Genomic DNA, 72,089 nt, shown 5'->3' with positions numbered 1-72,089 from the left:
TTCTATCAGGTTTAGTGTGTTCAGACTGATATTGAGGTCTTTAATCCATTTGGACTTGAGTTTTGTGCATGGTGATAGATATGGATCTATTTTCATTCTTCTACAGGTTGACATCCAGTTTTGCCAGCACAATTTGTTGAAGATGCTCTCTTTTTTCCATTGTATACTTTTAGCTCCTTTATCAAAAATCAGGTGTTCATAGGTTTGTGGGTTAATGTCAGGGTCTTCTATTCGATTCCATTGGTCGACTTCTCTGTTTTTATGCCAATACCAAGCTGTTTTCAATACTGTAGCTCTGTAGTAGAGTTTGAAGTCAGGGATGGTAATGCCTCCAGATGCTCCTTTGTTGTATAAGATTGTTTTGGCTATCCTGGGTTTTTTGTTTTTCCATATAAAGTTGATTATTGTCTTCTCCAGATCTGTGAAGAATTTTGATGGGATTTTGATGGGGATTGCATTGAATCTATAGATTGCTTTTGGTAGAATTGCCATTTTTACTATGTTGATCCTCCCAATCCAGGAGCAAGGAAGATCTTTCCATTTTCTGGTGTCCTCTTCAATTTCTTTCTTCAAAGACTTAAAGTTCTTGTCAAATAGATCTTTCACATCCTTGGTCAGAGTTACCCCAAGATATTTTATGCTATTTGTGGCTATCGTGAAAGGTGATGCTTCTCTAATTTCCCTCTCTGTTTCCTTATCCTTAGTGTATAGGAAGGCCACTGATTTTTTGGAGTTGATCTTGTATCCTGCCACATTACTAAAGGTGTTTATCAGCTGTAGGAGTTCTTTGGAAGAGTTTTTGGGGTCGCTTATGTATACTATCATATCATCTGCAAATAACGAGAGCTTAACTTCTTCTTTTCCGATACGAATCCCCTTGATCCCTTTATGTTGTCTTATTGCTATTGCTAGAACTTCAAGCACTATATTGAAGAGGTATGGAGAGAGTGGACATCCTGTCGTGTTCCTGATTTTAGTGGGATGGCTTTGAGTTTTTTTCCATTTAATTTAATGTTAGCTGACGGCTTGCTGTAAATAGCTTTTATTATATTTAGGTATGACCCTTGTATCCCTAATCTCTCCAAGACTTTTATCATAAAGGGGTGTTGAATTTTGTCAAATGCTTTTTCAGCATCTAATGAAATGATCATATGGTTTTTTTCTTTCAGTTGATTTATATGGTGGATTACATTGATAGATTTGCGTATGTTGAACCAGCCCTGCATCTCTGGGATGAAGCCTACTTGATCATAATGGATAATTTTTCTAATGTGTTCTTGGATTCGGTTTGCCAGTATTTTATTGAGAATTTTTGCGTCGATATTCATGAGTGAGATAGGCCTGTAATTTTCTTTCTTGGTTGGGTCTTTGTGTGGTTTTGGTATCAGGGTAACTGTAGCTTCATAAAAGGAATTTGGCAATGACTCTTCTGTTTCTATATTGTGAAATACATTAAGGAGTATAGGTATTAGCTCTTCTTGGAAGTTCTGGTAGAATTCTGCATTGAAACCATCTGGTCCTGGGCTTTTTTTGGAAGGTAGATTTTTGATAACGGTTTCTAGTTCTTCGCGAATAACAGGTCTATTTAGATCGTTCACCTGGTTTTGGTTTAGCTTTGGTATGTGGCACTTATCTAAAAACATGTCCATTTCTTTTGCATTTTCTAGTTTTGTGGCATACAGGCTTTTGTAGTAAGATCTAATGAGTCTCTGAATTTCCTCTGTGTCTGTGGTTATGTCCCCCTTTTCATTTCTGATCTTATTTATTTGCGTGTTCTCTCTCTGTCGTTTAATTAGTTTGGATAGGGGTTTGTCGATCTTGTTGATTTTCTCCAAGAACCAACTTTTTGTTTCATTGATTCTTTGGACTGTTTTCTGCATTTCTATTTTGTTGATTTCCGCCCTCAGTTTGATTATTTCCAGTCTTCTGCTCCTCCTGGGCGTGTCTGCTTCTTTTTTTTCTAAAGCTTTTAGGTGTGCTGTTAAGTCTCCGATGTATGCTTTCTCTGTTTTCTTTAAGTGGGCACTTAGTGCTATGAACTTTCCTCTTAGCACTGCTTTCATTGTGTCCCATAGGTTTGAGTATGTTGTTTCTCTATTTTCATTGAATTCCAGGAAGACTTTAATTTCCTTCTTGATTTCTTCCTTAACCCAGGTGTGGTTCAGTAGTTGACTGTTCAGTTTCCATGATTTTGTCGGCTTTCTGGGGTTAGGATTGTTGTTGAATTCTAACTTTAATCCGTGGTGATCTGATAAGACGCAGGTGGACACTGATATTTTTTTGTATCTGTGGAGGTTTCCTTTGTTTCTGAGTATGTGGTCAATTTTCGAGAAGGTTCCATGAGCTGCAGAGAAGAAGGTATATTCTTTCCTATTTGGGTGGAATGTTCTATAGATGTCTGTTAAGTCCATTTGCTTCATTACCTCCAGTAGTTCTCTTACTTCTCGATTAGGTTTCTGTCTGATTGACCTGTCCATTGCTGAGAGAGGTGTATTGAAGTCTCCTACTACTAGTGTGTGTGGTTTGATATCTGCCTTGAGTTTTAGTAATATTTCTTTTACATACATGGGTGCTTTTATATTAGGGGCATAAATATTCAGGATTGAGACATCATCCTGACAAATTGTTCCTGTTATGAGTATAAAGTGTCCATCTCGATCTCTTCTGATTGATTTTAGTTTGAAGTCAGTTTTGTTAGAAATTAATATGGCCACACCTGCTTTTTTCTTAGGACCATTTGCTTGAAAGACCTTTTCCCAACCCTTTACTCTGAGTAGATGCCTGTCTTTGTGGTTGAGATGTGTTTCTTGCAAACAGCAGGATGTTGGATCCTGTTTTCGTATCCAATCTCTTAGCCTGTGCCTTTTTATAGGTGAGTTGAGACCATTAATATTAAGTGATATTAATGACCAGTGGTTGTTCATGCCGGATATTCTTGTTGTTTTTGGAAGTAGAATTTGTGTGTCTCCCTTCTTTGAGTTGTGCTAGTGAAGGGTCGCTAGATGCCTGAGTTATTGTAGGCAGTGTTGGCAATGTTGGATTCCTTGGGTTGCGGTTTTCCTTCTATTACTTTCTGTAGGGCTGGATTCGTGGCTACGTATTGCTTAAATTTGTTCTTATCCTGGAATGTCTTGGTTTCTCCATTTATAGTGAACGATAGCTTGGCTGGGTATAGTAGTCTGGGCTTGCATCCATGGTCTCTTAGCTTCTGCAGTACTTCTATCCAGGACCTTCTGGCTTTCATTGTTTCCATAGAGAAATCAGGTGTAAGTCTGATCGGTTTACCTTTATAAGTTACTTGGCCTTTTTCCTTTGCAGCTCTTAGTATTCTTTCTTTAACCTGTATATTTTGTGTTTTGATTATTATATGGCGAGGGGATGTTTTCCTTTGATCCAGTCTGTTTGGTGTTCTGTATGCTTCTTGAATATTCAAAGAAATATATTTCTTTAAGTTGGGAAAGTTTACTTCCATAATTTTGTTCAAAATATTTTCTGGGCCTTTGAGCTGTGACTCTTCTCCTTCTTCTATTCCTATTATTCTTATATTTGGTCTTTTTATTGTGTCCCATAATTCCTGAATGTTTTGTGATGAGAATTTGTTGGCTTGGCAGTTTTCTTTGATCAGAGCGTTTATTTTCTCTATGGTGTCCTCAGAATCTGAGATTCTTTCTTCTATTTCTTGTATTCTATTGATTATGCTTGTTTCTGTAGGCTGTGCTCATTGACCTAGATTTTCCATATCCAGCTGGTCCTCAGTTTGTGTTTTCTTCCTTGCTTCCATTTCAGTTCTCAATTCTTGAACTGTTTCCATTACCTGTTTGATCGTTCTTTCTTGGTTTCCCAGGGTATTATGTACGTATTTACTCATTTCTTCAAATTTTTGGTTATACTTCTCATCCATTTCTATAAGGGCATTTTTCACATGTTGTTTAAGGGACTCTACTGCTTTCAAAAAGTCAATTTTTTCCACTTCTTCTGTGTTAGGGTGTTGGAGACCTTCTGTTGTAAGATCATTGGGTTCTGGTGTTTTCATGCTCTTTGGTTTAATTGTAGTGGGGCTATCTGTTCTCGGTGTTTCGTGTGGTCCCTGCAGCCTGCTTCTGCTGCTGGGATGGTTCCCGCCACCAGCAGCCTGTGTCCTCTGCTGCCGCTCCGGTCCCTGCCGGTTCCAGCCTGTCCCAGTTGTTCCCCACCGGCTGCGCTGGGCGTCCTCCGGCCGCCTTCCGCCGTCCGGTGTTCCGGCCGCCTTCCACCGCCGGGCCTGGTGTTCCGGCCTGGTATTCTTTTTTGTTTATTTTACTGAGCTATACATTTTTCTCTGCTCCCCTCCCTTCCTCTTCCCTCCCCTCACTTTCAATCCTTTCCCATGGCCCCATGTTCCCAGTTTACTCATGAGATCTTGTCTTTTTCTACTTCCCATGTAGATTAGATCTATGTATGTCTCTCTTAGGATCCTCATTGTTGTCTAGGTTCTGGGATTGTGAATTAAAGGCTTCTTTGCTTTGCTTTATGTCTAAAAACCACTTATGAGTGAGTACATATGATAATTGTCTTTCTGGGTCTGGGTTACCTCACTCAATATGATGTTTTTTAGATCCATCCATTTGTGGGCAAATTTCTTTTCTGCTGTATAGGACTCCATTGTGTAAATGTGCCACATTTTTATAACCCATTCTTCAGTCAAGGGACATTTAGGTTGTTTCCAGGTTCCAGATATAACAAACAATGCTGCTATGAACATAGTTGGGCATATATCCTTGTAGTACAATTGAACATGCATTGGGTATATACCCAAAAGTAGTATTGCTGGGTCTTGAGGAAGGTTGTTTCCTAATTTTCTGAGAAATCTTCACACTGATATCTAAAGGGACTGTACCAGCTTGCATTCCCACTAGCAATGCAAGAGTGTTCCCTTTACTCCACAACCTCTCCAGCATAAGTTGTCATCAGTGTTTTTGATCTTGGCCATACTTACAGGTGTAAGATGGAATCTCAGAGTTGTTTTGATTTGCATTTCTCTGATGACTAAGGATCTTGAACATTTCTTTAAGTGTCTTTTAGCCATTTTAGATTCCTTTGTCTCTTTTGATTGATTTTAGTTTGAAGTCTATTTTGTTAGATGGTAAAATAGTTATACCACCTTGTTTCTTAGGTTCATTTATTGGAAAATTTTTCCAAACCCTTTACTCTGAGGTAATACCTGTCTTTGAGGTTGAGGTGTGTTTCTTGTATGCAGCTGAAGGATGGATTCTGTTTTTGTATCCATCTGTTAGCCTGTTTCTTTTTATAGGTGAGTTGAGTCCATTTATATTAAAAGATAGTAATGACTAGTGATTGCTATCTCCTGTTAATTTAGTTTCCATTGTTGGTGATGTTTTTTGTGTGTTTTTCCCATCTTTGGGATTTGCTGCTATGAGATCATCAATTGTCTGTGTTTTTGTTGGTGTAGCCAACTTCCTTGGGTAGGAGTTTTCCTTCTAGTATTTATGTAGAACTGGGTTTGTGGCTAGGTATTGGTTAAATCTGGTTTTGTAGTGGAATATCTTGTTTTGTCTTTCAATGGTGATTGAAAGTTTTGCTGGGTATAGTAGTCTGGGTTGGCATCCGTGGTCTCTTAAGGTGTGTATAACGCTTGATCTTCTGCTTTCATTGTTTCCATTGAGAACTCAGGAGTAATTCTGATAGGTCTACCTTTATATGTTACTTGGCCTTTTTTCTTTGCAGCTCTTAATATTCTATTTTTATTCTGTATGTTTAGTGTTTTTATTATTGTAATGAAAATGTTTGTTTCCCAGCTGCCTGGCAGCTTAGACTCAAAATATTCACATAGAAAGTATATTATTTAAATCACTGCTTGGCCCATTAGTCCTATCTTCTTATTGGCTAACTCTTACGTCTTAATCTTAACCCATCTCCATTAATTTGTGCATCACCATGAGGCCGTGGCCTATCAGCAAAATTTTTGCATGTCTGTCTCTGGCAGCAGCTCTATGGCTTCTCACTAACTCCTCTTTCTTTCTCCCACCATTCAGTTTAGTTTTCCCTGCCTATCTCTATTCCCTGCACAGGCCTAAGACAGTTTCTTCATTAACCAGTTCCTTAGTAAAATGCTAACAGCTGGTACATTAGCAAGCACATAATGCATTTTAGGAGTGGAGGTAATATCCAAAGGTTGATGACCTGGGTTTGAGTCCTGCATCTGCACTTCCCTAACTGGGCAATCCCCAAATAAGCACTGAAAAGGTATTCTGTGGCTCCTAAGAAAATTAAGACTCAAAAACTGTAATGACGTTCAAAAGTTTGATTATCCACTGTGTAGGTAAGGCATTGAGTGTATGATCTGAAATTCAGGCATACTGTTTCTGATCCCAAATTCACACCATAAGCACTCCCCTACCTAAAACCGGAAGGAAAAGCTGTTGGCTAAGTGGCAATGATATTGTCATTGCCAACAATGTCCTTCATCCTTTACAGATTAGCAAAGATGTTTTTCTGAAGACATTTCTAAACTCTAGAGAAACCATTAGAAATTTGCATCACTGATATTTTCTTTCGTATCAAGATACTTTAGCTACAGTACTAGGAAAATAAGCCTCATACTTGAATATGATGTTGGGGGAAAATGCTTTGGCTCTTGAAGCTCCCATTTTGTAGAGACAAAGAGAGCTATTCAACTCAAAACACATTGTCAAGATGCTCCATGAAATGAGAATTTCCTGTGTCAAATGATAATGGGAACATCCTGTCGTGTCATGCTTACACGGGTCTGTCTGACTCCAGTCTCTGATCGTGTCTGCCACATGATTGCTGCCCCTCAGGATCATTTCAATGCGATTCTCAGAATTTCTCCAAGAGGTCAAGATAGGACTGGTGAGGGACACTAAAATGTGCATGGCTTTTAGGACAGCTGTAGCTTTTCAGAATTGGAGAAAATTACTCAGTAAAGCCAAGCAAACTCTTACTATTCAGTCTTAGCACTGTTCCCTTTTGGCTTGGTTGCCATGACAACATGTATTTATTGCTTGATTCCTGGTGTATTTGCTAGGGCAAGCTTCAGCAAGCGGTTACTTTCCCTCAGCCTTGGGTGGGGATGAGAAAGAAGCTACTCAGAAAGCAACAAGTATACAAGGAACCTTGTTTATTGTTTTTGTGACTATTCTCTTAAAATGTCTGCCTTCATGATAATCATAATCAAAAAGTAAAATTAATGTCAATAATACGATTAGGATGAGGAAGAATGAGGCAGAGGGGAATATACACAATTAACCACCAGCTAAGTAAGCCATTTGTACTACTTGTCTTGATGCTTGAGGCATTTCTTCGTGCCCTCCCCTCTCTGCATCCTCCCATGACCACCACTGTAGCATGATTAATAAAGACCCAGAGACAGATATTGTGGTTCAACCTAGCAGCCAGCCACTGACTCTTACCTCAACTTCAGTCTGAAAATGGCGATCCTGCCTCCAGGAATCTCAGAATGAGACTGAGACCAGGAGCTGTCTCCTCCCATTGTATAACCCTCTGTAGTTCTGGGATTAAGGGTGTGCACCATTGGGCTTTAAGGCATGCACCACTGGGGTTAAGGACATGCACCACTACCACTTGGTTTCTATGGCAAGCTAGTGTGGCTACTGGGATTAAAGGTGTGTGGCATTGCTACCTGGTCTGTAAGGATAGGCAGTGTGGCTGCTTTACTTTTCTGATCTTCAGGCAAGCTTTATTTATTAAAATACAAATGTAATTCTATTACACACCCCTCTCTGCATCTTCCCCCTGCCACCCCTCTCTGTATCTTCCCCATGCCCAGCCCTCTCTGCATCTTCTCCATGCCCAGCCCTCTCTGCATCTTCTCCATGCCCATTCCTCTCTGCATCTTCCCCATGCCACCCCTCTCTCCATCTTCTCCATGCCCAGCCCTCTCTGCATCTTCTCCATGCCCAGCCCTCTCTGCATCTTCCCCATACCCACTCCTGCCTGCATCTTCTCCATGCCCAGCCCTCTCTGCATCTTCCCCATACCCACTCCTGCCTGCATCTTCTCCATGCCCAGCCCTCTCTGCATCTTCCCCATACCCACTCCTGCCTGCATCTTCTCCATGCCCAGCCCTCTCTGCATCTTCCCCATACCCACTCCTGCCTGCATCTTCTCCATGCCCAGCCCTCTCTGCATCTTCCCCATGCCCAGCCCTCTCTGCATCTTCTCCATACCCACCCCTGCCTGCATCTTCCCCATACCCACTCCTGCCTGCATCTTCCCCATACCCACCCATGCCTGCATCTTCCCCATATCCACTCCTGTCTGAATCTTCTCCATACCCACCCCTGCCTGCATCTTCCCCATACCCACCCCTACCTGCATCTTCCCCATACCCACCCCTGCCTGCATCTTCTCCATGCCCACCCCTGCCTGCATCTTCTCCATACCCAACCCTGTCTGCATCTTCTCCATACCCACACCTCTCTGCATCTTCCCCATGCCTACTCTTCCCTGAGATACCTCTCATCTTTCTGCATCCAGGCAGTGATGTCTGCTCCTGCGACTGAACAGAAGATAAGCACAGGCTGACCTACAGGGATATTGTATGCCAGAGGTACCATCATTACCTGCTGTCAGTACCACAATGTCAGAACCTCTCTTGTCTCTGATTCTCTGACTCTTTACCGGAGAGTTCACTGCAACATCAAAGGAATCAGCTGTTAGCAGCACAGTACACAGGTAGGCGATTATACTGCTGTTAGTGATAACCCCCAAACAGTAAGGAATGGGCATCCATGAATTAATACTCGATCTTCGCACAGCTTTGGTGGGATACTTCTGTGGGTATTGACCAGTTCTTCTGAGAGACCTGCACTAAATTGTTCACAGCAGCAATCCATTCACTAATACACCTGAGAGCTGCTCAGCTTCTCAACATTCCAAGCTCCCACATACATTCAGAAATTAATTTCTGGAAAAACAATCATTCTCAAATTCTCATCTCAAAGCCTGCTTTAAAATGAATGCAAATGAAAATACTAAGGTACTCCTTTATTGACACCACTGTTTCTAATGAATAATATAATATTAATAATTATTAATATTGCTAATTAAAGCAAAAGTAAGTTGGCATTTTGAGGGTCGCCACTAACCAATGTCTGCTTCACCGTGGGTTTTGTTCCCTTAGTAAAACAGAATCTCCATGTACCCACATCAGAGGGCTAACTGCAGAGCATTTGAGGCTCAACAACCATCTAAGACTAAGGCATGGAAGGTTAAGACAGAAGCAAGTGACTTGGTTACACACTGGAAAGCACTGCTCAAGTTAGGGCCGCTTTCTGTTCACTGATTTCCAACTGGAGGACCGGATCTCTGTCCTCTCCTACCTCCCACACGGTGTGAATTAAAGTTCTAGCCTGGAATCGCGAGAGGAAACGTGAAAACCTGCAGCTCTGGGTATGATTTCCTCCTTAAGATTCAGAGTGGACTGCGAGAAGGGGATGCTCACAGAACAGGAAGTGTGCAGCACACGCAGTAGAACCCACCAAAGAAGCCAAAACTCAGCGTTAGACCGTGCTGGACAGACAAGGAAAACACTTACCACCCAATATCTAGACAGCACAAACATCATCATGTGTCATCCTTTTGTTTTATTCACCAAAATTAGGCAGAAATTCTAGTCCAGGTAGAATCAGACCATGGTAATTGGGACCTAAACATACATGTCCATTCATCTTAATTAGTCAGACGTCCCTAGTTACCCTGTTCAGCCCTGCATTGAGGAAACATCTTAATGAATCCAAGTCGTAAATCATTCTCCCTACTGCAATCCAACATGCCAAGACCCTCTCCTCCTGCCGGGTTCCATATGTAAGCTATAGCTATGCATGGAGGAACATTTACTTATGAATTTACTTTGTGAGATAAGTGCTGACTCAGGTTTTACTCTAGGCAGGACCGTGTGCTGATGAACAGATACCTGCAGCTTTCTGCATTTCAAATTAACTGTAATTTCAACTCAGTCCACCCTCCCTGTGCCTGATGCCCCCATCCCTTGCTTGCTGGCTTCCGCCCACTTTGGCTTTGGTTTTCTTCACACCGAGTCTGTTTCTCCTGCCATCTCTAGTCTTTCTTTCTGTTCTATGGTTGGGCCTACCTTTTTCAGTTGGGTATCTCCTCCAAATCATCATTGAAATTCTTCCAGCTTTCTCTCTGGAGATTATTAACACTCGAAGGTCTAATAGTCATATTGAGATTCTAATAATCCTTCAAGCCAGAAGAAATTGGCATGAGGATAAATGATCAATTCGTGTGAAATTTCACCCCCCACCCTTGAATTCTCTGGTCAGAACACCCAGTTACCTCAAATAAGAAAACCGAGTTTCTAGGCATGCTTTAGTTTCTATGTGGTTTGAATACTGAGCTAAGAATTAGACAGGCCCCCTGAGGCTTGCAGTGGCAGTGCAGAGACAGCCTGAAGGTGTGAGGGACAACTGGACTGAAGGCAGATGGAGAATGAGAGAGAAGTCAGCAAGACAGCAGAAAGAAGTCAAGTCATAGGGAAAGGATGAGTCCTTGGTTCATGCTTGCACCCAGGAAATAGGAACCTAAGTTCCTTTGCCACAAGAGCCAGCATTCACGACAAAAGAAGCAAACAACAGCCAGGTGATCCAGGGTCATGTTCTCAAGGCAAGACCTCCACCCTTGGCTCAGACATAAAACCATAGAAAAATAAACAGAAGGTTGGAGACATTCTGAGAATTGGAGATTTTTTTCTTAATTCCAAACAAGCCAAGAAATGTCTAGAAAAGCCCCTTTAAATTACTCTAGTGAATTTAAACCAGATGGGACATTTCATTACTTTAGTTTTACCCTTTTTTTAATAGGAAATGAACATGGCATATGAAAAGTGATTAATATATAATTTACTATATGTATTTCATGTGCAACCAATTTGGAGAGTGAATCCCCCCCCCCTCTCTCTCTGTCAAAGCTCACAAAATTGCAAGCCTCTCCAAGGCATTCACGGTGCTTCTGAGGGTTAAGATTTAAATTTTATATTCGTATCCTCAGGATCGCTATCAACTTGTCATGACGATTTTTCTCCTTTGCAAACTCTGTGGTTTGGGCTGTGATGTATAATTGACGCTAGCAAGATACCTTCATTCGCAGCTGCATAAACAAGCTGATGCCCAGTGAATGCACAACAGAGCCACCGTCCCTCCTCACACTCAGCACCAGTTCACCTCGGTCTCACTGTCGTGAGCATGCCCAGTTTCCTTGTCCGTACTAGCATCAATGTCTCTAGGCCTCATCTCTGTCTCCTACATCCCCACTGCCGCCCAGATCTGCTGATCTTTCTTCTTCCTGTATGTCTAGTGTTTGTTTCTTATCTCTGTTCCTATTGTCATTAGTGCACATCAAGATGCGGGTCCCCTCAGGGTCCCTCCCTCTGCCCCGTGGCCTCATTATCTGGACGCATTAGTCCATTTTTAATTCAGCAGTATCAATCCCTAAACATACTGATTTTCCTATCCCTGTGTGCATAAATTGAATGCCTTCGCCATTGTGATGAAGCGCATAAGCTGTGGCAGTAAGTGGTGCACTTTGAGGCTTGCCTTCGCTGCTAACCTGAATTTCTCTCCTGTCTTTCTGCGCTGCATAGCTAGGTTTCCTTTTGACGTCAGCACAGGACTCTTTGCTCTTCATCATTTCAATAACTTACCTTTTAGCCAAAGGAAACAGTCGGTGGCTCTTTTAGAACATACCTGAATTCCCATTTCACTGTTTTCGTAATTGTAATTTTTAATTTGCAATTTTATCATCCATTATTAAGTAAAATAAGGGTTACGTGAACATAGCACTGTGAAGCTGGGACCTCCAGTCTGGTATCTCCGGTGACCCTTAGGAGACGAAGGGGTGGGTAATGCACACAGTGTAGGGGTGATTGACAGACAAAAGCATCTTTCACGTTCCAGCTGATGGAGAGCAAGACAAGATCCCCTCCCACGACTTCGAATGGTGTACAATGATTAGTTCTAATGATTCTCATATAATGTCTTGGTACTGAGGTTGATGGGGGTAACTAAAGCCACGAGAAACAAAATGGGGAAGCTGCTGTTACCTGGGGCATTCCTCTTGGAGCTTTGCTATCTCAGTCCCCTGCTTAAACAGTCTTTGTCTTCGCCGAGACTATAATAACTTGTGGATTCCAGGTGATCACTCTAATATATTCAGACTCCTCAAAACTACATTATTGTTCTGAAACCAAAGTCATTCTCACCCAGGCCTCCAGCTCCAGTGCTCCTTGTTCCCCGATCCACATCATAGTTAATCATAGGAAAATGTCATAGACGGGGGCTCAGAGGACAAAGGTGCTCACTGTCCTTACAGAGGCCCTGAGTTCGATCCTCGGCACCCATTTTGGGTGGTGTGCAACAGCTTGTAAACACAGCTCCTGGGGTTCTTATGGGCTCTTCTGGCCTCCACGGTACCCACACATCCAGTAACTCACACAGGCACATAATTAAAAACAATAAAAACAGTTCTTATTTTCGCTATTTCATTTTTTTTAAAAAAAGAAAACAAAATATCTTTTTTTCATTATACATACCAATCCAAGTTCCCACTCACTCCTCTCCTCCCATTCCCTCTACACACCTTCCCACCCCACCCATCCAGTCCTCAGAGAAGGTAAGGCATGTTGCTTTGAGGAAGGTCCAAGGCCCCCTCTACTATATCTAGGCTGAGTAAGGTATCATCCAAAGAAGATAGGTTCCCAAAAAGCCAGCACATGCAGTAGGAATAAATCCTGGTCCCTCTGCCAGTGGCCCCTCAGTCTGCCCCAGCCATGCAACTGTTCTTAAAACAGAAAAAAGAACTCCCTGATTGAAGCTGAGGTGGTAGTAATGTACAGATAAAAGCCTGGCATTGGGCACACTTTTAGAATCCCAGCACTGAGAAGGTGAAGACAGATTACTTAGGACTTCCTGGCCAGCTAGCCTAGCCTACTTGGTGAGTTCTAGGTTAAGGAAAGACTCTGTCTCAAAGGAAAATACAAATAGCTGCTGAACCATGATGACATGGGAGGTTGCTTTCTGTCCACGCCACACACACAGACACACACACACGTGAATACACATGTTCGTCCACACAAGAACTCTGTTTACCAGTATGGTAGTACTCCTATTTTCCTGTAACTCTAACCTGTCCCCAGCCATTTGCGAGATCATGTTAACTTTCCATAATGGCTTGCTTAGGTCACAGTCTTCATGTTTCTCCCTCCCCAGCCCAGCACCTTCAGCTCTCTTGCCTTCTACCCTCAGCTTCTAGTTTACCCTTCACAGTTCCTGTGGATCTGTCTTCCTCAGTTAGAGATCCCATGGTATCTGTCACCTGCTTGCCCCAAACCTTTCATTCTCTCCATCCAGGGAAGCGCAGGGCCCTAGCATGGCATATCAGATGCACTATCATGGCAGGCACTACCATCTCACTCTGACCACTCGGGCAGCCTCTCTTGAGGTGCCTTTGTACCCCATTTCCATTATTCCGCATAAGGGCTGTCAGATTGAGCAACTATACAGATTGCACAACTGAATGTCAGTATTTGACACATACTTAGATACACATTACTTGTTATTTTCTACAAATGCAATTCCAACAAGTCTCTGACCTCTAGCTGGCAGCGTAGACCAATGCAGGAGTCACCAGATGTACCCTCACTCACTAGCCCATGAGAACTCATCTCTGGCTGTTTTCTCTTCAAATGCAAACCTTCACGACACCTCCCCATCATTCCATCAATCTCTTAGCAGTAGATGCGGTCCAGCCTCTATTCCCCACTAGGGCAGGCATTATCTACTTCCCTGTATTAAGATGAACTTAAAGCTGCACCTTCCTCTTCTTATTACTGCAAGAGATGAAGTAAGGCATAATTTTTTTGCCTTACATAGTAAAGCCAAAATATTTATTTTCAAGAAGCAGTGTTTCAGTTAGGGTTCTAGTGCTGTGATAAAACACTGTGACCAAAAAGAAAGTTGGGGAGGAAAGGGTTTGTTTGGCTTACACATCAGCGTTGCTGTTCATCACTGAAGGAAGTCAGGACAGGAACTCAAACAGGGCAGGGTCCTGGAGGCAGAATCTGACACAGAGACCATGGAAGAGTGCTGTTTACTGGTTTGCTTCTCATGACTTGTTCCATCTGCTTTCTACAGAACCCAGGATGGTTGATCACTAGTTGAGTGATCAATTAACCTTCCCCATTGATCACTAATTGAGAAAATGCCTTCAAGCTGGATCTTATGGAGGCATTTCCTCAACTGAGGTTCCTTCCTCTCTACTGACTCTAGTTCATGTCAAGTTGACACACAAAACCAGCCAATACAAGCAAATTTAAAATTTCACTAATAAATAGCACGAAGAGTTCTCTCTGGGGCGTGATGGGAGGTGAACTCTCTTAGGGGAAAATTTACTTGGCTAGGTGGGTGAGGGTGAAACTGGTAGACTTCGAAACAGAACCTCACTGTGAAAAGACACCACCATCCCTAAATTTGTAAGAGGACCTAGGAACAAAGCAAAGGGGCCCTGGAACAAGGAAGGAGTCGGGTAATGAAGGCAATACTTGTTAGATAGAAAACATCTGGGAAGTTGGAGCTGTAGGGAGGAAAGATACAGGCCTGGGCTTGAATCCCATTGAAGAGCAGGGATGCCTGAGTTTGGTTCAGTCTTCTTCCTCCCTATTATGAATTGGAAAGTTTTGTGGAGTCACCAAACTATTTTAAAAGATAGAACAGGTCCACTCCCCAAATATGTAGTGTGCACTTGTATGAGGAAGAGTGGATGGAGCAGCATCTGGAACAGAGACAGCATCTCCTCCGTTCTGGGCACAAGCTGACCAGACACCTCCTCAAAGGAGTTGTGGGTTCCTCCAGGCCTTTCCACACAGATGAGATCCTAGCCAAAAAGAGGTGTGTGTGTGTGGGGGGGATCGATTTAATTACAGCTTGGCCCTCCCTAGAAGTTAAGGACTTACAAGACTGAAGTATCAAAAAGATGAAAGCAGCCATGTAGGCAGCTCTGTGTAAGCATTTATCAGCCCTGCCCTCTTTGACAGCAGTGATTTGTTGAGCATGTCAATATGCTGAGCTAAATAAAATTGCGTCGTCTGACTCAGATGGAGCAGGCTTGTTACTAGAGAGTGCGTGAATGCTTTTCTCTTCCCTCCCAGAGGCAAGCAGGCTTTTGCTGCCAATTCTTAGCCCTTTCTGGCAGGAAGAAGTATATAAGATTTTGTTTGACCACTGAGGATGGAGAGCTGCCAGAGGAATCAGAGGGAAAAAACTAATAAAATCATAAGCAATTGAATTCCAGTCATTTCATTGCCTAATAAAACAACGACATATTTTTTTATTTTTATTTTTTTTTTTTGTGGTTAGGTATTGAGACAACGAAAGCAATGCTGCTAACTGGACCTGAGGAACACCCAAGTTTCAGGCTGTTGCCAGCTGACAATTGCCCAGAGGGACAGGGCTGACTGGAAGCCAGAACCCAAGGAGGCTGTGAATGTCTGAGCACTGCTTTGGGGACTAAGTAGATGGGTGGACCACTTGAGGCCACCACTTGAGGTCAGGGCATGTCGATGGTGAACCAGTTCTGCGGCTGAGGTCCTCCTTTCGGGACTGGATGTTTAACCCAATGCCGCGTGCAGCTCAAGGGGGGTGAAGACTTGCTTGTCTGGATGACAGCGTCTGTCACCACTAATTATTTTGTCCCTATATGCTCTCTGCTGTCTTGCCCCGTTCCACTCTGGCATCCCTTTTCAGAAGGCAAAGACTATAACTAATGAGACTTTGTTTAAACCTTCACATCTCCACAGGCTGAAAACAGGGCCAGCATTTCAAACCACAGCCACAAACCAACCCCAGTGTAACTGGTAATGCTTGTGTTTTCCTGAACACCCACTGTGAAGCAGGCACCTGCCACAGGCCGGCTTCAAAATTTCCATGCTCCAGGGCTAAGGGAAATGCTGAGCACCCCACGCAAAGATTAAGAATTTGAAGCCTAAGTCCACCCTAAGTACTAGTCCTGTCTACTCAGCAGTCACAGATCCAAAAGCCAGATCTGAGCAGGGACTTCATGAGCTCAACACTAACACATGGGGAGGGGGACCATTCTATCAAGTTTATTAAGAAACTGAAGCTGGATAAATTGATCCAGCCACAGTGGCATTCACACTAAACTCAGTCAAAAAGTTTTTAGGTTAATATCTAGAATATTGATAGGTATGACAAAAAGAAAAATTATTTTTAACTTCTAGTAGAGACATTTGTGTATTTAGAGAAAAGTGTGTGATCTCATAAAGTTCACTAATTTTTTTATGTTTTGTTTGGTTCTGTTTTGACACAGGATCTCACTAAGTAGCCATGACTGAATCTCACAATGTAAGCCAGACTGCTTGTCAATTTACAGATCTGCCTGTCTCTGCCTCCAGAATACTAGGATTAAAGGCTTATGCCAATATGCTCACCTAAAGCCTGACTCAAAGGAACCTTCTGACTTGCATCTTTTTCAGTCTGGATTGGGATCAAAATAAGACACTCAACTGCTCTTGTTCCATATTTAAAGAAAAGCCAAACACCGTGAGTCTAAACAAATAACTAAAGTTCACATAAAATCCCCGTGAAACAAAATATTAGAATTATAAATAAAGACAGGCTGTGGTAGCTTATTTTATAGCCTTGCATAGCTGTACAGCAGGAACGGTCTGTTTCCAATTAGCCTGCTGTTCTCTGGAATGTGACGATGGGGTCCCAGAGGTGCATGTTTATGAGGGCTGATGATGTTCTGTGAGGGGAGCGGACACCTCCAGTCTTCTGTGCAGTGGGGCTCTGATGCTAAAACTTGCTTTGTATTTTTCCTACTGGGTTAAAACATCAGGATAGTTCTATAAGTATCTATAGAAGCAATCATTCTTTCTTTTGCCTCAGAATCCAAAACGGAAGGACACTATTGATAACTAATCGTGTTTTCTATAACCCCCATGGTTATGTGTTTGGCTCCTGCTTACAGCTGTGCAGTGCACAGGTCCAGGGCAATTGGAGACACCTGTGCCTTTCGGGTACTTGGATTGTTCTCATTTGTGCTTGCGCGTTACAAGGGTCCATTCCATCCACGCACCATTTCTTCCTTTTCCTGTAACCTCCCTGCATGCAGACATTTTAGCGCATGCGTCTGGTCGGCTTTCAGCATCACCTATTCAGAGCTGGACTTGAAGGAAGATTATACAATGATGTGTTTGCGACTTGTGTCTGTTATGCTGCCACTGAAGTCTTAGAATGTTTTATAAGACAGCACTGATATCTCACTCACACACTCATGCTAGGTTTTTTTTTTTTACAGTATTGCACGTACTAGTAGTACAAGCCTAAATAAATAAATAAAACAAAATATCAATAAAAGTCCAGGTTTATGAAGAAGACTAAGTATTAACTATTTAATGCTATTTAAATTCAATATATTTTAGCTGTATCCAGTTAATTCTGGCTATCAGTAAAGGTGTTTTCATCCTAATTACAACAATTTGCATAAAACTTTTCTGATTATAAAAGCACCAGGAATGGCCCCTAAAGTTTTCCAATCTTTTACTTTTTCATACCCCATGTTGTTTGGTTGGGATGTTTGTTTTCATTGGTCTACCAAGATGCTCTGCTCTCCCGGTAGAGAATCCTTTGGGTATGAGTCTCACTGCCCTTCCCTGTCCATGTGTGTCATACCCGATGTCCTTTCTCTCCATTTTGGTGTGCTAAGCAGGCTACTTACATCTACATCTGGGTGAAAGGTTGCTGTGGAGCTCTCAGATTTGTACCCCTGCCTAGGTTTTCACTTTTTAAACTGTTCAACCATACAATCTTATTAGTTTATTTATTTAGCAGATCCAGAGCTCAGAACAACATATTCGTTATTTTAGCTAGATTGGAGAGGTAGACATTTTAAATGCACTTTCATTTCAGAATTGAAGATGCTATAAGTTAAGATGCAGTGGCAATGGTGGACGAGCAGTGCGGTCTTTGGCTCTGTCCCTAAGCTCACAAGCTTCGGTTTTGCCTTCTAGGAAGTGTGCAGCGATTCTGTGAAGTCCCACTGTGGATAACAGTGAGAGGTTTGTCTAGTCCCTGGACCAAATTATTTTTAAGCCCATCTTTGGTGTTCACCAAAAGTATCTAACTTACAAATATCCCAGTATTAGCTTAAACATCACTAGTCCTTGTGTTTATTTTTATTGGTGTTAGAGCTGTTTCTTAATATTTTCCCCATGCTCAAAAGAAAGAAGTAGAGAAAGACAGAATGGCAAGCAAGCAGCTAAAAGAACCATCCTAGGACAGCTCCCTGTGGTGGAATGTCTCACCTAAGCACAGGTCCTCCCCACAGGAATAGAAAGACACTCTTTTCCAGAGGACTCAGAAACCTCCAAAGACTTAGTGAGCTTGCCACTTGATCTGTGTGGTCACTCAACTTGAGAGGACAGACCCTGGCTTTCCATCACTAACACCATCACTCCGACTATTGATCTCAGTAATGATAACCGCACTTCTTCCTGGAATCCAGGAATATTCTTGGTGTCACAATAAGTATTTAACTGCTGTAATCTCACTGAATCCTCTTAGCTCACCCTATTCACTATCTGTTTCAACTTTGTAAGGAAAACCTTAGCTTAGTAAAACAGTCAGCCCAGGGCCTTGTGGGTAGGTAGCAAATTGAAGCCCTAACATCCAAACAAAGAATATGCTCCCCACCTTCACATTGCAATAGTTCAGAGGTGAGCTTTCCCTTCCCACGGCATCTGTGCAGTGATCAGGAGCGTTGGTTTGGTCAGGAGCTCCAATATTTCAAAGTCTAGTTAGAGTTAGGAGGCAGAGAAATGTTCCCACAATAATTCAAGTATAAATTCCCCTTGTTTCAAGAGTGAAACGACTAAAAGCCAACCAAGCAGATAAAAATTCTCTGAAAGTGACATTTTAGAAATTTTTCTTCCAGTCCATTGAGTAGACAAAATGTTCCTTAGGATGTTAAAAATATAGAGTATAAATAAGTTTATTTTAATCAGTTTGTACACTGCAATATTTCAAAAGTGAATCTAGAGATCAAGTTTAAGATTTGCCCTTACCTTTTGCTAAAACCCAGAACAAGGCGCTTTACTTTCTAGCTTGGGCCACACAATTTCAAGATATTTTATTATTTTTCATCCATTTAATATAAAATAATAGTACTTGTCATGACGAGCAATGTTAAGGAGTTCTGTGCTTGTGGGGCACCTTGCCTCATCAAAGAAACTGGGAACGAAAGACGCAGGGAAGCAGCCTTTTGGCAGACTTCTGTATTCACACATGTATTTATTTTGCAATTTAAGTTTCAGTGAAGATAACATAGCATGGAGGGCCAAACCTTTTGAAAACACAGTTGGTCAACTTTGCTTTCAGAAGATAAATACTGACTATAACCGTTGGCCGACTGTACCTCAAGACTCACATTTTGAAACATCCAGCAACAATCTTATCACTTGACATAATTAATGATACAGTTTTCAGAGTTATATAACTTTATAGTTTCCTAATAAAGAATTCCAGACTCCATAAATGTCAGTAGCTGATGGGGGCTTGGGAAAAATGACCTGCTTGCAGATGTGCCAACTTGATGTTATGATAAGACACACATTCCCGGGTCCAGTAACATTAGCAAAGAGGTAAGAGGGGACTAATTGCCCCTTATGCTCTGGCGGTAATGCTTGGCTGCCAAAGAGGATCACGTGGGAACTGCTACCTAGGAGGGAAAAGGAATTGCATTGACGCATAAAGGACTCAGCAGAACAGCCGGTACCCAAGTGGGGCACCAGTGCTCCTCGGGCATAACAAACAGAAGTATTAAGAGCTAGTCTTAGACCAAGGAACTATAGCTATGCATGGGTACTCTTAGCAGCCATTATAAAATATGTTAGTTATTGAGAGTCTGAGAACTCCCCCAATCCATCTATATGGGGTTCTTCTGTGAATATTTGCCTTGCCTTTAAGACGGTCCTGCACTTCCTTCTTTCCTTCCTTCCTTCCTTCCTTCCTTTCTTATTAAAACACCTGGAAATAACTGAAAACATCAGGCTTGAAGTCTGATAAGTTCCTGGTAACACAGTGTTTTGGATAAGTCTCACTTAAGTTCTACAGTGTGAAAGACCAGAATCACTAGAAAAGGGTCACGAGGTCAAAGGTTTGTTTCTTTGTTTTGGGGATTTTTGTTATTTTTTAATATTTTAATTGTTTTATGTAATTAATATAAATATAGCAGTGGCAATACTTGGCACCTTGAAAATACAGATGGATGAAGAAAGGATCAAGCCATCATAAAAGCTATGTGAGGGATTGCTCTAAAATAAGGATTTCTTTAAGGAAATATCCTGGTATCAAAATCATGGATGCTAAATATTCTTTAATTCCCTTCCTAGAATTTTGCACAAACTGATTATTTTATATTTATTCTGTATTTTATTTAAAAAAATTTCCATATATTTTGATTACTTTGTTCCCTTTCCCTAACTCTTCCCAATTCTTCCCCACCTCCCTACCTAGTCAACTTCATGCTTCTTTGTCTCTCTGTCTCTCTCTCTCTTTCCCTTTCTCCTTTCCTTCCTCCCTTTTCCCTCGCTCCCCACTCCTTCTCAAAGAAAAACAAAAGCAAACAAACCAACAAAACCAATAAGACAAAAGATGCCAAAAAAAGTGAACATAAAACCCATAAAAAAATGGTGTTCATTTTGTGTTGGCCAACTATTCCTGGGCATGGTCCTGGGCTGAAGTGTGGTTGATGGAGCCAGTGACACTCCATTAGGGAAAAGTGATTTTTCTCTTTGCAAGTAGGTATCAATTGCAAATAGCTTCTTGGTTAGTGGTGGGACCCTGCATCCACCTCCTCCTCTCAGTGCTGGAACCTCCATCTGACTTAAACTCCTAGAGACCCTAAGTATGGCTGCCACAGCCTCTGAGAATTCCTCAGTTTTGCTGTGCCTGGAAGTCACTGTTTCCTTGGAGTCATCCATCACCTCTGGCTCTTACAACCTTTCTGCCTTCTCTCCCAAATAGATGTCTGAGTTATGAGGACAGGAGTTTTGTTGTAAGAGCGGCAGGCCTCTTCCCACAGTCCGGCTCCTAGCCGCCTGGCTAGCTTATGCCCCGAAATAACAACACACAAACTGTATTCTTTTAAACACTGCTTGGCCCATTAACTCTAGCCCTAACTGGCTAATTCTCATATCCTGATCAACCCATCTCCAATAATCTGTGTAGTACTAGTCTTACTGGGAAAGCATGTCTGACCTGGAGGCTTGCTTCATTGCTTCTGCCCGGGAGAGGGGAGCATGGCCTCTGAGCTCACTTCCTCTTCCTCCCAGCATTCTGTTCTGTTTACTCCACCCACCTATGTTTTAACCTATGAGGGCCAAGCAGTTTATTTATTATAATTAACCAATGATCTTCCTCCATCAGAGTTTTATGAAGACATCTCATTTAGGACTGAGTGTTCCAAAGTCTCTCACTCTGCACATTGTCCAGTCATGAGTCTTCGTGTATTCTTATTTAAATATATCTCAGAATTATATAAATAGATCTCACTGGCTAGCATGTACAAGGCCCTTGGCTTTGTTTTCAAGTACTGATAATAAATGAATATATACGAGGACCACTAAAGTATACAAATAATAAGTAGTATGTAAATAATAATATTATTTCTGGGCATGCTGGTGGATATTTCCAAACCCAGCACTCAGGAAACAGAGGCAAAGAGATGGGGGAGTTCCAGGCTTGTCTTGCCTGCACAGACCGACCCTGTGAATGCAAACAAAATAGAAAATAATTATAGGTTATATGACTGGAAACTTCTTTGTGCATGTTGAAGAAGCGCCCTGCCATCTGCCTTCCCCAGCCCTTCACCCAGAACATTTCACTGCATTTTTAATGCAACTACTCACACCGGGGCCCTGAAATTAGGGGAAAATAGAAAGGGTTCAAATAGTTCACTGCAGAAAGGAAATAAAGTCTCTCCTCAAACAGAGGAATGTCTCATCTCATCTTCCAATGTATGTTCTACATACTTGATCTGAAAATGCCCAGGGCAATGTGGGATGAGGCATGAAACTTTTGGTTTCTTCTCTTTTCTTGTTGTCTACTAGCAAGACTCACTGGTGCCATAACTCCTGATGCTTTCTGGGTAATTCTGTAGAACTTGAGAAGGGCTCAAGAAACATCTGTGTGTGCCCAGGATTTGAGACAGAGACCTTTATTTTTGAACAACAGATTATCAACTAGGTTTAATTTCCTCTAGAACCACTCCAGGGCTCTCTAAGCTCTCCAAGTCACCCCCTTAGAACACATACTCCTTATGACTCCCTGAGCACCTGTGTCTGGGCTCTCTCGAGAAAGAACCAATAGAACATGCCTATGGCTGCATGGATGGGAGAAGTAAGGGAATCGGTTCGTGTGACTATGGTGGCTGATAAGCTGTCCAACAAATTTGTTAACAATCTGCAGACCCTGCTATCACAGCAACGTAGCTTAGTTCAAACCTAACTCTCTTGATACAGAAAAAAATACTGCAAGTTTTCATGTAAGGCTAAGAGCCCGAGAGCCCAGGAGGATGCTGGTTTAAGACTCGGAGTCTCAAGACTGAACAGCCTTGAGTTCTAATGTCCAAGGCAGCAGAAAGATGTCTGTCATAGGTCTCAAAGCAGAGAACTGCTCCCTCGTTCTCTCTGGGCACCCGACTGAGTGGGTGCATTCACCTGCACTGAGGATGGGGTTTCCCACCAAGTCCTTTGAGAATCACATGATCCTTTCCTCTGGGAGCATGCTGAGAGCCAAGTCCAAAACAACACTTTACCAAGTTGCTCAGGTATTCCCTTGTCCAGTGAAGCTGAGCCTAATATTAATAGCATCACCCTATCCTGAGATTATCAGTGCATAGCTCATTTCCTTAGATACTATGCCTGCCTTATTCCTCCTTAGGGTTTCCACCAGGGGTGGCCACAGTACCTGCGGTTCAGTGGTGCTCAGTCAATGTTCCCTGAATACAATGTTCCCCCTGCATGCTTCCCAGGTAGTAAAAATGGAATAGCATTTCTAAAAGTGGTCCTCTTCTTACACATTAACAGATACTATTTGAAAAAAAAAACATTTTAGCAAAAGACACCCTTTTTATCAGAAAACTCTTGTCTACAATCTCAGGATTCACCTGAATCACTCAGGCCCTTAGGTTCTAGGTTAAAGAAATTCAGAGTTATCTTAAGTCAAATGAGGAATTTATTATGGGGATACTAATGTGTTTCATGGAACTTATTGACAAGGATGAACCTTAGCTTTGACAGTGGATGCAGCCAGCACTATAATGTTGCTCACTGAGCACTTACTAGAAGCATCTGCCTCCCTAACCACCATCTGTCTTCTCCCCAGGAGCTTCACTTCCTTTTCTAGACCACACGAGACAAAGCACAGATATCAACAATGTTTCAGAGGACATATTTATACTTCTTGAATGTCAAGTTCCCAACTCCCCAAGAATTACTCCCACTGACCATCCAAATACAGCCGGAGGTAGAGTTCAAAAAAGTCAGAGACCTTGGCAGATAGTTACCTAGGTACCCCCATACTTCCAAATGCCTCAATTGATAAAAGAAAACTCATGAGCCAAGTAAAATAGTTCTAATGTTTCAATGAATGGTTTCTATAAAGGTAAACTTTGCAAAGCAAATATGCTTGCATTTATTTCTACTAATAATTCATGATACTAGTAGAAAATTCTCAAGAACAACTAGAGCTGCTTTGTTTAAAAATAAATTTATTTTATTCCATTATAACCTCAACAGTCTATATAAATGACAACATAGCATATGCAAAAACAATTACAAAATACACTCTAAAAGGACATGAAAATTCTGGAAATTCTTTCTAGATATTGGAATGATAAGAAACACCATTAAAAGCTTCAGATAAAAATAAGTTTCCCAGCACTGGCTTCTTTTAAGGGATTGCATTGGTCAGCCAACCGGAGACCAGGAAACAGAGACAATTACCAGGATTGGTGACATTTTTAGAAGTTCTAGTGATCATTTATTTCAGGCCTGGTTGGTATCAAATATGACTAGTGAGAAAAGACATACGTGAGCCCACGGAGGCAATAGAAAATAAAGCATGAATCCGGATCCAGGCAGGGGTCGTCTTGTTCCAAGGATGGCCAGTAAGTCACAAGCAAGAAAATTCATCTTGAGACATGTCAGCTCTTTCACTTGGCTTTTCTTGGCAGGTGAGCTATTTCTTCATTAGTGAAACCCCAGTCTGCTTCCAAACACTGTGCTAAAAGAACATAGGGAACCTAGGCTTTTGTTTAAATCTATGGAATCTCTACTGTGAAGTAGAATTTACAAGGATCCTGACTGGCAGGTAGCACCACAGTCTAAAGATATCTTCCCATCTTTTGTAAGAGACCCACATAATCAATGTGAAAAAAATCCATGTTCTATGGAATGCTGACTAAATATAAATTTTATTTCTTATGCTTAATATATTTTCTACTAAAGAGAGCACATAATCAAAGGAGCACATGACAAAATAGTTTAAATAATAGAAGCCATGGTCAGGATGTCATGGCATCAAAGTTCACCTGAAAGCACTCCTACATGCCTTGGAATTGAGGCTATGTTCTCATATGATGATCACATATTGTCACATATGGTCAGCCGCACCATTGCTGATATTAATCTTTTACAGTGCTGTTTATACTGAGCTGAGCATAAATACCTATTGAGGGTTTAAAGAACACCAGTCATTTACTTTTCCGCCTCTATTTATTACTATAACTATGGGACAAATCAGTTTGCTTTGGAAATACAAGAATTTACTCATGACACTGAGACTTTATGGAAAAGTGAAATAATAACAACAACAACAATAGAAGTCAACTTTGCAGAAATCATGATGATGACGTCAGCACTAGCCATGACTCCATTTCCTGTGTTAATGAGGGAAAATTGCCCCACCATCTCAGAATCATGGCAAAGCACAATTCAGAGAGAAATCTTGGGTAATTTATTGAATTAGGTTACCAAAGCCCAAATTAACAAAAGTGATAAGAGCACCAGTTTTGAATCAGGATCCATCCCAGTTCTGACTCCATCAATTTCTCAGTCTCTAAATCTAAGTGAGATTATTTAATTTTTGCATGTATGGGAATGAGGATAAAAGAAATAATGTATTTTAAACTCAGTGTATGATAAGTATATAAAGCTGGCAAGCCTTATTTTTGACTCAGTTCTTAAAATCTAACCTCTTTCCTACTTTTATTTGACTAATAATCCTGGCAACAAAGTTTATTTTGAAATGTCCCTTCTTATTACTGTTACTTAGCCAGGTCCTTTTTCTCAATCATTAGATTGCAATAAAAAAATTAATAAAAACAATAGCAAGTGACACAAAGTTACAAATAAAAATAACAAAGTCAATACAATATTGAAACATTCATTGCTGCTAGCTGTTTTCCTGAGACGTGTCCCTTCCATCTGCAAATGAGTAAGGTGTTTTGGAGCTCACCGCCAGCTTGTGGGAACTTTGTAACCTGTGAGAATGAAGAAAACAAGAGCAGCAACTTAAAAGTGCTATACAATAATTACAGCAACAACAGCTCATCAGCATTTGTGTTTGAAGTTGTTAGTGCTGACTGTGTAATAAATGGGAAGAACACTGTCATTCCTCAGCTAGGGTTATTGTTCACTATTGGCTATTGAGACGTTTATGAGAAGGGATATCATTTTCACAGAGAGTCATGGAAAGCGACAGCTTTCTCATGCTGAGAGTGAACAAGGAAACACCAGACGTGATTGCTCCCAGTCTCTCCTCTACTCTAGAGGAACTGGCCAGGAATTTAGCCAAATCTGTGAACAGTTAGCAGAAAAGAAAAAATATATTTCCTTCTGAGTCTCAGGTGCCACCAACTGTGGAACTACCGTTCTTGGGTCAACACACTACTTATTTATTAAATAGTAGGATTTCATGTCCAAATCTCCCCCATTTGATTCTGCTAGTGGTGCCCTGTGTGCCCCTTGCAGATTTTCCAAGGGGCTCCTGTTGCTGCTTAGACTGGCATTACACTCCATTGTTGATTCATTTTGGCTTGTGGCTATCCAGTGCCAGGCTAGTGCTGAAGATCTGAAAAAGGGGCACTTTGGGGAGCTTTCTTGTTCTCTTATTTTGGGTCCGTCTTTGTTTTTTCATTCTTGTTTGTTTTTCATTGTTTACTTTTCAGCAGGGGCTCTTTCTGCCACAGCAAATGCTTTCACCTGGAGGTGTGCCAGCCAATGCTTGCCATGGCACCACCAGGGCATTCAATCGCTTCTTGTTGCTGTCAGAGTCATGGTGGTCCTCCTGGACTTTTGGGAGAGTGACCTGGCAGTGTGCTCATCAGAACCTTTCTCCTCAATAAACTGAGAGGATCTGTGACTACTGTTGGGATCCAGACTCACAAACACTTAAAGAGTTGAGAACTGTGCTTCATGTATCCTAAATTCTCCATTATCATCATCATCATCACCATCATCATCTTCTGCTGTGGGACAATGGTCTTGTACCCTATAAAGATTTGTCAGTTGTATTGGTTTAATAAAACGCTGATTTGGCCAGTAGCCAGGCAGGAAGGATAGGTGGTGCCACCAGAATAGGAGAATTCCGGGAAGAGCAAAGGTTCAGTCTATAGTCATCACCCAGACACAGATGACACAAGATGAGAATGCCTCACTAGTAAAAGGTACCAAACCACATAGCTAAGACAGACTATGGGTTAATATCAGATGTAAGAATTAGTTAATAAGAAGTCTAAGCTAATAGGCCAACCAGTTTATAATTAATGTAGACCTCTGTGTGTTTCTTTGGGACTGAATGGCTGCAGGGCCAGGTGGTCAGAAACCTGTCAACCATCTTCTTCACATTGCTATTGTTATTGTATTTCTTCTCTTAATATGATACATCTAAATTAAAATACTTCTTTTTTACTCAAAAGTGTGGAAGAAAAAATATACAAAATAAGCATGGCAACAATGTAGCATTAAAATGCCTATTTCTGTGGCCATACACTCACCATAACAGAAAGGGTAGACTTATCCTTTGAACATACAGTTAGAATCAGTCATTTTTGCAGGATCTAACAAAAACTAGTTGCTTATTTCTGTTTTGCTGTCTTATTATGTCATGAAACAGTTATAACAAAACTTTTAGGTCTCATAAAGAAGATAAATTTATCTTTGGATGTTTTAATACATAACCCAATTCTAATCAATGATTATTAGCCATAATTAAGCCGCAATACACCATTCACAGTCACCAGGATTCCCATCTGATTTGCCCTACATACTCACCATTAAGCAATATTGGTCTCTTGAATATCTTCACTTATGGGAGTTTTATCTTTACCCAACTTTTCTGTGTTCTCTTCCTTCCTTTTATTACGATGTTTCCGAAGAGGACTTCAAAAATATCATGTTAGAAATGAGTCAGAATATGTGAGTTCAGATCAGCATGCAAACATTCAGTAAGAAAGCATATGACCTTCTCTCTATACTATTCAAGATGCATAAGTTCCTTTTCATCCTAACTCCGTTGGCTTTCTCTTTTGACACATTTCTTTTAGCAAGTTCAAGAGCTAGCTACCACAGACCACAGTGGGTGTGATACACACTTAGAGAAGTAGCAAGAATTTCCTGCCTGATTATTGAGAGAGATTAGTAAACAGAAGAAAAATTTCTATACGTTATTTCACAGGGTAGAACAATTAACACTACTTGGTGTGAAAAAGAAGCAATGAGGGCTGAAAATAGACAAGAAACTGGGAGAGTGGCAGTAGCCCCCAGAAATATTACTAAATTTCTAGGCACATTAATAATGAAACTGATTTAACATTCTGGGCTGAACTTTAGTTTCCTGAACATGTGATTCAAAATTAATATCAAGATCATTTCCCAGCTGTGCCCAACTCCTCCTCTGCGACATTTAAAATATTCCTTTTTACCACAGAGCACAAATCTCAAAACAAGTTTTCAGTTTAAGAGTAAGGATTTCTGTAAGTTTTCAGTTTAGGAGTGAGGATTTCTGTAAACCATCTAGTTCAACCCTTGTACTTCACAGAAACTACAATCTGAGCTCAGAAACACTAAGACCTTTGTCCAAAGTCTCAAAAAAAAAGTCTCAACAGTGAAGATGGTCAGAATTAGTATTTGTATTGTTTTGGTTTGGGTTTGTTTTGGTTTGTTTGCTCCTGTGTTTTAATCCAAGAACACTATAAAGGAATTGTGAGCCCCCCCCGCCCCCAACCTCTCTGCTTGTTTTACGAGACAGGGTTTCTCTGTGCAGCTTTGGTGCCTATCCTGGCACTCGCTCTGTGGATCAGGCTGGCCTTGAACTCACAGAGATCTGCCTGACTCTGCCGCCCAAATGCTGGGATTAACGGCATGTGCCATTACTGAAAGCGGCATCTCTCTTTGGCAAAGTCCACAGCACAGAAATGGAAGCAATGTTTTAGGGAGGTAAATTACTCAAGACAAGAAAATATTAAACTTAATGATGGGTCTCCAGAGAAGCTGCCATGGGTTAATAGTTGTCCCAACCCACTTTCTTTCAAGGAAAAAGAAAGGCAGCTCTGATTTCAAATGTAAAATGAAAACTCATGATAATGAAAACAGAGGACTGGACCATGCATCTAAAATTAATTATTTTAACATGGTCACACAAATGTATCACTTTGTTTCCATTCTAAGTGCCATTATGTAATTAGGTAGTTTTGGAAAATGAAACTTTTATTTAACTTACTAACAAACACAAAATACACCTGTGCTCAGGGCCAAATGACTAGAATTTTTAGCCCAAAGGTATCTATAAATTTTGTTTCAACTTATGATTATTACCAGTAAATTAATAGAAATTATCTACAATGTGTTTCATGACTAATATAAATTTTTTATCAATAGACACATGCTTCAAAACGCTGATTTTTTTAAATCAAAGCAAAGGGGAAGAGAAGGTAGAAAAAAAGAAGAGAAAGAAGAAAAGGGAAAAGAAACATTAGATGTAATTTCTCGGGTTTAAAATTCAGTGCAATTATACTTACTGACAGCAGGTGCAAACCCCGATGACCAAAATGATGAACACCACCATGACCGCAATCAAGCAGATCACCAGGATCTGCCCTCGGTCTTGCTGGAGGTAAAACAAATCCACTCGCTCACACCGTGCCCCAAAGTAGCCTTTCTCACACCTGTACAAGGAAAATACTTTTATGAGTCTCTACTGCTTTTTGTCGAGACAGGGTTTCTCTGTGTAGCTTTGGAGCCTGTCCTAGAACTCATTTTGTAGCCCAGGCTACCTCTCACATCTCTATCAATATAATCTCAAGATAAAGTTCAGCTCAACAGATTTTCTAGGTCTGTGGTTATAGTTAGGGAAACTTTTGACCAAGCTGGGAATTATTCTTTCACGTCTCCCTGAGCTACTGACTTCGTGTTATATGGATTCTGCATAGATTCCTGAGTTGTTATAGAACCTTAAAAGATACATAAAATATTGAGCACATTTTAATAAAATTTATCTCATGCTATCCTAGCATCTTTGCATTACTATTTCCCATTATTCTGTACAGATGCAGCCAAACACAGAGAAATACTGTTATTTAAATATCAAAACAATCAGATTCTGCACCTTGAAAAGATTTCTGTGCAACCTCATCTATTTGTAAACCTCAGAATTTATTGCCAGATTGTTCCATAGCTGATGTTCAACAAGAGCCAATGAAGTTTATTCCCACAAAGCCAGCTATTTCTCCAGTAAGGAGATCTCAACTGCCAACATTTAGCTGACAAAATGCTTCCAACGCTAACAGAAACAAATTCAGAATGTCTCCATGGGAAGAACTATTGTGAAAAGAAAGAAAAGGCACACCTAAGGATGCAGCAAGAAGCTCTGAGGATAAGTGAGGAAGAACTGCTTCATTCAAGAGCACTGGATAGCTTCATTCTATGATCAAAACACGATCAAAAGAGCTGGAGCCGTGACTCAGTGGTTAAGAGCACTTCTGACTCTTCCAGAAGACTCAGGTTCAATTCCCAGCACCCAGATGGAAGCTCATAGTTATTTGTATTTCTACTTCCATATAATACAATGTCCTCTTCCGGCTGCTATGGGCTCCTATGTACATATGATGCATGAATACACACTTGGGTGCGTGCGCGCACACATACACACACACACAAAATAAAATAGTAAATATTTAATTTTTTTAAAACCACAGGTTGAGAACTTAGAAATGCATAAAAATATTATAATGCTCTTAAAATTAGGATTGAGAAAAATCACCTTAAATTGAACATGACAAAGAATGCTTTTTTCTTTGTTTTTTTCATGAGACTTTTTTATTCTTTATATTGAGTTATATATTTTTCTCCACTCCCCTTCCTTCCTCCTCCCTCCCTTTCTACTGTCTCCTATGATTCCCATGCCCCCAATTTTCTCAGGAGATCTTGTCTTTTTCTACTTCCCATGTAGATTAGATTCATGTGTGTCTCTCTTCAGGTCCTCTTTGTTGTCTAGGTTCTCTAGGGTTGTAAATAGTAGGCTGGTTTTTCTTTACTTTATGTCTAAAAGTCACTTATGAGTGGGTACATATTATATTTGTCTTTCTGGGTCTGGGTTACCTCACTCAATGTAATGCTTTCTAGATCCATCCATTTGTCAGCAAATTTCAAGATGTCATTATTTTTTCAGCTGTGTAGAACTCCATTGTGTAAATGTGCCATATTTTTTTTAACCATTCTTCAGATGAGGGACATCTAGGTTGTTTCCAGGCCCTGAATATTACAAATAATGCTGCTATGAACATGGCTGTGCATATGTCCTTGTGATATGGTTGAGCATCCTTTGGGTATATACCCAAAAGTGGTATTGCTGGGTCTTGAGTTAGATTGTTTCCTAATTTTCTGAGAAATCACCATATTGATTTCCAAAGTGGCTGTACCAGTTTGCACTCCCACCAGTAATGGAGGAGTGTTTATCTTACCCCACATTCTCTCCAGCATAAACTGTCATTAATGTTTTTGATCTTGGCCATACTGACAGGTATAAGATGGAATCTTAGAGTGGTTTTTGATCAGCATTTCCCTAATAACTAAGGATGTTGATGAGCTTTCCTTAAGTGTCTTTCAGTCATTTCAGATTCATCTGTTGAGAGTTATGTGTTTAGGTCTTTACCTTATTTTTTATTGGATTATTTGTTCTTTTGATGACTAATTTCTTGAGTTCTTTGTATATTTTGGAGATTAGACCCCTGTCCAATGTGGAGTTGGTGAAGATCTTTTCCTATTCTGTAGGCTGCCATTTTGTCTTGTTGACCATGTCCTTTGCTTTACAGAAGCTTCTGTTTTAGGAGATTCCATTTATTAATTGTTTCTCTCAGTGTCTATGTTACTGGGGTTATATTTAGTAAATGGTCTCCTATGCCAATTCTTTCTAGTGTACTTCCCACTTTCTCTTCTATGAGGTTCATTGTGGTTGATTTTATGTTGAGGTCTTTGATCCATTTGGACTTGAGTTTTGTCCATGGTAAAAGATATGGATCTATTTTCATTCTTCTACATGTTGATATCTGGTTATGCCAGAACCATTTGTTGAATATGCTTTCTGTTTTTCATTTTATATTTTTAGCTTCTTTGTCTAAAATCAGGTGTTCATAGGTGTGTGGATTGCTATCTGGGTCTTTGATTTGTTTTCATTGGTCTTTAAATCTTACACACATGCACACTCCCTTTTAATTAGCTTAACTATTTCTTTAACAAGTCCACTACAGGTGACTTTTTAAAACAAAAGTTTTGCCCATAAATAGCCAGTCATTACACACTGTTCTTTAGGATTTTTTTTTTCTATGAACTCTGGGCCCGGTAGCTTTAGCTTAGTGTCTCAACAAACAGAACCTTCCATAGGTTGTAACCCAGCAAATTTGCTACCAGTCAAATTTTAACATGGCTAGAGCACCTTGCCTGTCATTTTGCCCTCAATAAACCAATCGCACATCAGGTGATGATTATTTTTGCTGAACATCTCCCACATGGAATGTAAGGGGAGGAGGAAATGATGCTTTATTTTTTAAAATTGTTTTTATTAAGATATATATTTTTCTCCATTCCCCTCTCTTCCTCTCTCCTCCCCTTCTATCCTCTCCCCTGATCCCCATTCACCCAATTTACTAAGGGGATTCTGTCTTTTTCTACTTCCCATGTAGATTAGATCCATGTAAGTCTCACTTAGGGTCCTCTTTGTTGTCTAGGTTCTCTGGGATTGTGAATTGTAGGCTGGTTTTCTTTGCTTTATGTCTAAAAGCCACTTATGGTAAGTACATATTATATTTGTCATTTAAAAAATCAATATATGTCTCCAATCCAGTAAAAATAAATAAAGAAAAATTCAAAAATTCAGGTCTACTTATACACACACACACACACACACCCCTTACTTTTTACATTATCAACTCCTGTCTGTCCTCTAAGTATTATATGAGCATATTTAATTTTAAAATTGAACTGAATTAAATTCTGAGGAAGTCCATGACTCCTCAAGCAAAACATGCTTGAGAGATACTTAATGGGAAATGGTTTATACCAGGCAAGCTGTGGGGAACATACATACTCTGTGAGCTCAAGGTCAGAATTATGTTTAAGGAATGAATCAGTTGATCCCTGTATAAAGTCAATTCCTAGAATTCTCTTAGAAAAGACATCCCTTTAGAAGAAAATGAATATTGATAATGCATAAAAAATGTTGAAACTTGACCTCTTGAGCTAAAGTCTGCCCCTCTCCCCACTCCCCAGTGGGCTAAGTAGGCCTTGGTCAACGCCACTTGCATACACTCTGACTCCCTCACACGTTACTGACACCTGCAGAAGGATGGCATCTAGCCTGGCAGGAATTCCTTCACATTTACATCAGCTGCGGAACCGCCTCACACATGCCAAAGGAGCTGCTTTCATTTGAACCACCCAGGAGATGATTGGGACTGACGAGATCCTCACACAGACAGAATCGGCTCTGCTTGCACAAGGGAGCAGAGGACACCAGCAGGGCAGAACTGGGACTGGGTTCTCACACTCATATTTCAGGAGGAAAGTCTGTGTCAGTTCCTCCACAAGTAGGTGCTGAGCCGGGCCCTAAAAAAAAGTAGCCGAAGGCAGGACCCGATGGAACTGTGTCTGGACAGATGGTAGGGTTAGCTCAGACTTTCCGATGCTGTCAAGTCCCAGGCTGGGAGCATGCTGCACCCCTTTGCTCATGGGCGCAGGTCCTTCTACTTACATGCAGGAGGGAGTTTGCTCATCCACCACGAAGCGGCATCTCCCATGGATGCAGTAATGCCTGTACTGCTTGGGGCACCGAGAAAAGTGGGTTTTCAATTTCTGCTTGGGGGTTGTAGCTGGAAAAGAGAAAACACAAGTAAAATGCTAACTCCCTATTTCGTTCATAAATTCATAGCTAACATATGCCAGATACATGAGAAAATAGCCAGAAGTGAGCTCTCACCTAGAACCAAACTTCCGTGTACATAGTACAGTCAACCGTTTACAGGACTGAGACACAGGGAGAGGAGAGGCGGAAGAAAGCTAGACAGCAGTCTCGGCAGGGACTTGTGTGTCAATGACAGGAAGTTGTGTTTTTATTGACAGCGATGACCACTAAAGTCCTTAATATAAACTTAACACAAAACAACCCTGTGGGGCAGACAGAAGAATCTGGAAGACTTTTGAATAACCAATATACTGCAAATTTCTGTGATGCCAAAATGTAATACAGATCTCTCCAGAACATGGGAGACTGTTTCCAGGCCCTTTACAGATGCCTTAATCCAAGAAATGTGAACATTTTATATAATGTTGTATAACGTTATATATAATGTATATACATCCCTTATAGAGTCTAAATCACTTATGGATACTTAGTATAACATGGAAATCAATTGAGTTGTTATGCTGTAATGTTAGTAAAGAATGGCCTGCCTCTCTCTCCAACAGATTTGAGCCCCAGCCGGACGAATCCATCATTCAGACCTCACGGGCTCTGCGGGCTGCTCTACAATCTCAGTAGATGCCAGATTGCTGCGCAGGAGCTGGCTGACCTGGTTTTCATTGTTGAATCACTTGACTCCAGGCTGAAGGCCTGGGCATGCCAGATGCTTGGCTCTCATGCATATCAGCTAGTGGGACTCATCAAAGAAGCTGGAATTCTCCTAGAAATAACTACAGCTCGTGTGAAAGCAAAAACGTGCATTTTGCCAAATCACTGGACAAGGCAGCACCCACCGGCTGAGTGTTTTCTAAGCCTTTTAAAAGCAGGTTCTGAAGCAACAGTGAGTACGGTGGCCTCTTTGTGTTTCGACAGGCGCAAATTGAAAATAGTAACAAACCGGGAGAAAAACAGTAACCATAAAAGTAACTGCAGTGCACTGGAAACAGTGGGAAGGACGCTGAATTAGGGGGAAAGAGCAGTGTGGGATTTCGAGATCTTCACTAGCGGAGTCCAGATGTGCTAATTAAGCCGTCTGGGTCTCCGTTTTCTCACCTATTAAAGGGAAGGTTATAAGGTCTACCTTAACTGCTGTTGCGAGGTATAAAAAAATATATGAAAGTGCCCAGCAGAGTGCCTTAGAAAAGGTAAGAGTCCAGCAAATCAGCTGATCCTTGGTCCCGTAAAATCTTAGTCATTTCAAAAAAAAAAAAAAAAATCTTGTGTAAGTAGGAGAAGTGCTTCCTTAATAAAATAAGAATTTTTGGAGAATGTCATGTTTAGGAGTCAGTCAGCAAACAGTTTAACATTGGGGAGCCCTAAGAGCAGAAACACTGGGAGCTAACAGGAGTGGGTGCCTGGAGGCAGATGTAATGAAGGGGGAGGAGCCTGTCAGGAGCAGCTCAAGGTGCAGGGGATGGCCTTAGGGATGTTGAGTCTGCCTGGACGAGTAGAGCCAGAGAGAATAAAGGGCGGTTTGGGCAATGAAGTTACACGGTACCTGTAAGGAAAAAGACCCCACATAAGGAAGGAGTCTTCCATTCATCAGGCACAGCAGGGCAGACTATGGTACTAGCAAAGGGAGATGCTGCGCACTAGGGAAACGGCCGCCAGTCTGATGTGGGCCTGGACCAGACAATGAAAAGCAAAGACATACGTTCAAGAGGTAGCAAAGCCTAGTTTAGATCTTTTATGCTCCAGGAGGTCTTTCTTGAAATGCAAAGCACCCTGGTCTTTACATCTAAGACATAAGGCTTTGGGTCCAAAACTTGGACTAATTCCTCTCTTTGTTGGGTTCCTTTTTATGCACCCAGACTTGCAATCAACACCACGTAGAATATCATTCCAAGAGACTAACTCGCCGCTGCTGGATGCAGTGGTTTAAGCAGCCTCTGTCTATCCAAGCAGCACAAATCCGTGCCAGCCAAGCAGTTGCCAGGTTCTGTTTGGATCACTCAGCTCAGCTCTCCAAAAAAGCATGCTTTTAAGTATTCCCAGAGTCATTTGGATTTAAAACCCTTTCCGTGCCACCAGGCAGAAAATGTCTGGTGGGATTTTCAGAGCAGAAACAGAAATAAATCACACATCTTGATATGTAACACCGAACAAACAAAGCCCAAACAAAAACCTGTCTTGTGCTATCTTTGAATTGAGAAAGTTTATCAGCATCCTTCCTGCAAACAGCATCTGGAGTCATAGGTCCTTCTTATCCAGTGTATTCCTTGGTCACAGTGTCTGAAACTGAGCGGGGAAGTCACTTGCTGACTATCATGAGACCTGAGAGTGGAGGTGGATGAGTGGAGCAGGGTGGGGAGGGGGGGATGTCATTCTGCTTTTGGTGTTTGGATTTTCACCAAGAAGGAGTTAAGCCTATGACAAAAGTGCTACCAGTCCCAACTCCTGTATTTCTTTCTTGAAAATTAAACAGTATGCTCCTAAAAATGGACCAATAAGGCACCTTTCATAACATTAGAGGTGAGTTTGTTTAACTGGTCTTTTCCCTCTCCGCTGAACCTGGTCCACTGCACTGCATCCTAACAGGTACTCCCTTGGCAGTAAGACGGCATCTCTGGATTTCACAGAGCAATGACATCTGCGTCAAGGCCAACTGGCCAGGCCACAAGCATTACCTCAGACTTGGAGGGTTGCTACAGATGCTGTCTCAGTCTGTTGTGGGACACTGGCTTCTCAAGATTCTGACAGTCAGAGTTCTGACAGGTCAGCGTATGCAAGCATCTGGTTCAGAGATTTTGCAGTAGGGGTCGGAAACAAAGACATCTTGCTTGGCTCATATGGACCATTCAATGAGAAGAACTTGTTCCTGCTGGGTCATAAGGCTAGATAGATTAGATAGGACAGATTCCTGTGGGCTAAGCTAATGGAGAAACCCAAAAAGCAACTAAATAATTTAGTTCTGATATGGGGTTTTCCTGAGTTTGGTGTACTTAACAATATTAGTACAAAACAGGGGTTTTTGTAATACGATGAGTTTTTGGAACAGCTGTGACTGAAGCTCCCCAGAATGGACGCTGTCATAGTTAGGGGGGTTATAGCTGCGGTGAAACACCATGGCCAAAAAGCAAGTTGAGGAGGAAAGGGTTTATTTGGCTTATACTTCATCATTGCTGTTCATTATGGAAAAAAGTCAGGACAGAAACTCAAACAGGGCAGGATCCTGGAGGCAGGAGCTGACAAAGAGTCATGGAGAGGAGCTGCTCACTCCTTGCTTCCCATGGCTTGCTCAGCCCACCTTCTTATGGAAGCCAGGACCAACAGCCCAGGATGGCCCTACCCAAAAAGCATTGTTTTTTTTTCCCCCACTGATCTCTAAATGGGAAACTGCCTTACAGCTGGTTCTCATTAGGCTTTTCCTCAACTGAGGCTCCTTCCTCTGATGGCTATAGCTGCATCAAGTTGACACACAGAGCCAGCCAGTAGAGACATATTAGGTCGATTTTCATAAATTCTCTGCTGACTATTCCAATAGTGCTTGTTATGAGTGTATTTAATAATTCTGTAAATGGTATGCTACTGAATGAAGGCATAATTGGCGAAGTCCACAAGAGCCCAGAAAAAAAGGATAACAAGTATTTCTTTATTTGGGAAAAAAAAAACTCACAATAACGGTGCAGAATTGTGACTCTCTGTAGGTGCTGGAAGTTGCAGACAGAACTTTGACCACCTCCCAAGAGAGAGCATGAGCATGCTTCCTGTCTGTGCTTATGCTACCTCAGACCACACCCTAGTGGGCTGTTATCCAAAAAGGCTTTGGCTGAATAAATTCCCACAACCACCAATAACTCAACTCAGAAGGCCACTAACTCTAAGGGTAACTTATATTGTAATTATCCTGACATTTAAACAGTTTGTTACATTAATTATTTCACTAACTTGCACGTGTGCATGGGTAGGTGACACATGACACGGTGTGGGTGAATAAATGCATGACATGGCATGATCGTGAATGTCAAAGGACAGCTTGAAGCAGTGGCTCGTTTGCTTCTACCATGTCGGTCCCAGGAATCGAACTCAGGTCCTCACGCTTGGGCAGCAAGTTCCTTTACCTGCTGACCCATCCCATCACACTGGCCCAGTGATGTTTTTTTTAATGCTTACTGCGGTGGTTGTAAATTCACGTTATTTCTAGCCCCTTGGTTACACGGGCAATAAAGCTAACTACAGGGCAATGCTAAATATTGAAATAGAAACCTTACAGGTATAAAGAAAGAGAGAGGGGGGAAGAAAGGCAAATGACTACAAATTAATCCTCCCATACACACATCTGACCTCTAAGTGGAAGAAGCATGCTCAAAAGAGAGCACGCAAGGCCCCACAGAGCATGGGAATAGGCTTCCTTCTAGCCTGTGAAGTGTTGTCAAAGGCTTTAATAATCTGCCTCTGAGCTTCTGGGGCTCTTCCCAGTAGAGGTTCCCTCATCTTATCATCTTCTTGTGCCAAAATCTGAAGAACACAGTTGTATATTTTTAAAGCTAATTTCCCTTCTTATCTTACCAACCGCCTCCTTGAATCGGGAGCATGGAGAATTCACAATGTCCTTGAAGCAAGGAAAAAGTTGGAATTTGGGGACTCTCCATGAGTCTGGCAGCTACATGGCATTTCCGGTAGAAAAGTAGAAGGCAGACACCCCCCTTTCTGAGTAACTGGGATCTACGGTTGAGGCTGTGGGAAGTGGGAGTCATGGGATGGTGTTAAAGCCAGGTTAATCGGCATTTTGACCAAGTCAGCCAAGTTGGCCATTACAGAGCTAAGATCTACACTGAGAGCTGACCTGATTTAGTCTACTAAAGGGAAAAAAAATGATCAATCACTTTTTGCTATAGTTTGGATAAGTATGATCAAAAGCTCACGTGTTAGAGGCTTGATCACCTGTCCACAGCCCTATTGGCGATTGTAGAACCTCTAGAAAGACGGGTATTGTGGGAGAATTTGGCTCACTCAGGGTGTGCCTGGAAAGGCAACTGTAGAACATGGGCTTCTTTCTTCCTTGGGTTCCCAAGTGTCATGAAGTGACTGCCTCTGACACACATGCCCACCATGAAGTCTTGCCTCACCACAGGCACCAAAGCAACAAGTCCAAGTGTCCATACAGCGAAACTACCAAAACTCTGAGCCAAAATAAATCTTTTCCTATAATTAGTTGATTTTCTTGGGTATTTATTGCTATGACAGAAAGCTAAGTGCCAGGACTATTGAAGTGTGCTACGTTTGCATCCATTCAAAATTCTTCATGCCTGCAGCAAAGAGCCAATGGTCAAGAAGAAAACGTGTTTTCTTTTGCTTTTAAAACAAGCATACTATAAAATTCTGAATGAAACCAGAGTTTCTTTGCTCAGCCTCCTGGCTTCCTATACAGAGTCTTTCTTGTCTCTTCTAAGGCTTATGGGTCTCTCAGGGTCCAGGATGGTCTCCTTTCTCTATACTCATCTGTGAGTGAGTCCATGAAGTCCTAGTATCATGGCAACAATTCCCAGGTTGATGTCCCACCTAAGATGTCTTCACATCATATGAACTGTCCAGCTAACCACACAGTTGGATATCTAAATTGGCGTTTCCACTTGACTTACAAATGGGAATCCTTCATTTTCTTCTTAAGCATGTCTTTCCCCCTTACATCAGTAAATTGTATCCACTCTGTTTATTTAGAACAAATACCTCAGCATCATTTGGGCATCTTTGGCTTTTTTTCTACATCTATTTCATCAGCAAATCCTATTGGCTGTCTTCAAAACACAAGGAAACTAACCAGGGCAAACATTCCACTGGACTTCAGCCCACCTCAGCTCTAGGCCGGGAGGTGTCCCCTTCCTTGTGACACCTGAAACTCTATGGCTTTTGTACGTGGCATCTCAGCTATCTACAGCTCAGAAGCCAGAAGAGAAGCTCACAAAAAATGGACTAATTAACCTGAGGAGTTCTACAAATCACTCCCACTGTTTTCGTGACCTTGCCTTTGCCCCCTTCTGTTCATTGTTTACCCCTGGCACGATAAAGAAGGCCCATTGTGTCTTAGATGCTTGTAAGTATGAGTGAATGCACTCCTTACTCATCAGGAAATGACAAACTGAAAATACAATTCTTAGATGCTGAGTTTATTAAAAGCAAAAAAAATAAAATAAAAGTATTATTTAGACACAGAGAAACTGTCTCCATGCCTTCTAACCTGTTTCTTGGAGCTACTCGTTGTAGATTTCAGGTTCTAAAAGCTTACTGACTTGCCCATGGAGTCAATCATTACAGTTCTGCTCTTAATGACAGTTATTCTCTCAGCATCCATCTGGACTCCACGTGAGCTTTGCTGTCAGACAGTTTGTCCTTTAAGCCGTCCCCTCACATCATATTCACTTTGATGTCCCCATATGACACCGAGGTGGCCAATAGCATGCATTCTATAGATGGCATCAGATAGCCTTATGTCAGGCTACTCCACTTACAGTGTAAGCTTAAACAAATATCTTAGCCTCTCTCTTCCTCAGCAGCTTTATATGAAAGAAGAAATGATAAAGTTACTTTTATTATTAAATCAAATGAATAAATGTAAAACACAACAGTACTTTGCATGTATCACAAGTTTAATGGATAATAGGTATCATTGGTGATGTTGATCTCAATGCTAGATATCCATTATATGAATTAAAATGTAAATAAAGAGACCTTGTATGTGATTGAATTTAGTTGTTACAAATTTTAAATAACTATTCTTTTATTTATCTTATTAGTTTATTACATTATCTAATTATTTTTATGTAAGCTCCCTGCCAATTGCAGATAAAACACTCATAGAAAGGAAAAATCAAAATATACTAGTAAAAAAAAATCAACAAAGTATAAAGCAGACAGGAAGAGAGAGAAAAGAGAATAAAAGAACCATGGGTTGAAAAATAAAAACTAAAATAAAATGTATGATTTTTCCCTATAAGTAATTACTTAAGACATGAATCAGATGAACTCCTCAATCCTGAGAGAATGATGAGATGTACCTGTGCACTCACTGTGTATGGGAGTTAGACTTAGGGAAATGCACGTGCAGAAAATGAGGGGATGCAGGGCACCCACACCAATGTTAGACAAAGCACATCAGTATCTATAATCTATGCGGTTATGCATAAATTAGACCTAAGAAGCTTTAGCTCAAAATCTGCCAGCAGACACCAAATATCAAAGATAAGCATTATTGTTTGATAAGGTTTTCAGTTCCCAACTATAAATATACATACACCCAACACAAAAACACCTAGAAATATAAGCAAATATTGGCAGACCTGAAAGGCAAAATGATTCTCACCCCATAAGGAGAACAGCAGACAGGACACTCTTGTGAATTAATGAAACATTTTTGCTACTCACAGACAGGCAACAGGAGATGGCAAATTACTGAGATTAGTGGCAAGTGCATTGTTTGGGGCTCATGAAAGCTGTACATGCAGAGTGGACTCTGACCTGTACATGTGCCACACAGCACTGCAGTTGAGTAGTGATGAAGAGATGCCTGCCTGAGTCTCTGCCCTTAATAAGCGAAATGCCATAAGCTCAAACATATCGCATTCCAAGAAGGACAGGAACAGACTCCCAAGTTTCTCTAGATAATACTTCCTGCTGTTGACTCCTAGAACACTCACAGTCATTGCTAGGAACTACAAGCAAGAAAAAGAATCTAGGCTTGTCCAGGGCCACCCAGGAAACTGTCACACAGATAGAAACAGCTGTAATAACAGAAGGACTCAATATCTCACCTTTACATGGATGGATCAAGGCAGAACATCAATAAGGAGACAGTGGCTTGATTATTACAGACTGAACATATCTAAACATATAATCAACTTTCCTCAAGCAGCAACAGAAGGTGTAATCTACATATATAATACATATACATGTAGCAACAATTAAGGAAAAAGAAGCCATTAATTTCAAGGAGATAAAGGAATATACATGGGAAAGATCAGAGAAAGAAAAAGGAAAAAAATGATGTAATTGTATTATAATCTCAAATAATAAAATAAATAAATGAAGTTTGAAAATGAATATCATATTTAAAAAGAAGGAAATTTGACTCCTTTCTCACACTATTCACAATAGTATGCTCAAAATGGATTTCAGATTTAAATGTTAAGACACAAAACTTTAACACTTGTATAAGATATCATAAAAGAAACTTTTTGATGAATATGACACCAAAAGTATAGGCAACAAACGTCAAAATGAAAGCACCACATGGCAAAGGAATCAGCAGAGTCAAAGGCACCTATGGGATAGGAGAAAACATTTTCAAACTGTAGTATAATAAGTTGTTGATATCTAAAATATACAAAAATGCTTAATAATATCATAGTTACTAATATTTAATAATCTAAACTTTGAAATGGGACTATGGAATTAAATAAGTATTTTCCTAAAAGAGACATAAATGGCCAACACACACACACACACACAAACCTGCTTAATTCCATGGATCATCAGAGAAATACACATCAAAGCCAGGGTAAAAGACCATTTCATTCTTGCCAGAATCAGAGGGAGAGGAAGACAAAAAATTATGTGGTGAAATTAGAACCTTATAGCCTGTGGGTGAACATTTACTCTCCCAGGCTGCTATGGGAAAGAGTGGAGGTTCTTCAACCAAAACTAAACTAGAGCAACCACATGATGCAGGATACCCCACTCTGGGATATTAATTCTAGAGAGCTGAAATCAGGAAATCAAAGCGATGTGTGTGCTCCATGTCCATTGTAGCATCCTTCACAAGAGTCAAATATTGATATAACCCAAGTGTCTTTTGATAGATGAATATATAAAGAAAATACAGCATATACAATGAGTCAATAGTCAGCCATGTAAAAGAAGAAAACCCTGGAATACACAACACCTTGGATTCACCTGGAGAACATCATACTACACTAAACAGGGCAGTCAAAATGAATTAATTGTATATGTTCCCACTTCTCTGAGCTATCTGAATTAATAAAATTCACAGAAACAGACAATAGCTGCATGGCTTCTTGAGGAAAAAGGATATGGGGAGTTGCTATATAATAGGCATAAAGTTATTTAATCTCAATGAAATAAATTCAAGATATCTATTGTACAACATCATTCTTTTAATAACAACTATATGATACACCTTAAAATTTGTTTTAAAAGTAGAGCTGTTAAATATATTCACTATGACAAAATTAAAATTGAAAAAAATCTTTAGGATTATGGCAAGGAAGAGTTTTGAATTTGTCTATCATAAGATCATGGAATAATTTTTCATAGTGATCATGTGGAAACTCTCATATTTATGTTTGAAATTTTACTGAAGAAAAACAATCAGCAACATAAAGTTGATCTTGTTATCCTAACAAGGGCAACAAGACCAGGCCCCCATAAGCAGGACCCAAGACACCAGTGGATTCCGTGGCCTATGCACATCCTGCAGCCCACAAACTGCTATGAGGGATAAAATAAGAAGATCAGGCCAGAGCTGGTGACCCAGATGAGAAAGACTTGCTCAGCATGACCCTGGCTCTGTCGTAGTGCTCACTGTGACAGTGTCCCTGGGGTACTAGACAAAGAGTACTCACATCCAGTGACCATGTTCCCAGTTCAGGGAACCTCTCAGGAAAGGCACCAGGCACTTCCCCACTACACCCAAATATTTAAATGGTTCAGATCACAAAAATATGTGTAGAACCAAAAACGACTTGCATCAGCCAACAATAGCAAGTGGTGGTCCAAGAACCAAATCTGGTGCACAGCCTGTTACCCCAGCCTAACACCTTGGAGAATATTAATTCAAGCATCTGCAAGATAAAGTATGTAAAAATCCTTTCCTCCTTCCCTTTTTTAGAGTATGGAGTAGACAGAGTTGAAAAGGATAGAAGGCACCAAGAATTCATGAATTCAAGCCCACATATCACATAATAGAGTCTGGAAGCTCAGGCATCGGTGACACTGGGAGAAAAGGTTAATCTTGATCGATGACTTGACAGAACTCAGAACCATCTAGGAGATACACATCTGGGCATGTCTATGAGGATGCTTTCACAGAGATTTAAGTAAAGAGGGAATACCCGTCCTGAATGTCCACAGCAGCTTTGGTCCAGCTACTATGCCTGTGCAAATATAAAGGAGAAAACTAAACAGCCCCAGTGTCCACCTCTCAATGCTTTCTGACTGTGAGTATGATGTGAGCAGCTGCCTCAGGCTCCCAGAACCACAGCTCTAGCCATAATACAGTGTATCCTCAAACTGGGAGCCAAAATAAATCCTTCCTTTCTGGAGTTGCTTCTATCAAGAATTTGTTTTTCAAGCAACCAAAAAAAGTAGCTAAGACTCTCAGTATATGGTGGCTAAACAAGGAGGCACTAAAATCAGGGAGACTGGAGCTCAAATCACAGAGTTGCAATTTACAGGCTTAGGACCTTCAGTGAGGTGACCTTGCGGGGAGTTTTGTAACCTGAAATTTCCCCATCTTTTCTGTCTAAAACTATATTAGATCACTCTTACAGTATTATTTAAATGTATAAAATACAGTATATTGTTATTTATTTATTTATTTATTTATTTATTTTGGTTTTTCGAGACAGGGTTTCTCTGTGGCTTTGGAGCCTGTCCTGGAACTAGCTCTGTAGACCAGGCTGGTCTCGAACTCACAGAGATCCTCCTGCCTCTGCCTCCCGAGTGCTGGGATTAAAGGCGTGCGCCACCATCGCCCGGCTGTTTTTAATTTTTATCTCACTCTTACACATAGTGAATAATTTACAGCATGCAAATTACTTAACACAGTACCTAGTATATTACTATATGCACAAAGAACCACCTAGTAAAATGAATACTTTTTTTTAAAGATGAAACCTAAGGGATGTGGTTTTCCAGGATTAACTAAGAAGCATCAACATTACCTGTGCAGTTTTCCCCAGGAGCCCCACAGAGAGAGCCATTGGTTTCAGGTGTTCTGGTTGTGTTCCCATCTGCCACCACACAATGGAGAGTTGCAAGACCTTCAGATTAGAAACAGAACCAGAAAATAAGTTTGAAACTTTGCTTAATATAAAATATTCTCTAAATGTCATGCCCCACTCTGGACAACAGGAAGCCTTGCTTTATGCTGCATGAAGTCCTCTCCTAGCAGGGAAAGGACAAGGGAGCAGCAGGACTTAATGTGTTCAGCTCTGTGTAAGACAGAATTTTCAAGTTAGGACAACTTCCTATAACTACACGTCCTTAGGGAGGAGACTTGTCTATAGCCCACAGTGGAGGATTGTCACAAAAGCATGGCGGAGGGATGGGATCCCGGTCCCAGATAAATACATGGATGAAGATGCAGAGAAAATAAGTGATGAGCACTCATGGCAGAGGGACTATTTATTTCATCCCCACAGCCATGAGGCTAACTTCCAAGTGTACTTCCATTGCCGAAGCAATTTTATTGTTCGTATTAAACCTAGCTTTCAAGCATACTCGGCAATCCCTCTGCCATCAACCCATACCCCCATAATGATTCTTTAAGAATTTTAGGTCTCTCAATTTAGTAATCTCTAAGAGGGATTTTATATTTTCCTGAGAAGAAGAAAGGTGTTGTTGTTAGAACGGCTGAGAAAAGAATGCCTGTACCTGTTTCAATCCTGATTCAAGTATGAGAAATCATATATAAGACCACCAGGAAATTAGCATGGGCTGGATGTTAGATCTGACTAAAGAATTGCAAACATTTCAAAATACAGTAGGGACATTGTACTTTATATTAAGAATTCATATATCATAAATATTTTTAAATAGTCATTAGTTAAAGAAGATACATAAAATTCACTTTATTATTATCATAACCATTATTATTTTGTGATATTGGCAATCAGACCCATGGCCTTTGGATTGCTGGGCAAGTGCTATACCACTGAGCTACCCCTGCATTGAGCATCATTTTAAAATAACATTATGGGTCTGTGATACAAGATGAGGAAAGAAAGACAAAAATGAAGTCAAATTCATCACATGTTAATAGTTCTTGAAGTTGGATCAATCAAGGTTTATTATGCCAGTTTTTCTAGTTCATACATGTTTGAAATGTCCATGCTGTAAAGGAAAGAGAATAGGAAAGGGTAGAAGAGACAAGAGGAAGAAAAAAATGGCTTGGGAATTGGCTGCTCCTTAATTCAAAGCCTTGTTGACAGTGTTGAGTATGTGAAGTATGTGTTAAGGATACAGATCACCAAATACGTCCTGGCATATAATCAGTGCTCAGTAAATTGCCTCATTGTTATGCAGCTGACAGAAATAACAGGCATTCCTATTGGTTGTTGGAAATTATACATCTGGACAACAGTTGCTAGGCAACATGTTCTTCAATTCCATTTAATTCAACAAACAATCATGAAGCTTTGGAAACATCCAGGTGAATCAGATACACTTGATTCTCAAGATGCTCTGTAATGACGAGGCAGACAAGGAGCTGACCAATTAGCCATGACACAAAACAATAGCAGTGTGCCAGGAAACAATGGCTAGCTAATTTTAACGTCAAGATTCCCCCCTGCCAACAGCCTTTATAATGTCAGATTTGCCAGTTATCAAATTGGAAAAGATAGTTTTAAAGAAAGAGGAAGAATTAAATGTTGGAGAAATTGAACAGAAGTAAAAACTCAAATCACTGGTGATGGGCAAATTAACCCTTGTTTTCTGGAGGACACGTTAACACAAAGCATAAAACAAAAGTAACTAAATATGTGCAATCCTTCATGTCCAGTACTTATAAACTAGTAAGTTCTCCTATGGAAATAACACGGGATATACACCAACAAAGGCCTCTGTGTGACTTAAGTTAAAAAGCATTCAGAGTTACTTAAATAGGAGGCAGAAGATGGTTCATGGAGTATGAGCACTGGCTATGCCATCATGAGAAACTGAGTTCAGGTCAATGAAACCACACAAAACCTAGGCTGCCAGCCCTACTCCAGGTTCAGTCAGGGGAAAGAGTGTTGAATAATAGAGTCAGATCCCCAACACACACACACACACACACACACACACACACACACACCACACTTACCCTAGAATCTAGCGATACAGGATTAATTAAACACATTTGATCTACCTTCATGCAACAAAATGCTAATCAAACATGAAATGGTATTTAAAAAATTAATAGTACATTTTAGTGGATTTCCAAATAAGCGAACAGAATCTAAATAGCCGAAAGGTAGATAAACAGAAAATTAAATTAATTCAGCTACTTGAGAAACCTTTTCACCAATTTCTCACATCCCTATTTTTTAACTTTTCAACAAGCACATTTTGTTTGTTGAGAAAAAAAAAACAGGAGAAAGAAGTGAAATTTCTTTTTAAAAAAATCACAACCACCAAACTTCCATTATTTATACTTTTCATTTGCACTTGCTCCTCCCTTCCCACTTAGAACAATCAGCAGCAAACAATTGCTGTGGGCTCTTCATACTCAGGAATTAGAGACCACTCATCTTTGTAATCTCAGTACCTAACACAAAATATGACATATTAAAGAATCAGTAAACAAAGTCTGTTTTCTTTCTTCCTTTGTTTCTTTCTTTCATCCTTCCTTCATTTTTATGCACCAATCCCAGTTCCCCCTCCCTCCTCTGCTCCCACTCCCCCTACCTTCTCCCCACTCCCCACCTACTCCTCAGAGAGGGTAAGACCTCCCCTGGGAAATCAGCTAAGTCTGTTCTATTGCCTCATTGGGGTAGGACCAAGTCCCTCTCCCCCATGCTTAGGCTGAGCAAGGTAACTCTCCATAGAGAATGGGCTCCACAAGTCAGTTCATTTAGGGTTAGATCCTGGTCCCTCTACCAATGGCTCCACATACTGCCCAAGACACACCGATGTCACCTGCACATAAGGGGCCTAGTTCAGTCCTATGTAGGTTCCTCAGTTGTCAGTCTAGAGTCAATGAGCTTCCACTAGCTCTGTGAAATTGTTTCTATGAGTTTCCTCATCATGGTCTTGTCCCCTTTGTTCATATTATCGCTCCTCTTTCTCTATGATTGTGCTCTGGATGCTCAATGCAGTGGTTAATTGTGGACCTCTGCGTCTGCTTCTATCTGTTTCTGGATAAGGGTTCTAGCTTCTATGGGGTGGTGGATTGTAGGCTGGTTATTCTTTGCTTTATCTACTTATGAGTGAGTGCATACTATATTTGTCTTTCTGGGCTTCCTCACTCTGGATGTTTTTTTTTTTTTCTAGTTCTGTCCATTTGCCTGCAGATTTCAAGATGTCATTGTTCTTTACCACTGAGTAAATTGTGTAAATGTACCACATTTTCTTTATCCATTCTTTGGTTGAGGGACATCTAGGTTGTTTCAAGATTCTGGCTATTACGAATAATGCTGCTATGAACAGAGTTGGGAAAATGTCCTTGTAGCAGGAGTGTGACCCCTTTGGGTATATGCCCAAAAGTGGTATTGCTGGGTCTTGAGGCAGGTTGATTCTTAATGTTCTGAGAAATCACCATATGCTCCATCTCCTACTGCCGTCCAGCCCATCTCCAGCTAACAACTGGTGGCCAGAAACCTCTCTGGGAGAAAAAAGCACTTTTGGCCCAATCAGATTCTAATAATTGAGCCAAGGCAGTTCCTCTCAAACCAGAATTTACTCCTTCCATCTTTATAATGGAAAATAATAACTTTCCCTCAGAGGACATGGCTGGGATGAAGACATAGTAGATCTTTAAGTACCACAGACCCTATGAGGTTTTCTGTCTTCATTTTAAGACGACTGGGGTCTTCACAGGACTTTATTATCTGTAAGAACAGACTGAGAAATCAGTGAAAGAGTCACAAAGCCAATTACCAAATACTACAGGCTGCTTCGCAAAGAACACTCTTGCTCCATCCATTAGTCAACAAGTACCCATTACACACATGTGCTTAGTACTGATGTAAGACGCTGAAGGCCGAAAGATAAAGATATTAAGGCTTACCTTAAAGCTCTCATATTCTGGCCTGAGAGATGCACAGATCATCCAGGTGCTGTGCAATTAACAACGTGAGAGGTAACACAAAAGGAAGCCCAAAAAAAATCAGCTCTGCTTGGGGGCAAAGGTTCTATAGAGGCTGAGGTTTGGGCTGAGTTTTTAATGGGGAATAAATGACTTTTCAAGTATCAATTAATTACTTGTTGAAAGATGTGCAAGCAGAATCAGGACAGTGGTCAGCATCCATGTGGTCATAATAATGCAAACATTGGTCATTCACACAAAGCTCTCATAAAATTGGAGACAATAATTACCCAGCTGTTGTGGGCGCTTGTCCATCTGGAATAGCAGCTGGTTTTATTATTATTATTATGAGGTTTTGGGGTTTTTTTCTTTTTTCTTTTTTTTTCTTTCTTTTTTTTTTGGTGGGTGGGAGGTTTGGTTTCTTGAGAAAGGATTTTTCTGTGTAGTTTTAGAGTCTGCTGTGGAACTCGCTCTGTACAGGCTGGCCTTGAACTCACAGAAATCAGCCTGCCTCTGCCTTCCAAATGCTGGGATTAAAGGCATGCACCACCACTGCCTGGCCTGGCCTTTCAGAAGTCATTCGCTTGCACTTCCTGCTAATTCAGGTAATATTATTTTCCTTTTCAGGTCTTTAATAAGGTTGAAGATTAGATAGCTACAGTTCCAATACTCTCATATTTTAGCTAGGGCATATTAGATACAAGACTTAGACTTTCCAGGATAGGAAAGCTATTGGAATAATCTCTGTGATTTGCCAATTACCTATAGCCTGGTCATTTAGCATGTATTTCTTGTTTGACGTTGTACTTGTTGGACGTAGTTTCATTTTAGTTTATTATTTTATTATTACATTTGTTTATTATTATGCTATTACCTTTTCTTTCTTCTGCACACCACTTGGTAGTTGTTTTATTGTAAATAGTTTTATGTTAGAATTAGAGCCTTCTTATTTAGAATAAAAGGGGGAAGAATTGTGGGACTTTGATCTGTTTAGCCAATGACTTTGAGGGCAGGCAGCAAACCCTGGTGCCTGGTCTGCCTACATGACAACTATGAGCTGAGGAGAAGGGTCTCTCGCTCTCTTGCTCTCATGCTCACTTGGGTGGTCAGAGCAGAGCAGGCAACTTGCTATTGATGCTCTTCCCGCATGGGCAGAACTACTAGACAAAGGAGCTGGATCAGCGGCGACTAAGTCATTCTGTATCAGTGAGTGTTTACCCCTATTTTACACCTAAATAAATTCTTGAGAACCTTTACCAGACTCTCCTGGAGTCAAACTACACCCAACATTCACTATCTGGTAGTGATTAGTCGGTTCCTAACACTTTGAGTATCTGCTGTCAAGGTAGCCGTGCTGGCAAATGGAACGCTATCATGAAAAATGGGGGGAAAATCATAGGAAAATAAGGCCTTACAGATATTCCATGGAAGACATCATGTTTAGGGAAGTTCAAGTTCTGTTGGCATCTAGGGCTGGATGGATCTTGGCCGTGAGGGGTTGTGCAGTATAGAATGGTTACGTGACTTTGGCCTTTACCCAGTGCATGTCAGTAGGATCCAGTGCCCCTCTGCCCACCACACCTGATTTATCACTAGGAAAAATGTCCAGATATCACCAAATGCTCCTAGGGTCAGGGGAGTTCCTCCACGTGAAAACCAATGCAATTCTCATCAATTTTATATATTTTAATCTAAAGTACAGCTTGCATTTTGCCATATCCCTTTAATGTGGATCAGCTGCACACTGCACAGCCTTCGGGATGGGATTCGGTCGGCTCTAAGGCAGACACTCTCAAGACGATCCATGCATGTTTTCAGTCACAGGCATTCCTTCGTTCAAGCCTACCTCTGTCTGTGCAGCTCATCTTTCTTGCCTGTTACCTTTGGAATCACCTAAAATAAGTCTAACCTCTCCTTCCCACAAGACATTCTGGAATATTTGTAGCTGGCTCTCAAGTTTCCCTATGGAGTTTTCTCTTAACATCTATACATCCTGACTCCTTCAACCCTATTTCATTACTATGTCAAAAAGCCTTGTCATCTTCCTGTAAATGCAAAGTACCATCCAACATGTTTTTTTTTTTTTGGCCCAAGGGGAACACGCCCAAAACAAAATGTGATTGGCTGAGGTTCCCCATCAGGTGAGCCTCCCCTGGGAAGTCAACTAAGTCTGTCCCATCACCTCACTGGGGCAGGACCAAGTCGCTACCCCATACCCACAGGATTAGGCTGAACAAGGTATCTCTCCATAGAGAATAGGCTCCACCAAGTCACTTCATGCATTGGGTTTAGATCCTGGTCCCACTGTCAGTGGATACACTAGTAAGTAGCCCTAGACACACCATTGTCATCTGCACTCAGGGGACCTAGTTCAGCCCTATGCAGGTTCCCCAGTTGTCAGTCCAGAGTAGGTGAACTCCCACTAGCTCAGGTCAGCTGATTCGGTGGTGGCACACACCTTAAATCCCAGCACTCGGGAGCAGAGGCAGGCACATCACAGTGAGTCGAGGCCTGTCTGGACTACAGAACAAGTTCTAGGACAGCTAGGATGCTAGGAATGTTACACAGAGAAACTCTTCCTCGAAAAAACAAAAACAGCTGTCAGCTGTTGGGATACTTGGTCATAGAAAGAATGAAAGAAAGCTGAAGTTCAATAGTATATCATGTGGGGAGGGAATTATCAAGGCATCTACTTATTCCTTTTAAAATGTACTGTCTAAAGCTTTAACTGTCTAAGAATTCTCTTGCTTTTGGATTCTTTTATTGAGCCTATCAAATATTCCACTTCACATGACCATAGAATTCCCAGGTGTACAAAAAGAAAACAGTAAAAACAGAATAAGAAGGAAAATACAATGTCAGCTATACTTCTATGTGACTAGAAGTTGAGTTTTTATTTCTGGAATTAGTTTTTACAATATCAACCTTATTCATAAATTCAGTGAAAAGGGGAAAGAAATCTGGCCGAAGCCTACCTATGTTAATACACTTTGAGATCGTCAAGTTAAAAATTACAGAATGTATAAAATTATTATCCCCACCAGTCAGCCTAGGGAATGAAGTCAGTAGGAACAATACAGGCATTCAAAAGGAGACAGCCTGACAAGGCCCATGACACAGTCCCAGTCACTGCTAACGCTGAGGTAAGAAATAACCCAGCTGGATCAACTATTTAAAATGATCATATGTGACCATATAGTCATGTACGTTGTATTTGCCTCATCTCTGAGCTGAATTTTCCATGTATAATGCCAAGAACATTTTGTATTTTAAAAACAAATATATTATCATAAAATGTTCATTTATCTTCACTTTAATGATTAAAGACTTCTTAGATACCTTGCAGACACTTATCTACTGAATTCAAGGTCTTCTATCATATCAATTTTAAAATTTGAACCACACTCCATGTTCCATTAAAAACTGGAAGACTGTTTCATACTCAGGCCCCTGGGACTTCATTTATATTAAAGGGAAATGGTATTGAGCCACAGAACAACAGCTTTGCAATCAGATGAAACAGGACTTGGATCCTAGACCAGAATTTTAATTGACTAATTTGTGATTATGATTCTTACTAAGCTTCAGAGTTCTTTCTGCAAACTTAACCCCCATGTCATTGCAAACATTTAGCCATCTGTATAAATGAAGAGGGGCAAAGGAATTGTATAAACTTTACCATGTCAACTGTTTTTGAATTTATGCAAAGCTACATCCTTACTCTCATAAACGGCAAAGGGATGCTGACTAATTTCTACATTTATATTGTAATCTCACTTGTATAGAAAATGTTTGAAACAATAGCAACAAACTAGCAGTGCATACACACACACAGACACACACACAGAGACACACACACACACCATTCCCACAATGTGTTTTGTAGTTAATGAGACAAAACTGAGTAGGGGCATCTCCATGCACTGTTTCTTCCTGGTGGTTTGGTTTTGTTTTTAAGATCTCCTAAGTTCAGAGGTCTTAGCTGATTAATAACAGTGTGGGGTCTTTCTCGTGTGTTGGGTCTTTGTGTTCCTGGCTGTGAGTCAGCATACCATTTATGTGAGCTGGGATTGCTGACTCTATTGGTTGAGTCAATGGCACAAATAGAGTTGATAAGGTCAGGTATGAGACAGCGCAATTCAGTAACAATTGACTGAATTATAATCATTTCTCTAGACTTCCAAAAGCACAGTTAATAGAGTTCGTGGACAGTTTAAATCAGTATGAGGAGCAACCTCGGAAACATTTGAGGACTTTTCCCATAGCATCTTTGCTGCCAAGAAGAGAAATGGAATCTGGAATGTGTGAACTTAAGAGTGGTTCCCACGTCCAGAAAGAAGCCATATCTAACATGAAGCTGGAAACAATGACAGGGTGGAGTTGCTGATTAACACCGGGCTTAAAATAAAAAATTGTGAAGTGGGTGAAATTTAGTATTTGTGCTCTCCTTAAAGTAAATTAACTCCCTTTCTATCTTTTCTGTTGCTGTCTTTCACGATGTATTAACTATTGCACTTACAAATACTGCCCTGAGTGTAACGTTAACATTTAGCTTGTTTCCCGAGAACACCCATAAGAATAGAAATTACTTAGCTCTGAAGAATTTTCCTAGAGCCTAGAACGTCTCAATCCATGTCCTCCAGGAGCCAGATCCTGAGACATGGATTAAGGAGTTACAATCCCAAAGCCATGAAAATGATGGAAAAGGAAATGAAAGAGAGAAGGGAGGTACTTAAAAAAGTGTCTTCGTTGTATCACACAGGGACATAAGAACTCCCCCCTGGCATGTGTACTCACACACAGGCCACATAAGTGGCCCAAACAGTAACTGAATCTAAAGCATGCTTCTGGAAGTACAGAGAAATGAATTGATCCAGTCAGGCTCATCACCAGTTCCCCACTACTGCCTACTAATTTCCTCAGTTATGATGAACAAGAGGCCAGGACTTAAGCCATGGGTTGTGATATTTGAATCAAGGTCCCAAGTGGGGTAGCCTGTGTGGGTGAGGAGCTGACGGCGAGGCAAGGGAGGCAGCAGGAGAGCTTATAGGATTGGTTCACTAGGTTCCGCACAGGCATCTGGGCAGCAGGTCATCTCTTAGGAAACAGAGAAACAGTATGCCAAGATAAAGTGGAGTTTCCAAGTTCTTTTCAGTGATTTCATCTGGGAAATGTCCTATTCGATCAAACTAAAAGATGGGCTTCTGGATTCCCAAGGACTAAAGGGGAAGCATGGACAAACAGAAGCAGTTCACAGGTTCTCCATAAATATGTCACATTCATGCCAAATCAGGAAAGGAAAATACATTTATTTCTTCCTCCAATATGCAACTCTATTTAAAATGGAAGATACAATATCTTGGTGTCTAATAAAGACTAAGAATGAGAGATAATAGCATTTTTAACACAGGATATAACAGTCATGCTTCAAGGCATACCCCATTCTCAAGAGTCATCAGCCAACACAAATTGGACTCAATGTTTTTTAAAGAGAAATGAACAATGTTTTAAAGAGAGAAGAACAGGAAGTTTAGTGTCAGGATAGAGGGAGAGGAATTGGGAAGAGTTGGAAGAAAAAAAGATGATCAAAATATATTGTATGAAATTATCAAGGAGTATATAAAGAAACATTGTTTTAAGAAGCAAACAGGTCAAACAGGTCACCAAGTTTAACAATAGTAAAGAAAAGACAATGGATTTCAGAGTGGAGACTTACCCAGCCTTCAAAAGTCCCAAAGTTCTTTAAATGAATTTGAGTAAACCAATTTCCCTTAACATTCATTATTATCTGTAATAATAACATCTATCATTATCTTTATCAGTAAAACTGTTCATAAGGACTAAACATATGAAGAAAGAAAAGCACATTATATTAGGATTATCTCTGAAATGTAAGAAATATAGAAATAAATTATACTGGGATCCCATAGAAAGACAACATGGTAATCTTGTAAAATATGAAAAAAAAACTTCATTAAGAAGCAGAAAACTGAAATGAATCAGAGGCAGTGATGTAGAAAGGAACTCCATGTGTGTTGGAGACTGTGGGCAAAGCTGTGTGGCTAGGGAAGAAATGATAAAAAGAAAAAAGTCTCACGGATCAAGGGCCCTCTTGATGTGTGTGCTGTGACTGTGAAACAATTCAATTGATTTCCCCGTGTGACTTAGGAAAATAAGACTCATTAAGAAACAGTCACACCACATCTTTCCAGCTGACTCTTTGCAATGCCTGCTCACCACATCATGAAAGACAGATTCACAATTATGAAGCTGATTAGTCTTAGAAAACCACTCAATCCATGTGTAATAGTGATGATTACTGTTGAGTAGAAATCAATGAAAAAAAACAATGGGTTGTCATTTAGTAGGTTTTTGCCTGGGGGGGGGGCTTCTAACTATGTGTGCGACCTTGTCTTGCAACACAGAGCCACTTGATCAACACACAGCCACTCTTCCGGCTCTCCATTACAGACTGACTATAATTAATCTAAAAACAAACGCAGAGTTTTCTCCCAGGTTTCTTATATAGCAGTGGTTGAAATTTTCAGCAGTATATTTTAGCAGATATAGCTGTGATTCCCATTTTCTCCACACTAAGGTATAATAGTTATTACTCAACTATCAAATCCAAAGAATCTTCAAGGTCGAAACATTCTCAGGCTACTGCTATTTTCCAGGATGAGGTCCATGCAAAGGAAGTCGTGGAACCCAAGTTTGGGTGGGAAAGAATCAAATAATTTTCTTCTTCAATGTTGGCTTCCAATTCTGATGGCTCTGCCTCTTCTGATCTTCTCAGGGGAGGCTGACAGCTTCTTCATTTGAAGATCTCCTAACCTTCAAAGTAGCCTCAAGTTAAACTAGCATTAGTCGGTATTCATAAAAATACAATACTCCCTGGAAGTCCCTTGGTCCACTTGCCTTCTTACTGGAAGATCACCTCTGCATGTTTCCCATCAGTTCTAAGAACACCCCCCAATGTGCCCAGGTGTGGCAAACTCACCACATCCTGGAGCATTCACTTCCATTTTTGTTTCCAAAGCTTCATATGGGAAGTGAATTCTTCCTGGATTAAATGAAATTTGTCTTCCATAGACTTTGAGTTTATTAGTCTAACTTATACTCTGAGCCACATGGAGGGCACCTTTGTTGAAATTGCTTTTCAGAAGTGTTAAGTTGTATAGGCGGATTTTGGAGAGAGGGCACCAGTGATGACCATAGCTCATGTAGCTAACTAACTTTTCCATCCCCTTTGCTCCCAGCATCCATAGGGTGAGCCTCAAACCTTCAACACTACGAAACTGCTTCAAGCCTCTCATTTCCCTCAACTCTTCTTTATTGTGATGAAATAAACATAACATAAAAGTTAAAATCTTGCCTTTTTAAAGTATAATTCAATGGCAGAAAATTCATTCAAATTATTGTGAAAACTGCCCATATTTGAAATTCTTTCCATTTTGTAAAATTGAAACTTTTATTCTTATCAAACAAAAATCCCCTCAACCCACTCGACTCTACCATTCTCCTATTCTTTGATGTAGGAGTCCCCTCTGTGTGCTGTAATTTCTATTAAATGAATAAAGAAACTGCCTTGGTCTGTTGATAGGGCAGAACTTAGGTAGGCAGGGAGGACTGGACAGAATGCTGAGAGAAAGAGAACAGATCCAAAGGGACGCCATGGGGCCCAGGCCAGAGTCAAACATGCCGAAACACTGCCGGTAATCCACTGCCACGAGGCAATACACAGATTAATAGAAATAGGCTAAATTAATATGTAAGAGCTAGCCAATAAGAAGATAGAGCTAATGGGTCAAGCAGTAATTTAATTAATACAGTTTCTGTGTGGTTTTTTTCAGGGCTGAACAGCCGGGCAGCCGGGACAAACAAGCAGCCTCCTTCTACAATTCTTTATGATTTTTGCCTCCATTTCCTTTTCTGCAGTGTCACCCAGTGTCACAAAACACGCATGGACTCAATTACTGAACACTTACTTACCAGGACAGCATAGTGTGCCCAGCATAGTGCTAGAGACATTGTAGTCAGGGAAACAATTAATTTCTATTTCAGCCCTGTTTTCTTTGTTAAAATTTTTTATTAATTTTATTGAACTATACATTTTTCCCTGCTCTACTTCCATCCTCCCCCCTACCCTTCTACCTTCTACTATGGTCCCCATGCTCCCAATTTACTCAAGAGATCTTGTCTTTTTCTACTTAACATGTAGATTGGATCCATGTGTGTCTCTTTTAAAGTCCTCATTGATGTCTAGGTTCTCAGGGATTGTGAATTGTAGGCTGGTTTACTTTGCTTTATGTCTAAAAGTCACTTATGATTAAGTACATATGATATTTGTCTTTCTGGGTCTGGGTTACTTTATGAAGTGAGTGTAAATTTGTATGCAAATTTGAAGACGTTATTTTTTTCTGCTGTGTAGTACTCCATTGTATAAATGTAACACATTTTCCTTATCCATTCTTTGGTCAAGGGGCATTTATGTTGTTTCCAGGTTCTGGCTATGGCAAACAATGCTTCTATGAACATAGTTGAGCACATGTCCTTATGGCACACTGAGCATCCTTTTGGTATAAACCCAAAAGTGGTACTGCTGGGTCTTGAGCGAGGTTGTTTCCTAATTTTCTGGGAAATCACCATACTTATATTCAAAGGGGCTGTATCCATTTGCACTCCCACCAGCAATGCAGGAGTGATCCCTTTACCCCACACCCTCTCCATGAACCTCATAGAAGAGAAAGTGGGAAGTACATGTGAATGCATTGGCACAGGAGACCGATTCCTAAATATAACCCCAGAAGCACAGACACTGAGAGAAACAATTAATAAATGGGACCCCCTGAAATTGTAAAGCTTCTGTAAAGCAAATGACATGGTCAAAGACAGCCTAAAGAATGGGAAAAGATCTTCACCAACCCCACATCAGACAGAAGACTGATCTCCAAAATGTACTAAGAACTCAAGAAATTGGTCATCAAAAGAAAAAATAATCCAATAAAATAATGGATTGCAGACCTAAATAGAGAACTCTCAGCAGAAGAATCTAAAATGGCTGAAAGACACTTAAGGAAATGCTCAACATCCTTACCCATCAGAGAAATGCAAATCAAGCAATTCCTTCTTACACATGTAAGAATAGTCAAGATCAAAACCAGCCCTGTTCCCTAAGCAGGTCGTTGTTCATCAGGAGTCTCTTTTTAACGAGGATGTTTTATATTAGAATTTTGCATTTATTAAAAACTTGCAAGGCATTAAGTATTAATGATATATCTCTCCCTCACTTTTAGCTGCCTCTGATGTAACCTGGTCACATTACTTTGACATATGTACCAGAGCTATTCTAAATGCATCACTGTTGCTGCTCATATCTTTCTGTGTCTAGGTTTTTCGACTCCTCTGCCCTGTAACAGGACTGTCTTTCATTAGTGCTTATGACCTCATTGACACATTAAGCATCCTGCAGTTTGCCCCTCGGTTTTCCATTTTTCTGCTGTTTTTACATAGCTCAGCTGTGGTTAGAATTATTGGAGAGCATACTACAATGTTGATTCATTCTTCACATTATAATGCATTAGAGAATACGTGGCATCTAAATGACGGGTTTGTTGTGTTAACCTGGATTACTTGGTTAAGGTGTTCACACCAGACTTCTTCACTATACAGTCACTATATTCCCCTTTCACACTCTGTTACATGTTAGGAATTCAGAACATGTTTTAAATACATGGTGCATGGTATGTGCATGGTCAAGCTCAGCACTCTGTGGGGAATCTCCAGGACTGCCATATTGCATCACTGAATCCTAGCATCCTTAGGGCAATACCTCCTCATTTCTCAACCACCTCCGCCCCTGGAAAACAGCAGTCTACTCTCTACTTCTACAGCTTTTCTTTTTTAGTTTTGTCTTTATTTTGTTTTGTTTGAGACTGGTTCATACTAGTAGCCCCAGCTGATCTTAATCTGAAAATATTTCCCCTATCCCAGCTTCTGAGTTGATGAACCATCATTTCTGGTTCTGGTTTTGACTACTTTACATTACTCACAAAAACACAGCAGTCCCTTTCCTGGGTGCATATGCAAATACATGGAAATCGAGAGTTCTGTGAGGGGTCTGTAGTCCCATGATCACTACAGCAGTAGGATTAGCCAAAACATGCATACAATGTCAATGTTCATCAACATAGAAATGAGTAAAGACAGTATGGTATATACACGCAATAGGATATCATTCAACCTTGAAAACAAAAGAAAGCACTCCACATGTGATGTTATTATATTGTTCTTTGAAAACAAGTCACTAAATCAGTTCTCATTGAAAGGTGTCAAGGAATTAAGTTCCATCTCCTGAAGGGAGGAGTATCTTCATACATATATTTACAATTACTCTTAAAGGAACACTGTTCTCCTAGAAAGCCTGTGGAAAATGTAGAGTCCTAAGGGTGTGTTAAAGAAAAGTTGAATAAGTCTGGAATGAGGAATGATGATGTGTCCTTTACACATCCCCAGAGATAACAGCCCAGGTTGGGTACCTCCCCTCTACCTTCCAGCTGTCCTCCATAGTTTCCGATCCTGATCAGGCATTGAGTGTCCCAAAAGCAGATCACAGTCCTGCAACAAAACCATCTTCTCCCAAATATGGTACCATACACTTTCTCTGTCTCAGACAGTCAGCTTTGGAGAGAACTGTGATCCTTGCTTCTCCTTCCTTGTGTATCCGTGATCTGTCAATACAGCTGATGAATTCCTACACTGAAATGTTTACAAATCCTCCACTCTTCTCTCAGTCAGGCCTTGTATCAGAAGAGTTTTCCTTTGCCTTTGACCAGTTTCTCATCTATTCTTCTGCACACTAAAGTCACTGTCTTCACCGTGCTACTGCCCTATTGAGAGTACCAAGGTAATACCTTTATACATTATTATTACATCCCAGTGAAGACCCTCTGACATTAATTAGAAAAGAGCAAAACAAAACAAAAACAAACAAACAAAAAAACCAAAAGTGTCCTTGAATATTATAGAGCTTCCATGCAATAAGAACTTTAAAGATAAAAGAATAAAGCACATTCCATTTTGGTTCCTACCGTCTTGGGTCTTGAATCAATTCTCTCAAATATGTCACTAAATCATAATCATTAAAAATTTTTAATACTATTGATTATTGAAACATTTGTCTCTCTTAAAAATGCTATTGCTATTGCAAAATGAACCTACTGCTGCCTCCAAGTTGTAAGCCATCTCCAAGCTTATAAAGCCTAGCAGTGAGTGAGTGGGGACCAGGGAAGTTGAGCATGGTGTATATACCTGTAACTTCACCATTCAGGAGTCTGAGGTAGGAAGATTATGAGTTCAAAGTCAGCCTGAGTTCTATAATGAGACCTTATCTAATAAATACAAAATAAAGAAAAGAACCATGGGACACACCACTGGTCCAGACTTTCGGTTAAGGTGAGGCAGTCAGTCACTGAACAGTAGGGAGCAAGGCGAAAGGCAGTCTAAATCTTTTCTCAGCATTCAAAGAAACTGACAACTAAGAAACCATAGAATATTTTAAAGTTTCACTTGTTATTAAAAGACGTGACTTTATCTGAATGACAAAATCTCTTGGCTCCAGTCCCTAGGAACCCCATGGAGAGAACACTGCCTCAAGAATTCGGTGTCCTGACTATAGGCTTCATTTTAGAAAGCCCTTCTTTCTGTAGTCAGTCTTTCCCTTGATACACCACAAAATCAATTTTCTGTTCTAGGCATTTGAACATTCTCATTCTTCTGTTGCACACATAAAAATAGCAGCTATTCATCTACCCACCTCTAAGTCTTTCCTATGTACTCTTCCACCTCTGTCATGGAAGAAGTGCCACCAGTCTCTACTGCGTCAGTGGATTCTCTCAATCATCCAGCCCTTACATACTCCTTGTATGGGAATCATACTTAACCCATATTATGAAATTAGATCAGTCTATATTCTTTAATTTTTGATAAACATTTTAACCCAGCATATGATAAAGTCCTTTCAGAAAATAATTGTTTATAAATAAATAGTTCTTATTAATTCATTGATGCCTAATAGTCACATTCTTTAAAATAAGTGGGTGTACTTTTGTAAAATTATAATAAGTTTAGAGCTTTCCCATTATCATATGTTCTATAAACAACAATAGTGCTTTCTGTTGATCCCAAGTATTATGCCATGTACAGAAGAGCCCTACTTTGGGGTAAATTGATAATGTTGTTAACGGTGGTTATCAACACTAAAGTCCACAAATAAATGAAATTCTGCTAGGTCACCTCACTCGGAGACCAGGCTCAGATGCCATCTTGGTAAGGAACCGTGTAGTGAAAATAAGTTTTTTTTAGCAAATCTAAAGACATATACAAAGAGTTGTGGAAGAAAGTAAAGGGTTCCTACATGTTTGTTACCGAAGAGCCCTCTCACATGCATCTCTCTCTCTCTCTCTCTCTCTCTCTCTCTCTCTCTCTCTCTCTCTCTCTCTGTGTGTGTGTGTGTGTGTGTGTGTGTTATAGTCTAAAATTTATACCAAACACTTTGTGACATACTATGAGCAAATACAGGTCTAGAAATGCTTCCTGGACTAACTCACATTCATTGCTCAGCAAGTTATTTACTGAATATTTCCTGTATAAAAACATGATTCTAGGCACTTAGATATAAGGGTGAAGCAATCTGAGGACCTCTGTCATGGTTATGGACAAAAACGTGCTTTCTTTCCCTCCAGAAATGAAAAAGAGTGGCAATTTCCTTCTCATTTGCTCAAAGCACAAAGTCTATCATTTCGTTTGGCTTAATGGATAAAGTGATTTTATTACTAGTTTACAAATTATATTTATGAATATTTTGAAACTTATTCCAAAAGAATAGTAGTGCTGCTCTGGCCATTTGTTTTCTGATTATCCTGGTAAAATATTTCCCTGTATTATTCTATGTTGTCCTCAAAATGACCCTGTATCCCTAAGTAGTGATGATGATTTTCTTGAGTAGATCAGAGAGTGAGATGTGGAAAAGTTAAGGAATCATCTCACTGTTATAAGACAGTGATGGAACCACTTAATATTTTGAATGGCTATCTAAAGAATCTGAAATTTTTCTCCTAAAATTTATGAAATAATATCTTTTTCATCTTTCTGATATTTAGAAATGAATTTTGACATTGCATCACTACCCATTCTTCCAAAATGACAGATCTATTTCATGTTAATTGAGGTAATTATTTCTGTAATTCAAAGAAATGAGACAATCCCATTTTGATGAGATGACTTCAAATATCAAAATCGCCTTTTAGTACATTCAGCTACTACAGGATGATTTTCTGTGTATGTCAGTGTCACACAGTGCTGTGAAGCTCTTAACTACAAGAATCAGGATAGGAATTGGCAGGTAAAAGAGAATCTGTGGAGACATTTAATATTCAGAGCATAGATATGCATTTCATTTTTGCAAATTTATATTACACATTTTCCTTGCAAAATCAACCAAAGTAAAATTCTTTGGGGAATTTTTGTCTGTTACCTATTTCATAACTTGCAGATCAGAAACTTGACAGACAAAGACAAAGAATGTATAATTAATTTATACATTCTTATTATATTCAGAAATCCAGGCTCAAAATTACAACAAAAATGGTAAGAAGGTATTGGTCATAATGACTTCTCCTGTGATTTCATATCATAGATTATGCATACCTAGAATGTACTCTTTGGATACACTGTAGGTGTTTCACAGAGTGATGAGGGTGATCCATGCAATAGCCTTGGTTCCCTTCCTATCGACTTTTGTAAATGAGGTTTTGAAGGCTGAGAAGATTTAAGGAACTGAAGCCTAAGAGTTAATAATTCATAGCACCAGGGATTACAGTCAATGGTCTGGCTGAGTCTGTCTCCTAACTCCTATATTAGCCCAAATCAGAGTAGACTTTTAACCAATCTCATTAATAAGCAATTTGATATCATCTAGAATAGTATAAAAGAATAGCCTCCCCTGATTTCCCACAAGAGCATGTGGGTGTCCCATGGCTGAAAAAAAGACCTGGAAAGATGCAGGAATCATCAGACGTATTCAGGTTTATTTAATATATGAATCCATTGTCGGTTTTTCTATATTAATGCAGTATAACAACCTGGGCTTTTAGCATCCTATCTGTCCCTATCTGTCACATTCAGCAATAAATGCTTGTCTATCAGCACCTAGGTACTTCTCAGTTTAAAATTCACATTCAATAAAGCCACACACCTGGACTTGTTGCATGATCCCTGTCACTCTATTCCTCCTATATAATGGGATTAATAATGAAAATCCAGCTCCTTTATTAGGTGAATATGTTTTATAGAATAAATAAGTCATTGGTCTTTTAGACCAGTGCCTGCCCTGTCTCTTCATTACTGGTTGGCTACTACTTTTGTGCTGAAGATCAAATAGGACAATAGGTACAGAGATAATTTTATAAAGATCCCCCAAAGCCTAAAGAGCAGTGATGCTGGGATTCTATAATAAAGATCCAGCAGAGATCTAAGTACACAGAAGCATCCTGTGTCCATCAGGAGCCCAGAGGACAGACCACTAAGAAGATACTTAAGAGGAAGGCAAGTGCAAGTCCACCAAACTTCTTTGTTCAGTTCCACTGACAATCCTTTGCCCTTGCTCTGTCTGGGATCCATTCCTGCTCTGGACAGCTTGGACCATGAAGCTATCTAAGAAGAAAGGATAAAGGTTTGTGTGCCATGTGTTTAAAACTTAGCAAATGGTAGCTTTACCATCTTAATGTGGGATTTAGAATCAGTGGTGATTTCTCCAGTACTAACAAGTCCAAGAACAACAGCCTCTGAAGCAAATCTATTCCGATGTCCACAATGGCTACCAGAAATGTATTTTGTTGTTTTTTTTCCTATTGAATATCACCCAGAAGCCCATGAATATAACAACTTCATACTCACTATCAGTGAGAAGCATTGTTCTAATCAAACAAGAAACAAATTACCTGACATCCCAAGAGCGTTTTGGATGAACTGCAGGAGACTACCTCAAGCCTGCTGTCCTTCCCTTCCCCACATCATCACTTCTTTTTCTTTCCTTGGTGTTAGATATGAAACCCAGGGCCTCAAACATGCTCCAAATCTCCAAAGACTTATTTTGTTTTTTTGGTTTTTTTTTTTTTTTTTTGGTTTTTTTTTCGAGACAGGGTTTCTCTGTGGTTTTGGAGCCTGTCCTGGAACTAGCTCTTGTAGACCAGGCTGGTCTCGAACTCACAGAGATCCACCTGCCTCTGCCTCCCAAGTGCCAAAGACTTATTTTGAAGAGCTTTTTTTAAGCAATCAAATCTGCCCTAGATCTCAGCCTGTAAGACGGGTATAGTAAGTTTGACTCTTCAACACAGAAAAGAGGAAATGAGCTTACTTCTTGCAAAAGAAGACTGCTTTTATGGAAGTCTCATTCACCTCTCCATCACCAGGCCCACATAGTAAGAGATGAAGAAACATGTCCTACAGCATCTCTGAGCTGTTGGGTTTTGGTTTGCAACACAAAATCAAAAGATTTACTTGACCTTGTTACATTTTTAAAATAAATTATTTTACATCCCAACAACAGTTTCCCCTGCCTCCTCTTCTCCCAGTTCATTCCTCTATCCTCCTCCAATTTACGTCCACTCCATTTCTGTTTAGGAAGGGCAGGTCTCCCATGAGTATCAACAAAACATGGCATATTAAGTTGCAGTAAGACTAAGCACCTCCGCATGTATTAAGACTGGGCAAGGCAACTTAGTATGAGGTAGAGTCCCAAGAGCCTGTAAAAGCATTAGAGACAGTCCCAGTTCCCATTGTCAGGAGTTCCACAAGAGACCAAGCTACATAGCCGTAACATATATGAAGAAAGCCTAGGGACCTGTTGCTCACCAACAGCTGTGTGCATTTACCCATTCATTTAACTAATTATTTTGAATTTCTACTTTATGCCAGGCATTCTTCATGCAACCCCCTCATGAGCAAATTAGACCAAATAATAAACTTATAATTTTGAAAAGATGAAAATGTTCTATTAGTAACCCATTCCTTTATACAACCCATGCCACACTTTCCAACAAGAAAATTGAATGCGAACACTGATGCATTTATTCTGTAATTCATGCCACTAACTTTAAGTCAATAAATAACAATCTACATATCCTTCAAAAATGTAAAGAATGAATGAAAGTATTTCATGGCCAGTTGACTTGAACAGCTGATAACCAATGTAGGCAACTACTTAATTGATATGAATTCGATTAAATACCCCATCTCTCTCCAACCATCTAAAAACCTCTCTTTATTTCTTTAAATTTTCACCACTAAAGACTCACCTAAGCTACTGAGATTTTTTTTTCTTTCTTTTTTAAGATACAGTCATCAGCCTTGAAAACATGCTCATTGCAGTTGGGTTGCCTTCCTCTTCGGTGTGACTTGTGAGCATTCTGTAACACAAAGGGCAATCATACAGATACTCTATCTGTATGAGTAGCATAAAGAACTAGGAAATCAGCTCACTGTGTGATGGTGAGTAAGTCCCTGGACGCTTTAAGCAACTCTGTAAGTTAATTGTGTATCAAGTTCTCCATATAAACAAGAAACATAGATCATCTTGACAGGAGGCTGGGAGCTACTTCATCTGGAGAATTTTGTGCTTGTTATATTAGGTATCTTAAGAAAGGTGTTGGCTTCATAACTGAATGATGATATTATGTACTTGACAGATCAGACAGCATTTGGTGTATAAACCTTAAGTCAAAACCTATTCTTTTCCTTAAAGTCTGTTATCACCTATCTTAGGAACAAGTGCTCTGTGTTGGAAAGTGTCATGAAAATACATTCAAGCATGGCCATCAATTATATAGGCCTTTCTCATAAAAGGTCATCAATCTATATCTGTGGAATGCATGACAGATACAGGATACACTGCAAATGTTACCCCATTCCCACCCTCCAAAGTTCTCTCTTATGAGAAGCAATACATCATTATCAAAGTGTAATGGTGAAAGCAAACATGTTATCTGTAACCTGACGTTTGCTCATAGATTTAGATGTAATATTATTACCATTAGTTCTACCCGTTCATTAGTACATTGTAAATCCATAAGTTTTTTATGACTTAAGAGGGACTGTCAAACCACAACCATTGTTGGCATAGGATATGTTGTGGGATGTATGTTCACAGTGAATGCTAGCTTTTGGAATATAAGCCGTTGGGAAGTCACCAATGGTGGTCACCTGAACCAGGCTCAGGTTCTCAGGCCTTTACATAGTGAGCAAATGCAAATGGGGCCTAGGGTGACAACACTACAGGCAAGAATTCAGGAATTGACTTCTTTGTTATTTCAAGAATCATACAGGACATAGATTGGACTGCATCCTCTCACCTACAACTCTAAGAGCTAGGACTAATTCCACTGGGCTCATTTCTCAAACACAATGACAAGGCTAACAAGGCAGTATTCAATATCTCCACCTGAATGGTGCCCTCTCGACCACTGGAATTAGATTTCTAACTGAGGCTGAATTTGATTAACAATTAAGAGAATACAGACAAGAAATCGAAGCCAAGGTTTCCAGTGACTCTATAAAAATGTTTTTAGGTAGGTAGTTTTTGTAAAATAAAACCAACTCAATATGTATAAAGGATATTAAGTACATATATCAACATGTATAAATACACATATAAGTTTATAATATGTGTGTTAAATTTATTTGTATCATGTGAAACTAACTGTTTTGTGTAATACTTTTTTCTATCTCCAACTCACTTATTTCTTAGTAAAATTTGTAAAGGGAGCATCACCGAGTTTTCCTATATATGAGAATGATAATTACCCTATATAGATCAATCTGCCAAGTGCCCCCATTATCTTTAGATGCATCTATACTTAAAACACATAGCTATTCCTAGCTAATAATAATATTTTGTGCATTTTTTTGTGAAGAATATGATAATGGAAACCTAACATCTCCTCATTTTACAAAGGAAGAAAATTACGTCAAGAAATGTATAACTTACAGGTATCCTTGAGTCCCGGAAGAGCAGGGGTGGAACCAGCTCTCCCCTCTGCTCAGCAACAGTGCTCAGTGTTCCTTTCCACTGTCATACGGGTCATCTCACATCACATTGCATTGCTCCCAGTGTTTGCAAAAGTAACATAACATATGGTTTAAATTAGGAATGGGACTTCGAGTGTACGTGTGATAGACGTAGAAATGCCTAATGGAAACAATGATGCCAACAAATTAAATGGCACTCTGCAAGCATGTAGGGTTCTGGAGACAGAACCCAAGCTCCTAACTCATCAGTCATCAAGGAGGCTCTGTTTTTGGTTTTCCTGGTAACACTGGGTTAGAAGATCTCTTTTTCCATTCTTGTCTGTTGACAGGTTGGGGGTATGAAAGAGACGGTGTGACAGTAAAGGAAGAAATATCCATCAGCCCTGAAATACCATCTCTTTCCTGACTCTCCTGGCCCAGCAACATAGCTCATGTTTAACTCATACTCTCGAGACAATCAAGCTATTTAGCCCATCGTCCCTTCTCCTCCCACACTGCACCTAATTTTATCTCCTCTGATTCATTGTTTACATCCTCCATTCATGAGTTGTAATTGAGTCTGTTTAACTGCCTATTGATTTCTGATCAAATAGTTTAATCTGACTTGTCTTTTCAGTTCTTCATAACCTGTTTACATTTTCTCTCAATCCAACTGCTTCTTTTTCCAGTAGAGAATTACCATGAAATCAACATCCCATTACTAAATGCTCTGCCTTGCTCACACCTACCCTGTCGGCCTCTCTTTTTCTCAGATTTTCCCGGTACCCACACATTTCTTTCATGCAGCTTCTTGTCACCTTTCCATATTCACCATGGAGCTCTCCCATCACTGCTTATCTGAATGTTTCCCTAACTGTTCTGTATCATCAGTGTGGTGTTCCCAACTCAACATAAGTGCACGAACAACATCGAAGAATCTCTTGAACATTCTTTCGCCCACTTCTTATACACTTTAGCTTTTCTGTTCACTCTAGCAAGATGAAGACCTTGACTAAGGGTCCAGACAAGAGAGAAGATGAGAGAACCCGTTGCATCGAAGTGATACTGATCATTGCATCAGGGCTCCCTCTGGACTTTCATGTCAAGGCCCTTGGTCCGCATCACTCCACCACTTCTAGAGCAGGCTCAGCCAACCCTTCTTCTCTAACCTGGGTCCCACATCCAATCCACATGCCACCAGGTTGACAATCATTTTATCTTCCCTTCCCATTCTGAAGACAAAGTCAAAGAAACTTTCACTTATAATGCAACCGTTTTTCCACCTTGAGAGACAACTGCATCCCTTTTGACCGGCGGAATCCCTTTTTCAAGTTTGGAAGGAGATTTAATAACATGATGGCCCATGGGAGGCTCCTCCCAATGTCTCAGTCTTCCTTAGACCCCACCTAAGGCTAGGAAATATCACTAGCACCCATGCCCTTCTAGCACCCATGCCCTTCTAGCACCCATGCCCTTCTAGCACCCATGCCCTTCTAGCACCCATGCCCTTCTAGCACCCCTTCCCTTCTAGCACCTTCAGGGACCTCGAAGTAGAGGTCTTAAGATGGCTGGACTTTTCACCAGACTATCTTCCTGTCCCCTACTCAGAGAGCAGAGATCAAGGTGCCGCCCGAAGCTCCCACTCTCTTTTCTGAGCTCTGGCTCCCAGGGACCTGTCTTTCCTCTCTTCCCTCCTTCAGAAACCAGAGCCAGGAGTTCTCACCCAGCTGGCCTTAACTTTACAAATGAAGAGAAATATTTTCTCCTGTGACTTCTTAAAGTAGGAGACAACAGGTCCCAAGTGAGGCAGTTTGATATATTTTTTCTTTATTTTAAATTTATCTTTGCTTATTTAGTCGTGAAAAGAAGAATCACAGAACTGTCTCAGAAGAGACCACTCCCAGCTTCAGCTTCTCCCTAACGGAACAATAAAGAAAAAAGACAAAGAGGAAAGGGGTGTGTGTGGGTGTAATTCCTCCTAGGCCACTGATAGCTTCAACAGTCGTCCTGGAAAACACATACACGCACATTCACACGCACACACGCACGCACACATGCACATAAAGGCACGTTTCTCCCTCACCCTTGTATGAAAGGAGTTCCCTCCTCTGCCTCCTGCTGGTATCCTCAGTGTAGACTCCCTTGCTTCTGCCTCACCCACCTACTATACGCCTCCCCCGGGTTCTCCTCCTGGCACACAGAACCGGCAGTGCCACCTGAGCGCAACCCAGCAGCTTAGCCCACAGAGTCGCTTCCGCCCCGGGCCTCGCGCACAACAGGGGAAGCCTCCAGCAGGTGCAAGCCAGAGGCGGGATCTTAACTTAGCTGCCTCCCTCTTCTGATCAAGGTTATCAAGACTCCAGCACCTTGTCTTTCCTCCTGATCTGCAGCTCCCGGAATGGACACTTACCCAGGGCAAGAGCCAGGAGCAGCGGCAGGGAGCTGACGCCGCTGCCCGGGGCGGCCGGGTCCATCAATCGTGCTGTGCGGGGCAGGGCAGCCCCTGGAAGAGCCTCCCTGCTCCTTCTTCGTGCCCTTCCCAGGCCCCGGCACCGACAGGGTGCTTGGAAACTAATCCCTGAGCCAGGAGGAAGCGAAACTACACAGCAGGCAGCCTGGCTACGGGGCAGGGAAACACCCGGGGCGGGCAGCCAGCGGGCTCCAGTGTCGCCCAGCCCTGGGAGTCTCCTATTTATCCTGGAGCCTTCTGCACACACCCCCGGAGAGGCGCACCATTTGGTGCTGGTAGCCGGCACGCTTCTCCCACCCTGCTGCCCCACACCCCATACCCACACCCAAGGACATACTCAGATGGCCGTGGGGCCAGCTCACCCACTCCCCCTGCTGGGTCTCACCTGATTCTTCCTTTCTCTCACCCCTGGGGAAGTAAGCAAGGTAAAGTGGACCCAGAAGAGTGACAGAAAATGACCCACTGCCAGCCCGTGCCTCAACTCCCTCACGGAACCCTCTGAGGGAAAAGTCAGAGCCAAACACTTGTGGAACTCTCCATCTGGCTAAGCTGGAGTTAAAGAGACCTGAGCCAAGTTCCTTGAAGAAACTCAGGCATTTGACAGTTGACACAGGCAGGCAATTTCTCCAGATCCATAGCTGTCTGTCAATTTCTTAAAGGAGGCAGCTCAGTGTTCAGTGTCTTCTATCAACTTATTAACTTTTATGAATTTATTAACGAACTCTTCGGTAAGATTTTAGCTCACCAAAATCTCCTTTGAAAGCTGCGGTGGGGCACACCTGTGATCCCAGCCTTTAGGGCTGAAGTAGGAGGAATAGCAAGTTGTCAGGATCAGCCTGGCTCACGTAGCATCTTAGCTCTGAAGCTAACTTACTAACAAATCCACTAAGTACACAGATAAATGAAAGAACTTGATTCATGGTTTATTTATCCATTATATTTCATTTGTTTACCCTCTTCATTCTAGTTGGCGCTTTCCAAATAAGACTGTTTTTTTTCTTGTCTTGCCAAGCCTTGTTCCTACTTCAACATGCCTGGTTATGGGAAGTTATTATGCACGAAGCTGTTTCTGGAGCCCAAACACATGCTCAACAGCCTTCAAAGAGGGAAAAGAGCTTCCAGTTTTACCTTCTATTATAAACCTATTTGCCTCTAAAATGGCCAAAGAGTTTTGGTCTTGGGTACTAACTTATTGATCTTGTAAAAGCAATGCATAGAAGCCTCCCATGTTCAGAACTTGTATTTCTGATATTTCTGACATACAACAAATATCTTTTACATATGAAATGTAAGTCAAGCATCTGCCCCCCCTTTCCCATCCCATTTTGTTGCTAAGCCAATCCTAATTATTAGTGCTTTAGGCAACTAATGTATCTTGAAGAAGGAAATTTGGTTCTTTGGTTTTTAAATCGATCCATTCCGGTTTCCCCCTTAGAGACCTGGGAAGAAAGAGGGCTTACTGAGACAGAGGGTGGGGTGGGGTCTAGAACATCTCAGACTGGGGGAGAGAAGGGGTGCAGATGGAGGATGCCACTGGGCTCTAGAATCACTGCCATTGGCTCAGCGCTTCTCTGTCCTTTTTCTTTCTGGCATCTCCCTCTCTTATACCAAGGCACTCTCTGAGATGGCACCATAGTCAACACCTGTCCTCTTACCTCCTACAGACTGCTATAGTCCTCTTGTCCCATCCAGTATCTGTAAATGTGAATTATAAAAAAGAAAGAAGGAAGAAAGAAAGAAAGGAAGGAAGGAAGGAAGGAAGGAAGGACACCTAAGCAAAGTGCACCATATGTTTACTGAGAATTATAAAGGGCCAGGACATGATATATATATTTAGCATTCCTGACATTCAAATGGTAAATTAACTTTTTCAGGCCACTAGAGGATGAAATAGTCTAATTTAATAAGCTAACTAGGCCAGATAAATTAGTATCTTTTTATGAAAGCTTTATTTACTGACAGAAATAAAATAAATGCTCCCAAGAATATGTCCTCTAGATTTCCAGGCATCAGAGAGCCAGTCTCTTCAAGGTCAAGAGAATCTCTCTTCCTCTTCTACTCTCTTCCTTCTCCCTCTTCTTCCCTCCTTTCCCTCATTCTCCTCTTCCCTTCCTCCCCCTTTCTCCTTCTCTATCTCCCTGCTTCCCAAAACTCTACTTGTTTAAGGAGGAATTTAAATCTGAAATCCAAACTTTAATTTTGGGAAGCTGGAGGTTTAGCTTTGATCTTCCTGTGTCCTTATTCTTGTTGCTAAGGTGTGTCTCAAGTCTTCACAGAGTATGCTGGGCTATAACCAAAGAGGAATAACTCAGTGTGGCACAGAAGTCACAAACAGAACTTACATCCACTGAGCTAGACATTATTAGGATGACGTCATCCTTGTGCCAGGATTAGTCAAGCATAACCAGCACTCCCAAATCTGGTATGAGGCTCAAGAAGATTCTTGTGAAGGGCCTATAAGCATCAGCCTTGTCTACTTCCCACACAGAGGAGCCTCCATCAAGAACATTCCTCCCCCTCCTCTGGACAAGTCAAAGTGAGCCACAGCACATAAACATACACACATGATGATGCAAGGAAGATTCCAGAACACTTTTATTCTAGGTCAAGATAGTTTCAAAATTTTGGCTGTAGACTGGGGAGGTTTTGAAGTGAGTATCAGTACGGCTTAATTCAATAAGAATAGCAAATGAACATCTTTTTATAATACATTGCTTTTATATAATGATGAAGCAAATTTTATAAAATACTGAGTTATTGTCTAATAAAATGCTGATTAAATATCACTGCTCAGATTTTCTATTTACTTGGTTGTATTTTACAGTTGAATTAGTCTGTGGAAGACTCCCTGACATTTTGCTTTGCCTGTCTTTTTCTTGCCCACTTTTAGGTTTGGGAAACATTTCTGTTCAGTGTCTTGGGTAATCTACCTTTTTATAAAATGCCTATTTGGCTCACTATCTTTTCTAAAGAGCAGACTTGAGATTTGAGCAGATCTCAACAT

At 40.7% G+C, this 72,089-nt stretch overlaps 1 protein-coding gene across 1 annotated transcript; it reads right to left on the bottom strand.

Moving 5' to 3' along the window:
- Window positions 1–23,946: 23,946 nt before the first annotated feature.
- On the bottom strand, window positions 23,947–69,350 carry Btc (betacellulin). The gene is made up of 6 exons (XM_041671565.1): window positions 69,026–69,350; window positions 44,486–44,584; window positions 33,381–33,498; window positions 29,155–29,301; window positions 27,410–27,517; window positions 23,947–25,617 (listed from the first exon to the last, which is right to left on the bottom strand). The coding sequence occupies exons 1-5, from the start codon at window positions 69,087–69,089 to the stop codon at window positions 27,412–27,414; spliced, it is 534 nt and encodes a 177-aa protein (XP_041527499.1). The 5' UTR covers window positions 69,090–69,350; the 3' UTR covers window positions 23,947–25,617; window positions 27,410–27,411.
- Window positions 69,351–72,089: the final 2,739 nt, after the last annotated feature.

Source organism: Microtus oregoni, unplaced genomic scaffold, assembly GCF_018167655.1.
Source record: "Microtus oregoni isolate MIOR12 unplaced genomic scaffold, Mior012 000021F_ref0000039, whole genome shotgun sequence".
Lineage (NCBI taxonomy): Eukaryota > Metazoa > Chordata > Mammalia > Rodentia > Cricetidae > Microtus > Microtus oregoni.
The sequence above is the reverse complement of the archived record's forward strand: the minus strand, read 5'-3'. Positions and strand labels throughout refer to the sequence as shown.

Excerpts from the sequence above, each read along its gene's own strand:
- Btc (XM_041671565.1), bottom strand. The coding sequence starts at position 69,089 with ATGGACCCGGCCGCCCCGGGCAGCGGCGTCAGCTCCCTGCCGCTGCTC. Across the intron at positions 33,499-44,485 it reads TCCTGGGGAAAACTGCACAG|CTACAACCCCCAAGCAGAAA; the intron begins GTAATGTTGATG and ends TCTCTTTTCCAG. Across the intron at positions 27,518-29,154 it reads GGGGTTTGCACCTGCTGTCA|TCCTCTTCGGAAACATCGTA; the intron begins GTAAGTATAATT and ends ATATTTTTGAAG.